Source organism: Chamaea fasciata, unplaced genomic scaffold, assembly GCF_029207755.1.
Source record: "Chamaea fasciata isolate MVZ Bird 193981 ecotype frontalis unplaced genomic scaffold, bChaFas1.0.hap1 SCAF_28, whole genome shotgun sequence".
Lineage (NCBI taxonomy): Eukaryota > Metazoa > Chordata > Aves > Passeriformes > Sylviidae > Chamaea > Chamaea fasciata.
Genome location: NW_027094113.1, coordinates 1344368 through 1412110, shown reverse-complemented (window position 1 = coordinate 1412110; position 67743 = coordinate 1344368). Strand labels below are relative to the sequence as shown.

Below are 67743 nucleotides of genomic sequence, written 5' to 3'. Positions count from 1 at the left end.
TGCTGCCTTGTGCCTCTCTCCGCAGGGAGGGAGCCAGGGACACCCCTGCTCCAGCCTCCTGCTTCAGCACCCCTGGATAACCCTGGCTGCTTTCCCAGCAAGGTGTGTGTCCCTCAGCGCTGCCTGTGCCTGCTCTCCTCTCTCCCTTCTTTCCCCTTTCTCCCCTCCCTTCTCTTCTCTCTCCCTGCCTTCTGCCTTACACGAGTCGCTCTCATCAGGGTTGTGCACAAAGCTCAGGTCCCCACACCTCTGCTTCTGGACCTGTCCCTGCATCCAGGTGACAGTGGGGTCCCCTCCTCCCATGTGGGCCATGCTGGGAGAGCTTGAGGAGCCCACCCAGCTGCCCTCCTCTGCCTCCGCCCTCCCTGTGGGATGAGAAGTGGGGCCAGATCCGCAGGAGATGCTCTGCAAGCCAGACAGAGGGACCTGGGGCACAGGGGAAGTCACGAGGGTGCCCAGGTGGGGGCTCAGAAACACCTGTGGAAAGACCCAGGGAGCAGGGAGAGGTGCTTGGAGGGCTCTGGGTTCACTGAGACTCATAGAATTCCCTGAGGTGCTGGAAGGCCTGGGGAAGGCTCCGGGGTGTAAGGGATGGCAGGAGGAGAACTTTGGGGTACAGTGAACATGCTCAGAGGCCTCAAGCACCCCAGAAGGCACCTGGGAGGCTCTGAGAGTGCACATACTCACACGCACAGGAAGGGAGGTGGAGGAAAAGTCAAATGCCATCTCAGTACCACTCCAGAAGGAGCACCCAGAGGGCTCTGTTGGGAGGACCTGGGGCTCAGGGATGCAGCACAAGGCAGGCAGAGGCTCCTGGGGCACAGCCACAGCCGCTTCCATGCCCAGGGGATTCCTGGGAACACCAGGAGCAGGGCTGTGGCCGTGGGGCTCTGGCTCTCGCCAGCAGAGAAACCCGGATGTGTCCCGAGGGACAAGCAGCAGCCTCTGTCCCACTGCTGGCCATCCCACGCTTTGGAAGCTTTTCCCTTGGTGTCAGAGAGCAGAGCTGCAGGGCCCAGCCAGTGATGACAGCAGCTCCTTCCTTCCAAGGTCTGCTTTCCTGCCCTGCTTGTGGCAGTTCTGTCCAGGCGCTGGTGGGGGGATCCTTCCAAGTGTTTGGTTTTTCCAGTCTGCTCCAGCCAAAGCTGTGTGTGCTCTGTGCCAGCTGCCATCCTGTGGTGGTACCAGTAGCATCTGAACCTCCCAAACTGATGCAAACCCCCCCTCCAGTAGAGAGAGGAGTGAGGCTGCCTCTCACCGGCCTTTTCCTCAGGTTTTACCTTCGGGATAACGTTGACGTGATGTGTGGAGCACGCCAAGTGGCTGCACGTGTTACCCCTGACACACCTGGGCCGTCCATGCAGAGCTGCTGCGTGGCCAGGCTGGGTTTGCCACTGAGCTTTTGCCCAAGGATGATCCCTCACTCTCAGGGGAAGCAGGGATTGCAGCCACCAGCCCCGAGGAAGTGCAGCAGCTCCCGTGGATCCTCTGGGAAAGACCAGCCACCTGCTTCTCCAGCACTGCCCTTTTCCCTGTTCCTTCTTCCCTGTCCATGAGTGTAAATACAACACAGTCTAGTTTGCTTGGATGCTGTGGGTGCTCTGTTTCAGGCAGGGGTGTCTGTGGGGGCACCATTTGGCCCTGGGCTCTTTGGGGGGGGGCTGTGGGGCTCTGTGCCTCGGTTTCCCTGTGGATGATCATTCACAGTACCTGCTGCTGGCTGGGGATTAGAGCGCCCCAGAGCTGCATCCCCCAGATCTCAAATCCACCAGGGGTTGGACTGGATGGTCTCCAGAGGTCGCTTCAACCCTACCAAGTCTGGGATTTTGTCTTCTGGCTGAGGAGGAAGCTCTGGCTGGGGTTTATGAGGCTCTGAGGTTCTCCCGGGTTTCCTCTTGTCTGCTGTCACCTCCATGGGGCTGGAAAGGGAGTTTGGGACAGGCACCCAAAGGCTTGCCCCCCTCCCCATATCCGTGTGGGGGCATTTGGGCAGTGTTTGGCACCAGGACTGACTTCAGCAAAGCTTTGGACACTATCTCCTGTGACATCTTCAGAGGTAGACACAGGAAATGTGGGATAAATGGCCTGGGGGGGAGGGCCTGGCTGAATGCAGAACTCGGGGTCCTGATAAGCACAGCAGAGTCCACTTGTGGTCAGCTCTGTCCCCGGGGATCAGCACTTCATCCAGCCTTGTTCAGTTTGTGTAGCAACGACCTGCTGGAGAGATAAATGGATCCTGATCGTGTTTCACGATGATTCAGGCCGGGGGCAGTGACTGATTCCCCTGAAGGCTGCGCTGCCATTCAGAGGGACCTTGAGGGGCTGAGTGAGAGCTGGGTGGAGAGAAACCCAAGGAGGTTCTAAAAGGGCAAGTGTAGGGTCCTGCACCTGGGGAGGAACAACCCCAAGCACCAGCACAGGCTGGGGGTGACCCACAGGAGAGCAGCTCTGCAGAGAAGGACCTGGGGGTCCTGGTGGATGACAAACTGTCCCTGAGCCAGCCGGGTGACCTGGGACTGGGGGGACAATGGGACCCATGCATTGGGAAGAGCATGGCCAGCAGGGCAGGGAGTGATCCTGCCCCTCTTCTCGGCCATAGTGAGGCACATCTGGGGTGCTGTGTGCAGTTCTGGGACAAGAAGGACAAGGAGCTACTGCAGAGGGTCCAGCAGAGGCCCCAAAGACGATTTGGGGTCTGGAGCATCTCTCTGATGAGGAGAGACCACGGGCTGGGCTTGGTTAGTCCAGAGAAGACTGAGAGTGTTGAATGTTTGGGGTTTTTTTTTTAAAAAAAAGACCATAAAATGAGACGGTATAAAGTCATAGAAGTCATAAAATCTCCGAAGTTATATTCGACAGGACAGACGTTCGTGTCAGCCCTGCTTGACACAAACAAAGCAGCTCCAGCTCCAAAGCCGTGACAAGCAGCCCGGTCATTTAGCCCAGCTGACTTTGGGAATGTCCTAGTGCTCAGTCAGAGCATCCCAGTGCCCGTTGAGCTCCTTCACTCACTGCTTGTGAGTTTTGGACCTTTTTTTCAGGACCCGCTGCACTCGCCGCTTCTCCTGCATCTTCTCAAAGACCACCTGTGCCCGGGTCCGCTTGTCCAGCCCACGCTTCTCCTGTTGCTGCTTCTTGCTGCTCGTGATCTGCTCCAGGATCGGGGCCTTGTCTTTCATCTTCTTCCTCCTGCCGGCCCCCAGGGTGCCCCCGCTGCCCTCCAGCCGCAGGGGACCACGCTCCACGATTTTTCTCAAACTAGTGGGTTTTTCTCAAGCTTTATACAGTCCAAAACCCATAGAAACCCATCGGTTTAATGTTCATTGGTCCCGAGTTGCGCAGTTCTTAGTATTTGGTTTCCTAATGGATAGGATTTTCTTCTCTTCTGATGTTAATTAGGTCTTCACTCCCGGATTTCCTGATCAGCCTTTCGGGGCCAGGTGTCTCCAGCCGTGCCAGGGGGCAGCTCTGGAGCAGGTGTTGGTCGATGTTTGCTGATGGTTCGCCAATGGCCCTTGATGGCCGTTATCTCTGGTGTATCTCTCGTGCTGCCCTCAGCCTGCTGAGATGCTGAACTCATCAGGCCTCACCTGGTGGAACAATGCTTTGGACAGAAACTTCAGTTGCCTTCCCCCGGGGCAAAGGCGAACGGACGTGACTACAGTTAGAAAAGTAAAATTTAAAACTTGGTATATTTTCCAACAAGAGGGTATTTCACTAATCCACATAAATATCTCCAGCGTGAGTGCCAGACTCCTTTCAGTGGTGCAATGGCCATAAACTAAACCGCAAGAAGTCCCACCGCAACACGGGGAAGAACTTCTTTACACTGAGGCAGAGCACTGAACAGCTGCGCAGGCAGGCGAAGTCTCCCTCTCTGGAGACATTCCAAGCCCCCTGGCCCAGGTGACCCTGCCCGGGGGGACCGGACGATCTCCGGGGTCCCTTCCAGCCCCGTTCGGGCTCCGGGGGCCGAGGAGCGGCCGCGCCGCGTCCCCGCCATGAGGCGGCCGCGCTGTTCCCGTGGCAACGGGCGCGGCGCGATGGCGTCACTTCCGGCCGGGGCGGGGCCAGCGCCGCCCCCGCCTGGGAGGCCGCAACGGCCGCGGGGCCTCGGGCAGCGCCGAGCGCGGCCGGGGGCCGGGAGGATGTGCAGGTACCGGGCGGGGACGGGCGCACGGGCCGGGCGGGCGTGTGGGGACCTGCAGGGAACGCGGTACTGCGGCGGGGCGGGGGAGGCGGTCAGTGTGTGTTGGTGGGGGTCCCACAGCGCGGTCAGAGGGAGGGGAGGCCCCGGCAGTCGGGGGAGGCCAGGCTGGTCGGTGTGCTGGGGTCACGGTTAACCGGGCGTGTGTGGGGGTCAGTGAGGGTGTGGGACCCTCCCGGCGGGCAGCGGGAGGTGGGAGGTCCCCGCTGGGCAGCGGAGGGCGGTCGGGGTGTGCCACAGCAGCCGGGGCGGGCACGGAGAGACCCACGCGGGTCAGGGCGTGCTCGTGGCGGCCCCTCAGTAGTCGGCGGGGGTCTCGAGGAGGTCAGTGGGGGGATCCGGGGCTTACACGGGTCCCGCGGGGCTGTGGGGGACACGCACACAGTGATCGGGGAGGGGTCCCACCGGTCAGTGTGTGTTTGGGGGACCCTCCAGCCATCGGTGAGGGGATTGAGGCCCACAGCAGTCGGGGGGCCCACACGGGTCCGTGTGTGTGGGGGTCTCCATGCTTTCAGCGAGGCGGGAGGGCCACAGTGGGCAGTGAGGGGGAGAGCTCGCTGCTCAGTGCTGGCGGTGCCACACGGGTGAGTTGGCGGGGAGGGGTCAGTGGTGGGACAGGGGCCGACAGCAGGCGGGGGGAAGGGTGTGTGCAGTCGGTGTGTGTGTGGGGCGGGCCCCCCGTGCCTGTCAGTGGCGGGGGCCCCACGGAGGTCAGCGGCTGGGTACAGCACGGAGCCCCCCGTGGCTGTGGCCGGCTGTGGGGTCAGTGTGTGTGCGGTGGGGCGGGCCCCCACAGCAGGCGTGTGCCGAGGGCAGGGGCCGGGCGGGGCTGCCCACCCACGGCGGGGTGTCCCCAGCTGGTGCCCGGCTTTGTCCCAACGTGTGCGAGACATGCGACGCGAGTGTGACACACGATGGAAGTGGCCTGTAGGGCCGCCTCCCCGCGTGGGCCCCGTGCAGGTGTGCGGCCACCGGATCTGCCCCGGGCGTGCTGGTCCCACACGGGGGATCCGCTGGCTGGTCCCACCGGCACACGGGGGATCCGCTGGCTGGTCCCACCGGCACACGGGGAATCCGCTGGCTGGTCCCACCGGCACACGGGGGATCCGCTGGCTGGTCCCAGTGGCACACGGGGGATCCGCTGGCTGGTCCCACCGGCACACGGGGGATCCGCTGGCTGGTCCCACCGGCACACGGGGGATCTGCTGGCTGGTCCCAGTGGCACACGCGGTGCCAAACCGGGGGGGAACAGCGCTTCCACATGCCAGGTGTGACACCGGCCCCGGCCCTGCTGTGGATGGTCACCGGCCCCAGGGGGCCTGGCTCCTACCGGGGCACGGGGCATCCCTTCGCTCCCAGTATTTTGGCATATTTCAGTGCCATATCCCAGCTTCGGTGCCATATCCCTCTTCCACCCTTTCCTCCCCTTTCCCAGCCCTTCGGAAGCAGATGGAGCGAATTCCTCGGGGTGTGGGCTGGTTTGACATTCCTCAGCTCAAGCCTGTGCCCAAACTTGCAGAAAATAGTTCCTCTCTTTTTTTTTTCTTTTTTTTTTTTTTTTCCCTCTTTCTTTCCTCCTTTCCCCTTTTTTCCTCGGGTGCTCGGCACTCCCGCACGCCTGTGCCGGCACCTAGGTGGCCCCGGGGGAGCCGTGTCCTTTGTCCCATCAGCCGTGTGGCTGCTGTGGGGGCGGTGTGTGTGTGATGCTGCGCTTGTCCTCGCCCCCTCCGCGTGGGCTGCTCGCGGGGGCTGGCGAATGTGGCAGGAGGTTTGATTTTGGGGGGGGCGGGGGGGGCTGCGTGGGCTCGGTGGGGGCTGCGAGCTGCAGAGGTACTCGAGGAGGCGGGGGACACTGCGGGGAGCGCGTTTGTCCCCGGCCGTGGGTCACAGAGGGGACAGAGCCCTCAGAGCCCCCGCCCTGCCCGCAGGCCCCCGCAGCCGCCGGACGGACAGATGGACACGGCAGCCCCGCCGCACGCCCCGGCCCGCGCTGCACGGCCGGCGCCGGCCGTGCCCAGGGCCAGCTGAGGACTGGGCGTCTCCGGGCCGGCCTCGTTCCCGGCCTCTGTCCGATTCGGATCCTCCCTCGCTCCGGGCGCCTCCCGCCTCGCCGCCGTCATGAACGGGCTGTCGATCAGCCAACTCTGCTGCCTCTTCTGCTGCCCGCCCTGCCCCAGCCGCATCGCGGCCAAGCTCGCCTTCCTGCCCCCGGAGCCCACCTACGCCATGGTGCCCGAGCCCGAGCCCGTGGGCAGCACGGGCTCCCTGCGAGGCGCCGCGGGCCGCTGGAAGCTGCACTTGAAGGACCGGGCAGATTTCCAGTACTCCCAGCGGGAGCTGGACAACATCGAGGTGTTCGTCACCAAGAGCAGCCGGGGGAACCGCGTCGGCTGCATGTACGTCCGCTGCGTGCCCGGCGCCAGGTGAGTCACCCGCGGGCGTGCCAGCCGGGGCTCTGCCGGGCTGGGGCCGCGCTGGGGGCTCCTGTCCCCTCCCCTCCCTCGGCTGGGCGTCACTGGAGGAGCTGGCCCTGCCCCGGGGCTTCAGAGGCATCCCTGGGCTCCAGGACCGGTCTGGCTTGTGGCCGCGCTGGGAGTGGGGTTACAGCGGGAGCAGAGGCAAAGGCAGAGGCTGCAGGGATGTGGGGATTCCCCAGGCTGTCTCACAGTCCCCCACTGTCACTGGCAGTGACGCAACGCTCCAGTTGTTGGCATAGAGCTTGTTTCTCAGGGAGCGCAGGGATGGCTGCCCCAGCTGCTTCGCCCCATTCCCAGCCCTGTGGTGACCATGGGGATGGACAACTGCCTGTGCCAGCCAGGAGAGCCTGGATTAGTCAAATTCGCAGGGACATTTGATTCCTCAAGGAAAAGAATGATGGGAGTAAAAGCCAGGAGGGGTTTGGTCACTCCTGTGGGTCTGTGAACTGGGAAGCTGGAGAGAGGCTGGAGTGTGAGATGGAGAGCCCCTCCTGCTGCCAGTGCCTGGGCAAGAGGAGACAGGAGGGGACCTGGCAGCTGCTCCCCAAGCAGTGGCACAGTTGGCGGGTTCAGGTGCAGAGGGAGGCCAGGTCACCCCAGATGACCCCTTTCCTGTATCCTGCCAGGAGCAACAGGTCCTCAAAGACCAGCATCACAGGCTGCAGGGCTGGAGGGGAGAACCTGAGCTAGGGGAGCCTGACCTCCCAAACAGTGGGGTGTCAGGTGCTGCTGGCTGGCTGACCTCCCACAGCTCATCCTGTCACTGACTTCCAGCTGGGGCTCTCTGGGCATCCAGGCCCGGACTGAGGCTCAGCCTGGCCACAGACCCCTCGGACCAGCTGTGGGGCCTCAGCAGGGAGTGGGTCCTGCTCCCTCCCTCTGGCAGAAGGGAACCAAACTCCCATCAATCTCCTATTAGTGTTAATTTTTATGATTAACATTGTTTTTCCCCTTATGGTGGAAATTTCTTGTGCCTTGTCACTCCCACAATTCACTTCTCTCTCAGCATCTGGTGTCTTGCCAGGCTCAGGAGAGAAAAAACCCGCTGTCAGAATTCTTACTTGAAATCCCCATTGGGCAAACGGCCCCAAATCCTGAGCTTTTTACCAAAAATAGACTCAAAAACTTGAGCAGAATCATCATCCTGCCTTCAAGCTGCCTGTTCCCGCTCAGAGCGAGCCCCTGGCTCTGGCAGCAGAAGGGTCTGCGTGTCCCCAGGGGTGTCACGAGGACCTTCCTTGGTGACCAGAGGGGTGTTGGCCCTTTATGTCCCGGGGTTTGGTTGTTGGCCTCGAGGCAGACGTCCGGGAATATCTGTGCCCGAGCTCCGGCGCCGCGGCAGAACCCGGGATTGATGCTCCATCCCCGTGTCCCAGGTACACGGTGCTCTTCTCCCACGGCAACGCTGTGGACCTGGGGCAGATGAGCAGCTTCTACATCGGGCTGGGCACCCGCATCAACTGCAACATCTTCTCCTACGACTACTCGGGCTACGGCGTGAGCACGGGCAAGCCCTCGGAGCGGAACCTCTACTCTGACATCGACGCCGCGTGGCAGGCGCTGCGCACACGGTGAGCGGGAGGGCCGGGGCAGGGAGCACGGCCCCGCTGCCCTCAGGAAAACCCTGTGCTCCAGCTGTCTGGAAAACAGGAAATCTCCCAGAAGGGGAGCCCTGGGCCACTTGAGACAGGAAGGGTGGTTGGAAAACTGTAGGGGGAGCAGCTGGGGGATCCAAGGAGCAGGGATGCTGCGGGGCATGACCTTGGCACGAGCTGTGCTTCCTGTCTCACTGTGCCAGGCTCAGCTCTGGTTCCCTGCCAGGTTTGGGGTGCCTCCCTGTGCCAGGCTCTGCCTCCTCTTCCTTGGGCCTGGCTCGCAGTGTGACCCAGAGCTGGGGCTGCCCCACACGGCTGCAATCCAGGGTCTGTGAACACCCTATAACCCTGGCCTGGTGAAGGAAAGCCTTGACAACCCCCACAACTCACCTGGCAGCTCAGCCCTGGCTGCTCCCTGCTCCTTTGGGAGTTCAGGGAACTGCCCTGGGCCCAGCCACGAGGAGCTGGGGGAAGGTCAGAGGGACAGAACATGGACCTTGCCGGGAGCCCTGTGGGCGCAGTGACCAGAGCAGAGTAACCCCTGAGCTGTATCTCCTGGCGATGTGCCTGGACACTGACCTGCCCTGTCCTCTGCCAGGTACGGGATCAGCCCAGAGAACATCATTTTGTATGGACAGAGCATCGGCACGGTGCCCACGGTTGACCTGGCCTCCCGCTACGAGTGCGCGGCCATTGTGCTGCACTCCCCGCTCACCTCCGGCATGCGCGTCGCCTTCCCCGACACCAAGAAGACCTACTGGTTTGATGCCTTCCCCAAGTGAGTGGCCTGGGCAGAGGGCACGGGGGGTTTGGAGGGGCCAGACCAGCTCTGGTCACGGCCAGGGGACACGTGACATGTGGGCCACTTTTCATGATGGGTTTAAACATCCCCTTTGGCGTTTCCTCGCCCTGTATTTGGTGCCCTCTGGGAGTTGCAGCCTTCCCTGGGGGGTCAGCGTGTCCCCTCCTGAGGGCTGTACCATCATCTCCTGGCCACACTGTCCCAGTGACTTTGCCTGCCAGCTTTGGGGCTGTGCTGCTGGCCCTTTGTCAGGTGTCACAAGCCCTGGGTGTCCCTGGGACCCCTCTGTCCCCCAAGAGTAATTCCTTGGGGATTTTCCTGCTCTTCAGATGGCAGGAGTGGTGCTGAGAGGACGAGCTCTTCCTTTGCCTCTCCCTTGCAGCCAGGCCAGTGGGGCCCAGGGGACAGTCCCTGAGCCGGAAGCTGTGGCTGGGAGCCACCAGCCCACGCTCTGCATCCTGATGGCCTCGCGTGGCCTTTCGGACTGGGCTGGGAGCAGCCGTGCTTCCCTTCCTCAGAGCCCGGCAGAGCTGATCCCAACAGGGAAGGGCTGTCCTGCAGCAGTTCCCATCCGCCCTGCTGAGGTCCCACGGGGATGTTGTCACTGCTGTCTGCTCCTTGTCTGTCACACTGGGGCAGATGTTTCCTTGGCAGAAACTCTGTGTCCCTCCCTGTGCTCTGCCATGATCAAAGAGCATTTCCTGGTCCCTCTCCCAGGGGATATTTTGGGGGCAGGAGGAGTGGAAATGTTTCGTACCCTGTGCTTACCCCCCTCTCTCCTCTCTTCCCCATCCACCCTTTTGGCAGCATCGAGAAGATCTCCAAAATCACCTCTCCTGTCCTCATCATCCACGGTACGGAGGATGAAGTCATCGACTTCTCCCACGGCCTGGCGCTCTTTGAGCGCTGCCCCAAGGCTGTGGAGCCGCTGTGGGTGGACGGGGCCGGGCACAATGACATTGAACTCTACAGCCAGTACCTCGAGCGCCTTCGGAAATTCATCTCCCAGGAACTGGCCAGCCAACGCAACTAGCCAGGGAGACAGGCAGGGGGGTTCTGCTTGTTTCTCCGGTTCTCCCAGTAGCTCTCCCTAGTCCCTGCTGCTGGAGCTGTAATGAGTTTGTTCAGCCTCAGCTCCAGGCTCAGGAGAGGGCGGGAGGTCCTGGAATGGACAGTGTTTGCTCTCAGACGTGAGCACAGCTCTCCTCCCTGCTGGTGCCAGCCCCTGGCGCTGCTGGCACCACCGGCCTGGCTGGCCAGAGACGGCAGCTCCCTCCTTCCCCCTTCCCAGAGACATGAGCCCACCCTGCGATGGTGGATCCTTGGCTTCACACACGTCCTCGCCTCCTCTCCCAAACCGGCAAAGTCCCGAGTCCCTCCCGGCCGCTCTGCTGCTCTGACCATAGCAATAAGGCGAGTTGGAGAGGGGCTGGGGCCCCAGGCCCTCCCCGGTGTCCCTGCGGGTGGGACAGAGGAGCTGGCAGTTTCCGCTCTCCGTGGAGCTTTCCCGGGACCAGCACTGGTGGTGCCCGGCGTTCACCCCGCGGCTGGGGCAGAGCCGTGTCCCCACGGGGACTATGGGGATGCATGGAGGAGGTGCCCCCCTGCCCCACACCTCCTCCAGTCTGGCGCTGCTCAGCCTTCCCAGAGCACTCCTGGTGTTCGGGTCACCCCTGGAAAACCTCCTCCGAACCACTCGCACGGGGAACGGGGCGAGGGAACCAGGCAGCGAATAAAGAGCAGAGGTTTAATGTTTCACCCGTGTCTGCCCTTTCCCTGGGTACCCCTGGCGGCTCCTGCCCATGACCCAGCCCCAGGGTGTCCAGCTCCTCGACCTTCCCCCCCGTTCAGCACCTTCCCTGGATTGCCCTTGGCCACATCCCCAGTGCTTGTCACCCTCCTCTGGGGACTGGGTGGCCCCAAGGTGCCAGCGGGACCGGGGAAGATGCCCTTGGCCCCTGGGAGCAGGCTGCAAAGGTCTGTGTGTCCTGTGGGACTTGGGGACAGCAGGAACCCCTTCCCCTTTCCCATGTCATTAGGGGATCCCATGGGATCATGGGTGCAGAGGTGGAGGATGGCCTCAGCCTTCCAGGAGTTGTGGGGGGCCGGGTGTGCCACAGGGGAAGGGGGAGATCCCCGTGGCCTGCTCTGTACCAGGGCTAGCACAGCAAGGGACACGAGGTGGTGCTGGGGTACATGGGATGGTCCTGGGGAGGGCAAACTTTAGTTTTGACCTGCTCCATGCCCAGTTCTGACCAGAGCTGTGTGGGAACCTCAGTGATTCTGAGGGTGCACTGGCCACGGGGGCAGGTGCAGGGGTGGCCCACGGAGTCCTCCCAACCAGCACGTGGGAAATTTGCCCCAGGGACAGGGAGAGGCTCAGATTGGTGATTTTTGGGACAGCACCTGCTCTTACAGCCCTGGGAAGTGCTGTTTGTGTGTTTTCCTGCCCCTGGGATATCCCTGGCCCCAACTCAAAGAGCAAAACACTGCTCTGCCCTTCCCCTCCCTGCCCCTGTCCTCCCGGTGTCCCCTCCCCGGCACGAGGCCCTGGGGCCCGCCAGGCTCATGTGAGGAGGGATTTAATCTCCTTAGGGGCTCAGGGGCCGGGCGGGGGGGCTCGCTGCACCCCCACGCTCCGAGCACTCCAATGCACCTATTGTTTGGGGCTGGGAGCTGGGGGCATAGGACCCCCCGCTCCCCACACATCCCTCATTTCCCCCAGCACCAGGGCAGGGTGTTCCAGGGCAGGAGGGATGACCCTTCCTTGGTGCTGGGGCTGTGCAGGAGCAGGAAGAGAATGTGGATGGCTCTGGGGGAGGGCCTCATTCTTTTCCAGGGCGATTTTGGGGTCCGGGAGCTGTCTGGCTTCTCCCTGCACATCCCCCCAGTCCTTCCTTCTCCATCCCTCTGCCAGCAGTGGCCAGGTGCTTTGGGAGCCTTGGGCTCACACGTGTGTGGGAAGCCAAAGCCACCCAGCCCGGTTCCCTCTGGCCCCACTGGCTCCCTAATCCTGGCACAGAGGCATTCTCTGTGCGCCCAGGGTATTTTTATCCTCTTACTGCTGCCTGTTTCCTGTTGAGCTGCAGATACTTTGGGGCAGCTCTGCCTCGCCAGCAGGATGGCTCAGAGCTCGTTGGGGTTGGGGGGATGTTGAGGTGGCTCGAGGTTGTATTTCCTGTGTGTCAGTTTAAAACAAAGGCAAAGGTCAGTAAAGTTCAGCCTGATCCCCAAAGTCTAGAGCCAGGTCGGGAATATGAGAGTCCCTGGAGATGGACATTTGCTGAGTGCCACCTCCATGGTGGGGGAGCCCCGGCTGGGATCAGAGCTCAGGGCTTTGGGTCTGGATCTGTCACTGCTCCTGGCCCAGGATGGAGGCTCCATTCTCACTCAGCAGCTGGAGCAAGGAGGGACAGAGGAGCACTCACCTCTAAAAGAGCTGCGGGGGCCTCGGAGAGCATGTGCTGGGGGTCCTGGGCACAGGAACCCCCACCTGGGGCCAAGCTGGGCCACTGGGACAGCGCTTCTGTCCCCTTTGGGACAGCACTTCTGTCCCCTCCGCTGGTGCTGCGGTTTGGGGCAAAGGAAGGGCACTGGCTGGGGGACGGGGCTGGACAGTTTTGGTACCTGGAGGGGGACTCTGCAGTGTCCTTTCCCTGGAGGGAACAGACAGAGACAAGGCCTTGAGTGTCCCCAAAGTCCCTCCAGAGCAGGGTCAGGGCAGGTGTCCCTCCAGGTGGTTTGAATCCCCCAGCCAGGGGGGCACAGGGGCCCAGGCTGGGCATGGGGGACATTGGGTGACTGGCCAAGAGGGGTTTAAGTCTCATTTTGGGCATAAATGAGGCTTTTGATGGTTGGGGCCTGCGTGCCACAGTCATGAGACTTTGTACAGAGGCCGAGCTCAGTCATGGGATCCAGGAAACTGAATTAAAGCATCTTAAGGAGCTTTTTTCCGAGCTCTGCTCTGGTTTTCCACGTGCTTGTCATATGAACAACGACGGTATAAAAGGGCAGAGGGGAAGGATCCCATCGGTGGTCAGGCTGGGAGAGGGGATGGCGTTGGAAAAGGGATGCCAGGCTGAGGGGCACAGCACGGAGCTGGCTGAGGTGGAGGGAAGGAGACAGGGAAGGACAAGGAGAGGGGAGGATGCATGGGCTCTGCTCTGACCGGTGAGCGAGGCAGAGGCCTCGGGGACAGCAGGGACAGTGGGGACAGGAATGGGGACAGATCTGGGGGAGCAGAGCTTGTGTCCCCACGCCCCGAGCAGCGCAGAGCTGTGAGAGCCCGACGCGCCCGCGGCTGCACCGCGACACCGGCGGCACCTCCCTGGTGAGACACGGTAGGGGGGCACGGGGGGCAGGGGCACCCACCACCCTGGGGACTCCTAGAACCCTGAGGTGACACCCGCCACCCTGGGGACTCCCAGAACCCTAGGGGGGCACCCAGAAATCATGAACAGCGCCCAGACCCCGGGGTGGCACCTGGCCCTGTACTCCTGGCTGGCGCTGGGGGCAGGGCTGGCAGGTGGTGGCCCCTGAGGGTCCCTGAGCTGGGTTGGGACCCTGGGCCTGGGTGGGAGATGATGGGACAGCTCCACCCCACTCTGCCTGTGCACATCCCTGTGCCCACAGCACACACGTGTGTGTGCACATGGATGGGTGAGCACACGCACCCTGCGTGGGGACCTCTGCTTGTGCACACACACACACACACACACACATACACACACACACGAGTGTGCACAGCCTGGAGAGCCCTGCACACACACAGAGATGTGCACTCTGACATACAGAGGGGTGCACTCACACACACAGGTGTCTACACACACACAGAGATGTGCACTCACACACACACACAGATGTGCACACACTCACATACAGACGTGCACACACCCCTGAGCAGCCCCACACCCCTTTTGGCCCCTCTCCTGACGCTCGGGTTCCACACGCAGTCCCTGCACCCACCAGCCCCACTGGCACCTCGCACCTGCCACGTCCCACGCCACCCCCAGAGACCACAGCACTGCCAGGGCTGTGGCTTGCACCAGGGAGACCCACGGGCTGGTTTTCACCTCCTGTCCTGGAGATGTGGGGCAGGCTGAGAATCTCCAGCTCCCCCTGATCCCCTAGCTCCCCTGGCTCCATAGGATCCCCCAGGGTGCCCCAGCTCCCTCGGATTTCCCAGCTCCTCGACTCCTTGCTCTCCCCTCACGTCTCTCCTCTGTCCGCAGGAGCTCTCGGAGGAGTGCGGGGCCGGGCCCGCTGCCCCCTGTGAGCTTCCCTTTGTCATCCTATGCCTGAGCGATGCCTGGAGGCTGGGACGGCCAAGGGAGGCCCACGGGTGACCTCCCGCGGTGACAGCGCCTGGACAGCACATGTGGGACCACGCACCGGGGCTGGGACACCCTGCGGGACTGAAATGTCCCTTTGGAGGGCCAGAGCATCCCCGTGGGGGGCTGGGAGCAGCCCCTTCATGGGAAATGCATTGTCTTGTAGGGAGCAGAGGATCTCCTTAGGACACCAGGAACACCCTGGGGGGATAAAAATCCCATAGAGGGACCAGAACATCCTGCAGGAGGGGCTGGGATGCATCCCCTTCATGTCCCAGGAGCACCTGTGGGGACCTGGAGCATCCCCTGGGGAAGGCAAAGCATCCCTTTGGGGTGCCAGGAGGACCGTGGGGAGCTGGAAACAGCTGTGTGGTGGCTGGTACCCCGTGGGCTGGGGCTGGGCAGGGTGGGATGCAGCAGCCAGGCCCTTGGTCCAGGATGTGGATGGGATTTATGGCGTGTCACGGAGAACCCCTGTCTGGGGAGGAACTCCCATGGGGAACATGGACCACGGATATTATATGTAGGGTGGTACCAGGATGGGGTACTGGGAGTACTGGGAGCGATGTCATGCCCTGATCAGCCCATCCCTGCAAAGATGTGACCCCATGTGAGGATGTTCTGGCAGCTCCAGTCCCAGCTCTGTTCCCTTCTCCAGCTTCACAAACCCCACCCAGCACCTCGCTGAGCCTGCGCCGGGACAACGGAGAACTTCCCATGTGGCTGCAGAGAAAATCTCCCCCATGGGGAGCAGAAACTCATCCTGGGGTGATCAGATGGGGTGATGCAGAACAAGGAGCAGGGAGTGGGGGTCTGTGGGGAGAGGCTCTGGTCACACCGGAATCTCCAGCTAGTTTCCATTTTTTTGGGCTCGTCCCCAAAACTTGATCCCATTCACCCAGCCGGGGGTTCATGGCAGGCAGGGATCAGCTGGGGGGGCTGGGCTGGAGGGTGGGGATGAGATTCCAGGGAGACCCCCAAGCCCCAGGGCTGGACCTGGCCTCTGCTCTGGGGAGCGAACCAGGAGCATTCCCCTTGGCAGCCCTGGAGCCACGATCCTGGGTCACACCATCGTGGTCCTGGATGTATGGAGGACACCCAGCCAGGCGTGAGGTCACCCTGGCACCAGGACAGGTCCCTGAGTCACCCCAGAGAGCACAGGGGGCAGGTCCCTGTGTCGCTGTCACCCAGCACACTGTGGTGTCTCCCTGCCACTGGGGACAGGCCCCTGTGTCCCCCAGCAGCAGGACAGGCTGTGGCAGGGCTGACTTCAGCCCCCATGGAGTGACATCCCCCTGCCTGGCTCTCCTGGGGAGGCGAGGGCCAAACCCCTGTCCCCCTTGTCCCTGCAGGGACTGAGGTCAGTGACAGCCCCACCCTGTGCCCACCCCTGCCCCAGCTTCACTGAACTCAGGGGCTTTGGTTGTGGGACATGGGGGGCAGTGGGGTTGGGCACCCCTCACTTCTCTGCAGAGGGTCAGGAACTCTGAGGTGTTGAGGTCAGTTTTGGGGGTCCCTTGGTCAGTCAAGGAGGCTGGGGGGGTTTAGATCCTGAGCAGGGATTCCTGTGGAGTGCTGAGCAGGATGGGGGGTTTGGGGGTTGCTGCTTTCAGAGGAGCTGCCTCAGTGTGCAGAAGAACCCTCGGGACCTTTCCCAGTGCTGTTGACTGGGAGCTGAGGAGGCCTCCCAGTTAACTGGGCTTAGGTGAGGAGGCAAAAGCAAGACCAGCATTGATTTTGGGAGGGTTTTTCACGTGGGGTCCTCCAGATCTGGGCAGAAACAAGTCTTTTATTACTTATTTTATTTAATTTTCCTGGTTTGTGAGTTGAGGAAGCACAGGATGAGAATTATAAAGCAGGGAAATAAATACCCTGTGTGTCTGTGCTTTTTTTTTTATGTGTGTGTCTTTCTTGAAGCTTCTCTGTTACAGCTGAAGTTCTATAAAATAAATTTAACCATGCCATAAAAAATAAAACCACTCTGCTTTTGTGAGGGAAAGATGAGCTCCCAGGCCTGGTGGGAGAGGGGAACTGGCTGGGAAGGTGTGGGTGGGGATCTCAGCACAGCCCTCCCCCAGTACCTGTAAAGCACCTTGCCAGGTTTCTGCTGGAGGGAAGGCAACTTATCTCCTGGGGCTTCCTTTATTTTAGAAACTTTTTATGGATTATTCAGGTGTCCCAGGGTCAGCAGCTGCTGGTTCTGCTCAGTGATGGGTTCCTCTCCTGGCATCCTCTTCTCCTGGACTCTGCTGGGATGCTGTGGGAGTGATGGGCAGGGAGGAGGCAGCAGCATGTACCCAATTTGGAAAACAAAGAGAATTTTTTTTCACTTAAGACTATTACAAAACACAAGTTTTGCAATCTTTCCCTTGTCCCTCCTTTTGGCCAAGGCTGACGACTCCTTGTGCACTTTTCTCTGCATCACCCAGTTATTCCTGGCATTGCCCTTGAGCTTCCCATCTCTCCTTGCACAAGTGGTGAGGCTCTCCTGGATCACCCTGTCTCTCCAGGCTGGGGTGTCTGGGTCCACTCCATGGGATTTCTCCTCCCAGGGCTTGGTCCTTGCTGGCCCCAGAAGGGCCTCACCTGCTGGAGGTGAGGTCTTCCTGCTCTGAACACCCAGGGCAGGGGCAGTGCCAGGTGATTCCCAGGAGCTGTGGATGCCCCTCAGCTGGCTGATCCCCCCAGGGCCAGCTCCAAGTCCCTGCTCCAGCGCAGGCTCAGCTCAGTCAAAGTGCTGTTACTGCGTGCCTCAGTTTCCCCAGTGGTAAATGCAGGTGTGGTGACTGTGTGGGGCAAGGAAGAGGCTGGGCCCTCATGGGATGTGGAACCAGTTCTTGGCCTGGCCTCAGGGCCACTGCCCAAACCCATTCAGTGTCCTGCTGCTCTTCAGGAGGCCCAAGCTGTGCTGGAGCTCAGGGAGCTGGTGTGAGGTGGTCAGTGCTGGGGTGGATGGGCTGTACTGGGTCTGGTGATCCACGGCAGTCCATGCTGGGACATGCTGAGGCAGTGGGGTGTGCTGAGAGCAGGGCTGTGCTCTGCTGGGGAGGTGCTCCATGGTGGTCCATGCCAGGGATGATCCCTGCTGGGGCTGGTGGTCCCCGCTGGGGTCAGTGGTCCATGGTGGTCCATGCTGGGGTCAGTGGTCCATGGTGGTCCATGCTGGGAGTACTGGGATGTGCTGGGGCAGTGGTCCACGCTGCGATCTGCAGGCTCTGCTGGTGTGGTCCATGGTGCTCCACCATGGTTTGTACAGGGGGTGCTGGGCTGATGGGCCACAGAGCAAACAGAACCATCCCTGTGCCCACAGCCGGGGGACTCGGGGGTGCTCGGCAGCAGGGTGAGGATGTACCCCCAGCCCCCGTGTCTCCCCTCGCTACAGGGATGTGTCAAACCCGGCCGAGCTTGGATTACAGAATGCTGGAATATCCTGAGCTGCCAGGGACCCGTAGGGATCATCGAGTCCAGCTCCTGCAGAGACCCCAACAATCCCACCCTGAGCATCCCTGAGTGCGCTGGTTCTGGATGGCGGCTCCCGCAGCCCGGCCATGCCCCGAGGGAACGGGAACGCCGGAGTTCAGCTGGAGCAGAGGAGACTGAGGGGAGGCTCCTCGGGGGCTGCAGCTCCTCCCGAGGGGAGGCAGAGGGGCCGGGGCTGAGCTCTGCTCTGGGACAGGGACAGGAGCCCAGGAAGGGCTGGAGCTGTGTCAGGCCTTGGGATGGAGCTCAGGGAAAGGTTCTTCCCCCCGAGGCTGCTGGGGCACTGCCCAGGCTCCCCAGGGAATGGTCCCAGCCCCGAGGCTGCCAGAGCTCCAGGAGCGTTTGGACAACGCTCTCAGGGATGCTCAGGGTGGGATTGTTGGGGTGTCTGTGCAGGGACAGGGGCTGGATCAATGATCGGCGGGCTCCAGCTCAGCCTATTCCCGGATCCTGTGACAGCTCCCGCCGCTCCCTCAGCACCGCCCGCCCGGCCCGGCCCGGCCCGGCTCTCAGGCACTGCCGCGGGCAGCCCTGTGCGGGCAGCGGCGTCGCGGGGTCCTCGCCGCCGCGCCCGGCGCTCCCAAGATGGCGGCGGGGCCGGTACCGGCCGTGTGAGGTGGGAGCGCGTCCCCGCCGCCCGCGGCTCCTCCGCCCGCCCGGCCCCGCTCCCGCCCCGCAGCCGGCGGGATGCTCAGATCCACCGGCTACTTCCGCGGCATCGACTGCCCGTTCCTCAACGCCGGGGGGTCGGGGCCGGGCCGGGGGTGCCGCAGGCCCTACTGCCACTTCCGGCACCCCCCGGTTGCCCCGGCGCCGTGCGGAGCCTCCGGAGCCTCGGGCGAGCCCAGCGTGGGGCTCCCGCTCGGACACGGCGCAGGTACGGCCCGGCCCGGCCGCGGTACCCCCTCGCCTTCCCCGGGCTGAGGCCGTTCCCGTCCCTGCCGCCCCCAGCCCGCCCCGTGTGTTCCCCCCGGCGAGGGCAGGCCCGTGCCTGGCCTCCTGTCCCGCCCGCTGCCCTGAGCCCCGCAGCGCCGCGGGATCGCCCCCTCAGCCCCTCCGCAGGGCGGGGACCCCCGGGCTCGGTGGAACCCGCCCGTCCCTCGGCTCTGTGGCTGCGTGTGCCCAGCCGTGCCCGGGCCGCGGGCTGTCACCTCGCCCTTGCTCCAAGGGAGGCTTTGCCGGAGCTTTGCGGCCCCACCGGGTGGGAGCCGTGGGGGTCTCCGGGGTCGCTCGGATCCCCCGTTGCACGCGGGTGTTGGGGAGCAGCTCCCCGGGGTGTCCCGGCTGCAGGAGGGCAGCGCTGCCCTCATCCCGTTCTTTGTCGCTCCGGGCGCTCGGCTCACGTGGCGCTGAGGTGTCAGCGCCGAATTGCGAACCTGCTGACAGCTCCGGGCCGCTAGATCCCGTCAGGAGCCGCCCGCAGCGGGGAGGCACGGCCCGTCCTGCGGCCTCTGGGCGGCTGTGGTCGGCCAGACCCCCCCCGCGAGGGGTTTGTGCGGCACAGAGCGCTGCCAAAGGCAGCCTGGCACAAAACCCCAGTGAATCAGACACTCATGGAATATCCTGGGTTGGAAGGGACACACGAGGATCAATAGGGAGCTATTGTTGTCCGTTCTTCCAGCAACTCTTGTCATTTTATTTATACACATTATTTGCTGTTCTGCTGATTTATTGGGAGAAAAAAAGGCCTTCATTCTTCTCCCTAGAAGAACCGTGCTGGCTTTCTTTTTGTCAAAGCTTTGTTATTTCTGTTAGGTATAATGGGATACTAGTGCTGGTGTGGACAGTCTCTAATAATCCGAAGTAGAAATTGCCCAAACAAAGCCCAGCTTGTGTTTTTTGTGTGCTTACTCAACTTTGGGTTGCTCTCAAGTTTGGAAGAGGATTAATTGTTGATGTCTCCTGGTTACCAAGCCAGCTTACCACCACTACTAGTTTAGTTTAAAATAAAAGAAGCATTCTCAGGGCTGTCACAGGCAGATAAGTGTTAGAAAGATAAAAATTTTTGCCAATTTCAGTGTTCTTTTGAATTTTAAAAGCTCCCTAGAATGCTTTAGGATGGTTCATTAGATGATGTTATAATTATCTTTCAGTGTGCTGTTCCTGCATGTCTTTAAATATCTGTGCAGTGTCAATTTTGGAACTGGAATCGCTTATTTTGGCCTGTACCAGGTGCTGCTGTGCTTGATAACAGCTGGGGCTGGGTTTGGAGTTTGAATTGGGAAGGAAAAACCTCTGTGTGCTCCTGGAAAGTGTGTGAGGCTCCCAGAGGTGTCTGGAAGTGTTGGTGTGAGCTGAGTGTGGAGGGCAAGAAAAATACCCCAGTGCCTTGCCAGGCTTGGCCTGGGCGTGTCAGAGACACAGGAGAAGCAGCCTGAGTTTCAGGGAGTAAGAGTTTACTGACAGTCATGGGATTGTTAAGGTTGGAAAAGCCCTCTAAGTTCACAAACCCCAACCTTCAACCACTGTGGTCACCACTAACCCATGTCCACAAGAGCCACATCCACACGTTGTTTGGGCACTCCCAGGGATGGGGACAGCCCTTTCCAGTCCTTGACAACATTTTCTCTGAAGGAATTTTTCTTAATATCCATCCTAATCTACAGCACCTAGAGAAGAGCTTTTTTTGACAAATAAAACCCACAGTGTAGCCTGGTTTGCCAAGGGGAGGTTTCTGCCACTTGTGAAAGAAGCAGGATCACGAGGCTGAACTCCAGGCACTGCCTCCTGCTCCCTGCAGTCAGCTCAGAGCCTGTTCCTGGGTCTTTCCCAAACTCTTGGCATCCAGCAATGGATGTGGAGCTGCTGGAGCCAGTGCAGAGGAGGGCACAGAGCTGCCCCAAGGGCTGGAGCCCCTCTGCTCTGGGGACAGCCTGGGACAGCTGGGGCTGTTCACCTGGAGAGGAGAAGGCTCCAGGGAGAGCTCAGAGCCCCTGGCAGGGCCTGAAGGGGCTCCAGGAGAGCTGAAGAGGGACTGGGGACAAGGGATGGAGGGACAGGACACGGGGAATGGCTTCCCACTGCCAGAGGGCAGAGATGGATGGGAGATTGGGAAGGGATTGTTGGCTGTGAGGGTGGGGAGGTCCTGGCACAGGGTGCCCAGAGCAGCTGTGGCTGCCCCTGGATCCCTGGCAGAGTCCCAGGTGAGGTTGGACAGGGCTTGGAGCAGCCTGGGACAGTGGAAGGTGTCCCTGCCCGGTGGGTTCCCTGCAGGGAGTGGGACTGGATGGGCTTCAAGGGCCCTCCCAGCCCAAACCAGTCTGGAATTCTGTGATTCCAACTGAGAAGTGGGAGATGAGCGATGGACCTGCTGCAGTCTCAGGCTTTTAGAACAGACTCCAGCAAGTCACAAAATGTTCCTGATTCCTGTAGGAGCAGGAGGCACTTGTGCAGTTATTTTGCAGCACTTGGCTCATCTTCCTGGGAAGGATTCCGGTTGAAGTGCTTCTGTCATTTCCCTGCCTGCCCGAGGCTCCTGTCGCCTGGAAGGATCTGTAGGATTTACACTAGAGGGTGCAGTAGCTCAGCCAGAACCAGGCAACCATCTTCTGGGAGCAGGTTCTCCATCCCCCAGGGCTTGCTCTCTGCCAGGGGAACTGCCTGTCTTGTTTTGAAGTATCCTCCTAACCGTGCACGTGGGCAACTCTGACCTATTTAATCACATCACTCGATAGAGAAGCCTTAAAAGTGTCATTTTTTTGCCAAGGCTGGTGGGTTCCTACACCAAGAGTTATAGCACAGATTGGTGTTTTCTGGGATGGTGCCTAGAAAAAAAGGATAACATCTAAAGGAGCAGTGGCTGGGGCTGGCTTTGGTGTCTGAGGATCACTGGAGGATTGGCAGGAACCCCAAAACTCTTGGTGCAATTTCAGAGCTTTGAAAGGAGCTTTTGAAAACTGCGTGTGGAGCTGGCCCTGGCAGGTTGGGGCGGGGGGGGAGGGCGTGGATATGTGCCAGATGGAGCAGAGAGGATGTGCAAAGGGGAATTAGTGGGATGTAGCACTGTTCCCCCCCTTTTTTTGCCCACCCTCATGGCTCCAGACTTCCCAAGGTTCAGGTGTTCATCACACGATCCCTGTTTTTCATACATGGTGCTCGTGTGCTCCCAGGCACTAGGGGACAGTGGTGCAGAGCCCTTCATGCCCCTTGGAGATCTGCAGGAGCACTGAGTTTTCCCTGACTGCTGCTGTCTGGATGTATCAGGTGTTCCCTTTCCTTCCTGTCTGGAAGCAGGTACATAATACAAACACATTGAGTTTGAACTGGGGTCTGAAACATGGAATGCTCGGTGTGGGAAAACCTGTTCCCATGTTTTATTGCGGGATCTCCTGTGTGGTAACAGAATGTGGCTGCCTTTGGAGGTTTGTGAAAATTCTGTGCTGGCTGAACACTGAGGCTGATGGGGTTTTCTGCCCAGGACTGGGAATCTGGAGATTGCAAATTCTCATCCTGACTTGGCTGAAGTGCTTTTTCCATCTCTGAGATGACTAAAACCCACCTGCTTCAGAGCAGGATGAAAAGATTATTGAATGTGTGTGAAGTGCTTTGAAAGCGTGCGCTGTAAGGAGGAGGGAAGAGCTGCCTTCAGTCCTAAAAGCGTCTTTTCAAGAGCTGTAGAGGGGAAAAATAGGTCTCTCTTTAAAGTCGAGGTCCTGAGTATGGTGAAAGACATAAAAGAGGCATAATACAGCTCTTCATAAATATCTTAAAGTAGGCAGCCCTGGTTTGCTGGTCTGATGCTGTCAGGGGTGTTTCGGAGGTGGATGTTTTTTGAACCCAGAGCACAAAGCTGCTTCCAGGTCTGGAGCTCTGAGCTCTTTTGTCTGCACTGATCATAGAACCCTGGAATGTCCTGGGCTGGAATGGACCCACAGGGACCATCAGTCCAGCTCCTGTCCCTGCACAGACACCCCAACAATCCCACCCTGAGCATCCCTGAGAGCGTTGTCCAAACACTCCTGGAGCTCTGGCAGCCTCGGGGCTGGGACCATTCCCTGGGGAGCCTGGGCAGTGCCCCAGCAGCCTCGCGGGGAAGAACCTTTCAAAGGAAGAACCTTTGAGCTCCATCCCAGCCCCTGACACAGCTCCAGCCATTCCCTCAGGTCCTGTTCCTTGTGTTCTTGTGGGATGGGAAGAGCCAGCCAGGCTTTCAGCACCCTGCCTGAAGTACTTTGTTCTGTAGTGGAGTGCACTGAGCTGCTCGGCAGGTTTCTGATGTGGTCCAAAGCTTGTGGAGCAGCTTTCTTGCTGTGTGGATTTTAGTTAGACCTGCAAAGATCTAATCTGTGATCAAATCTGTGGAAGGTGTCAGGGACAGAATTTTGCTCCTTTGTTTGTTTGATACACAGTGAGCTGCTACAACACTGTTGAGCTCAGGTCAAGTGCGGAGAAATCCTTGGTCATATCTCTCCAGCTTGAACCCTGGATCCTGTTGCTGGTGCAGGGGGGCATTTCACCTCTCCCTTCTTGTGCCCAAAAGCAGCCCCGAAGGATGGCTGTGACCAGCATGATCCCCCAGAGAGTGCTGGGGCACTGCCCAGGCTCCCCAGGGAATGGTCCCAGCCCCGAGGCTGCCAGAGCTCCAGGAGTGTTTGGACAACGCTCTCAGGGATGCTCAGGGTGGGATTGTTGGGGTGTCTGTGCAGGGACAGGGGCTGGACCGATGACCTCTGTGGTTCCCTCCCAACTGAGGACATTGCGTGGTTCTGTGATACTTGGTAAAACCTAAAGAGGCTCTTTAAAAGTGAAAACCCAGCTTTAATCACGTGGGTCAGGGCCGTTGTCAGGTTCCTCACACAGCAGTTTGCTGAGGGGCTGTGCCTGTTCGGTGGGAGCAGCCTTGGCACAGGCTGGGATTCAGAGCCTTGGTGTGACCCACATTGCAGGCCATGTTCACAGTGTGCGTGGAATGGATGGAAAAACATCTTTCCCAGTGCGTTTTCCTTCCTGGATTTGATGTTGTGCAAGATCATCTCAGCAAAGAGCTTTTGTTACTGTTTTTGCTACAGCAGAAGTGGAAACCCGTGAAATGTTTTCAGTATCATTTCGCTGACAGAGCGAAGCAGGTGCTCAGTGTTGGGTGCTCCAGTCTGTGAACTGGGAGGGGGCATCAATTCTGCTTTCCCCCCTCCTACATTTGTGTTTAGGAGAATAATTACCAAAATGCCACCGGTGGATTTTATTTTTAACCAAGTTTTGAAATGAAGAGTGAAAAATCAATTGGTGGTGAGGTCAGCAGTTTGGGATTTGTGGTGGTTTCCCTGCACTGTCGGTTGGGGCAGTTTCCTGTGGGTGGGCAGGTGCAGGTGCCCTTTGTGCCGGGATTTCAGTGTGGGCTCACAGGACACTTCCCAGTTTTGGTCTTTCTGTGGCTGTGGGGAGATTCCACCCTGAATCCGAGCTCCTCACCTGGGGCAGTTCCAGATGTGTGAAAAGCAGGAGGTGGGAGCAGATCTCCATCAAGCCAGCAGGATTTTGGGTTTGGCACAGCTGGAGTTGTGCCAGTGCTGGTGAGTCCCCGGCTCCTCTCCACCCACCCAGGAGCGCGTTGTCCGCTGTCCCGATCCCTTCCCCTCTGCTGTGAGATATCTTCCCTGACATTTGAACACTTCCTCTGATTTACGTTTTTAATCTCCGGCCCAGCCCCGCCGCGCTGGTGCGAAGCTCAGTTCACTAATCCAAGGCTTCCCGGAGCGTGTTCCCTGCGCTGGGCGAGGCGGAGGCGCCGCGTGGCTGACGTGGGCTCGGGCAGGCACCGACAGGCAGGGCCAGCCTGTGTCACCTCCTCCCCGACGGGCACGGCGTGGGCAGCGGGGCCGGGGGGCTTTGGGTCGGGCTGAGAGCGCAGCACGGCCGGGGATGGATGCTTGGGGAAGAAGCACCGCGCACAGCGATGTGTGCAGCTCACAGCGAGCCGAAAGCAGCTGCAGGTGGGGAGCGGGGAGAGGAGGAGGAGGTCAGGAACTCCCCCGAGGTGAGGGCAGCGGCGCTAGGAGAGAGGCTCGGGGTCGGGAAGCCCTTGCAGACACTGTGAAGCCGGGCGAGCTGGGGACAGAGCGGGGTGAAGGCGGGACTCGGGCAGGTCCTGCCCCGGTTCGCACAAAGTGCTGTGTCAGCTCCCGGGCACCGCGTGCTGCCTCCAGCCCCTGCCCGGGCCGCTCCGGCATGAACAAGTATCTGCAGTGTTTATTGACCCCGGGCAGCTCAGGTAAACTCTTTTTGAAGTTTTTGGCTTCCTGCGGGGTGAGGTCGAGGTTTGGGGGACGCGGCTGGGATGGAGCAGCTGGAGAGAAGCGACTTCTCCAGGGAGCCTTTCACGTGGTCACCATTCATTGAACAGGAGACCTGAGTCCTGGGGCATCTGCCTCTGGAATATGTGGACCGTGCAAAAAGCTCAGATTGGCTTCGGAGGGTTTGGTTTACAATGGTTTTCATTTCCCTGTGGATTTGGGGGTTTTATTGAAGAGAGGACTGTGCTGGAGGTGTTGGGTTCTGTGGTTAAAAGTGCCTCTGGAGCTGCAGGTGTGTGAGACCTAAAGGAGCTGCTGTGTTGTAATTCCAGCTTTTGAATTGTTTGAAGCCAGACAGGTTTTAAAAACAGCTTAAGTTTTGCTTTTAGCCTTTCATACGTCACAGCGGAAGTGTTTTAATGTAATACGGCTTGAAAGGTGCTTTTCTTTAGCTTTTAACTTAGTTTTCCAAGTGTCCAGTTGTGACTAAGTTGAAATAGTTGGGTTTTGGGGTTGTTTTTTTTTTTTCCTTTTTTCTTGTCTTAAGCAGGAATTTTTCACCCATACTAGTTAAATAATAAGACAGGTGTTGAGAAGATAACTTATCTGGAGCACGCCAGAGAAAGGCTGGAAAATTAAAGGGCTGGTGGGTGTTGCTGCTTGTGACTGTGCTGGTTGGAGTAAGTTTTCAAGGTGAAGTTGAATAAAGAGAAGTCACTAGAATACTTGAAAATATTTAAATACTTCTTTTTCTTCTTTGAAAAGAAGACTTGCTCTGCTAATTGCATATTTGACTAGATCCTTAGTTTTATCCAGCACTTTACACAGCAGATGTGGAAATTGTTTCTGGGCTTTTTCTTAGAGCAAAAAACAAGTCTCTGTTAAGTTTGTTTTGGTTTTGGGTTGTTTTTTTTTCTCCAAACAATTTCAGCTTTTCTTGTATTTTGAGGAGTAACTTTATAGCTAAAATGAGAGGGGGAATAGAAAGATCTCCAAAGAACATTGAATATCCAGATTTTCAAATGGTGAGACTCCTTCCAGCCTGTGCATGACAGCCTCTGGGGTCAGGGTGTATTTTGGGTGCCAGTCTTTGTCCTCTGCCTGTCCTGGCCAATCCAATCAGTTGGAATTCTCACATTCTTTCCTCAGTTATGGGAGAAATGTGCCGGTGGTGTGATTTCCGCTTAGGAAAATGTATCACAGACCTTGATACTCTGTTTTACACCAGAGTGGGTGGGACTGTCAGTGATTGTGGGCACAGAGGGATGGGAATGATGGGTTTGTGTGGGCCAGATCATCCTGGCTTTTGCACCCCTGGGTTTCAGTGGTGTTGCTGTGTGTGGCAGTGACAGCCCCAGGTGGCCTTGGGGTCTCCCTGTAAGGCCACCAAGAGGGTGAAGCTGCCACATTTAATGGCTTGAGGACATTTCAGATTCTTGTTTTGCTGCACCAGAGACTAAACTGCCCAAAGCTGTGTTGTCTTGAATAAATTGAGGAGATGGGTGCTGCATCCCAGGTTGTTTTTGTCTGAGCTGCTTTGTGGGATGTGCCCTGCTGGGTTTCCCCGATAACACTTCCAGCTCTGGAAGGACACTCTGGAGCTGCTCCTGCTGGAACGAGCCCCCATGGGCAGGTCCCTATCTCAGGAGATCAGGACTCTGGACAAGGGATGGAGGGACAGGACACAGGGAATGGCTTCCCACTGCCAGAGGGCAGGGCTGGATGGGAGATTGGGAAGGAGTTGTTGGCTGTGAGGGTGGGGAGGCCCTGGCAGAGTGTGCCCAGAGCACCTGTGGCTGCCCCTGGATCCCTGGCAGAGTCCAAGGCCAGGCTGGACAGGGCTGGGAGCAGCCTGGGACAGTGGGAGGTGTCCGGGAACGAGATGGGCTTTGAGGTCCCTTCCAACCCAAACCATTCCCTGGGCACTGGCTGCCCCTCAGTCTGGGAGGGCTGAGCTGAGGAAACAGCTCAGAGTACAGGTCAGAGGTGGTGTCTGGCTGCTCCTGTCCCTCCATGTGACCCCCTCCCTGTGCTGTGTCACCCCTGGGGTTCAGCCCTTGGTGACAGGTGGCCCCACTGGCCACAACACCTGGAGAAACCAGTGCTGCCCCAGCTGGGTCCCAGCAGGGCTAAAAATACCTCGGAGTGAGAGATGATTGTTCAGACTTTTTTTCAGCCCTGCTAATATCAGACTTTCTCATATTTGCATTGTTTTTTTCCATTAAAGAAATGACTGTAGAGGTTCATGATGTACTTTGAGGCTGTGGCATTAAATACCTCCACTGGAAGAACAAGTCCAAGGAGTGGGGTGCGCAGGGATTCTTCTGCCTCTGACACCTCTCAAACCTTGCTTCCTGGTGTTCTTTGGCCAGCACAAGGTTATCTCTGCTTTTAACACTTAATTTTATAATTGGAGTTACTTTTCAAAAACACAAAAAGGAGCAAAACAAATCCTTGGATTAGGGTTGAATTTAAAGTTGAAGGAACATTTCTCTTAGCTCCTCTTTCCTGCCCTCCTAACCCATTTCCTCTGGATGATTATTTGAAATGTACTATTTTAAATCTCAGTGTTAATTATTTCCAAGTGGTTGCATATTATTATTAAATTAATTGTTGGAAATTTGCTTTGGGTCCTGGCAAATGAGCTCTGTGCCAAAACCTGCCATTTCTTGTGTGCTCAATAATTCTGAAGAGTAGCAGAACTCAGGCTGCTGGTAAAACCTCTCTGAAACATTTTGTTCTTGAGGAACCACTGTCCCTTCTGTGAAGTGTTAAATGAAAGGCTCAGAATGATTTTCCAGTGGTGATAATTTTTGTGCAATCACAGAGGTTGTCCCTTTGCTGAGTGCTGGCACTGTAAACACAGCGAGCTCTTAAGCCAACAAAGCTGTTCCGATGACGTGAAATAAAAATGCCTTTATTTTGTCCTTTTCCAAAGAGCTTTCACCTTCCCCACCTCACCATGAATGCACCTTTTGTTGCCAGCTGCAGGTGACCGAGGGGAATGGGTGACTTCAGCAGCAGCAGGGCTTGAAAATCAAAAAAGAGCTGTAAGATCATTGTGTCCAGGCGTCGGCCCAGCCACCATGGTCACCGCTAAGCCACGTCCCCAGGTGCCACATGCACATGGTTTTTGGACACTTGCAGGGAGAACGACTCCATCAGGGCCCTGGCAGCCCGTGCCAGTGCCTGACAACCCTTTCTGTGAAGAAATGTTACCAATATCCCATCTAAACCTACCCTGGCCCAGCCTGAGGCCGTTGCCTCTCCTCCTGTCCCTGTTCCCTGGGAGCAGAGCCCGACCCCCCCGGCTGTCCCCTCCTGTCAGGGAGTTGTGCAGAGCCACAAGGTCCCCCCTGTGCCTTCTCTTCTCCAGGCTCAGCCCCTTTCCCAGCTCCCTCAGCCCCTCCTGGGGCTCCAGACCCATCCCCAGCTCTGTTCCCTTCTCTGGACACGCTCCAGCCCCTCAGTGTCTTTCTTGTGGGTTCACTACAAGAAATGTTCAGTGTCTTTTGACTCGTGCTGGTCCCTCTGCAGCTTGGCCAGCAAAGCCTTTTGTTTTGAATTCCTAATTGCTGTAAATTTGAAAGTTTCTAATTTTTGCAGCCTTTTTGTCTGACAGCAGCAGCAGCTGAGTAGCTCTGTTGGATCTGGAAGAAGCAGTTGTCATCCAGTTGTCCAGAGCAGCTGTGGCTGCTGCATCCCTGGAAATGTCCAAGGTTGGATGGGGCTTGGAGCAGCCTGGGACAGTGGAGGGTGTCCCTGCCCATGGCAGGGGTGGGACTGGATGGGCTTTAAGGTCCCTTCCCACCCAAACCAGTCTGGGATTCTGTTCTCCCCATGCATTCAAGAGCTGGACTCCTTTTCCAAAACCTGCAGGTTTGCATTGACCAGCACCTGTCACACATTTGGGCTTTTCTGTATTTAAAGCATCTCAGGTATGTGCTGTGGTAGGGCTGGGAAGAAAAAAATAGAAAGACTTTTCTCTGGAATGATTCACTGTCAAATGAGTTTTACCTTCACACAGGTGACCTTGTCCTCCCACGCTTCTTTAATGTCAGCTTTGTTTATGGCCCTTGCCTGTTGCCCAAACTAGAAGGACCAGTGAGGAGTCTGGCTCAGGGGAGCTTTGTAATAATCCAGCTCCACCTTGGAACTGAGGCCTCCTGTCCCTCAACCAGCATGACAGTAACCAGGAACAAAACCCATCAGCCTGTTTTTTTTTAGGTAGAATCTTGTTTTATGCTTCCATATTTTCTGTGCTGTAAGAGCTGATTTAAGCACAACTCAGTTGGGTGTGTTCTAAAGTAGTTCTGGGTTAAATGAAACATTCACTGAAGTTCTGCATAAAATATTAATAACTTGTTTTCTATAATATTGATGGCAACCTCACCTTTTGTTTCTCAGGAGGGTTATTTCATATGTCTGAGGTACATTAATTTATTAAAATAGTTTGTACTTTAAAAAGTGTTCAGTTCACAATCCTGCAAGGAGTTGGCATTTCAAGTCTCATTATCTCATGATTCCCAAGAGTCAGAGCAGACTCTGCTTTCCATCCCTCCAAAAAGAGTTATTTCACTATGAGCACCTCTCAGTCCTTTTGCTCCCTCAGGAGCTGCAGCCATCTGCTACATCAGAACAGCAACCCCAGTGTAGCTCATCCTGTGCACCCTGAGTGTCCAGGTTAGTGAAATGAAGAGGAATAAAGGAAAACGTGAAGCAGAGTCCTTTGAGTATCAGATCCCAGTGGCAGGAAGATCCTTCCCTTTCCTGGTTCCTGGGAGTGTAATTTGGCAGCTGAAAAGCTGCTCTGACTTCAAACAGCAAGTTGAACATCTCTGGTTTGGAGACTTGTGTGTTTATGCCTCATCATATATACATATATATATATATATATGTGTGTGTGTGTGTGTGTGTGTTTTCCTATAAATAAAACTCCCTCCTGCCGTGTTTCTGCTGCTTTATCTGCAGATGCCTCCTGGCCAGAGGGGACGGTGCTGATGGGCATCGTGGAGCTGACACAAGTCTTTCATGGCCAGGCAGCCTTTGATCAGCAGTGCTGGAGGATCCATCAGGCCTCCCCCACAGTTCCACGAGAGCTCTTTCCCTGCCCTGCCTCACAGCCTGTGGCATGTCCTGAGGTTATAATGTGTGTTTTCATCTGGCCCTTCCAGCCACAGAAAATGTGCCAGAAGTTTTGTGCTGGAGATTAACAGCAGACACTGTGTCTGTGTTGGGGCTGCCCTCTGCTTTCCCTGGTCCTGATACATTTCAAATAGTTTGGTTCTCTGCATGGACAAGATGGCTTTTGTTTGGTTAGGGTTTGTTGCTTTTTTTTCTTTTGGCAAGTCTCTAGATCCAGACTTTGTGTTCTCTGTTTGCAGGCCATCTGATATTTAGCCCTGCATGAATTATCAGGCTCTCAGCTGTTCCCTTAAAATATTTGTGCTGAATTTTAGGTGTCAGTCCTGATTTAGAGACTCCTCTAGGCTTCAGTGTACTGGTCCTTTCTGCCAGTGTGGAGCTGATGTTTCATACCGTGGTCAGAGGTGAACTGGTGGGCATGGAGAGCTGTCTGCTCCTTATCACTTCTTAGGCTGACGTTATCCCTGACAATTCTGATAATGTGTTCATATCCTTGCCTTGATACTGCTGGTGTTTGCATGTGGGCCTGTTCATGTTTTTTCCTTGTAACCTGCTTTTCTTCAAGGTTTCTAACCAGGAATTGCTCTATCCAGTGCCTGCTGCCCTGCTTTGTCACCTGCTCCCTCCCTCTGTCCCTGGCTGTGCTGGGCGTCCTAGGGAGGAGCACACCCTGCGTTTGGAAATGTTCTTTGTGTCATCATTACAGCTCTCTGCAATAGCTGGAGGGGAATTGATTATAGAAATAGCACCTTGTTCCTCTTCCCCATGTTTCTGGCTCTGAACAGGGCTCAGACAGGCCTGTGGAAGGTGGCGACACCACCCTGCCGCTGCGCAGATTCCCTGTTCAATCAGGAGCTAATTGCTTTGGAAAAAAACTTTGCAAGCCCAAAGGGATAAAAAGTATTTTCTGAAACTGCTGCCTTTATTTTAACCCAGCCTCTTTCATTCTGCTTCCTTGGGGGCCAGTTCTGCCAACTGCTAGACAGATGCTTTTCCTGTTGCCAAAGGAAGCTGTGCATGCGTGCATCCTCTCTAAAAACCCCAAACCTACCCCTGCTCCCCCCCAAAAAACCCCAAATCCCTCAGTCTTACAAGAATAGTAGAAATGGCTCTTTTAACACCATGTGTTCCTGCCTGTTACAAGAAATTCTTTCATCCCTCTTAGACCTGAGAGGTTTTTAATTTTCTGTTTTCTGTCTCTTTGCCTATTGTTTGGTACTTCTGCATATCCACCCTCACAGCCAACAATTCCTTCCCAATATCCCATCTCTCCGTGCCCTCTGGCAGTGGGAAGCCATTCCCTGTGTCCTGTCCCTCCATCCCTTGTCCCAGTCCCTCTCCAGCTCTCCTGGAGCCCCTTCAGGCCCTGCCAGGGGCTCTGAGCTCTCCCTGGAGCCTTCTCTCCAGGCTGGACATGGAAGAGAGGCCATTGAAGGGACTTTTCTGGAAAGAGGAATGTGGAAAAGGGACATGTTTTGGGTATTCAGTGTTCTTGTCTTGGTGGTTGCTCTGAGTGGTTGTGTTGCTCGTTGTAGTTTTTCCTTCCTACCAGCAGCTCTCAGTTTGTCAGTCCAGATCAGGGTGGTTTTCCTGCAGCTGCCATGAGGAACACTGAGCCTTGGGGAACATTGGAGGCTTTTGGTGGCTTTAGGTGTTGCCATTAGGATGTAAGAACCTAATCCACAGTTTCTTGCTGGAATCCTCTTTCCTCCTTGGTGGCTTCATTGAATCAAGCAGATAGTTCTGTGCACAGTCAGCTCCCCTTGGGCCTAATACAGTGGTTATTCTTGGGTGCCCTGAAGAATATTTAATTTATAGACCTTTTCCAGAAATATTAAAAGCACTTTGTGAACAGATTTTTAGTCCTGGGAGTAGTTTGTACAATCTGGTTTAGTCTAGACCAGAGAACATCACTGGTGGCTTTTTGTATCCAACGTTTATTTATTCTGTGGTGCAAGAGTGTGGCTTTTGTTTGTGTCATTCAGTGTTGGGGTTTGATCAGAGCAGACCTAAAAAGACTTCTTTTAAATTTGACTTGAATTGCTGGCAGTAAATGTTTTTTCTTTCTCTTTCCAGAGCGAGGCTATGATCCCTACAACCCCGAGCTTCCCAGGCCCTCACTGGAGGTGGAGGATGGCACTCTGGCTGACATAACAGATGTCACACCTGGAATTCTGGAGCTGGAGCTGGTCAACAAGGCCATTGAGGCAGTGAAGAACGAAGTGGAGAGGGAGCAGAAGAAGTACGAGGAGCTGCTGGAAACCACGAAGGAGTTTGGTGCTTCAGAGGGCTCCTCACTCATTTCAAACTCACCCGTGTCAGCTGCTGGGCCTCAGAATGATTCCTTTGCCTCCTTGGAGTATAACCCAGGGAGCTACAACTTCAATAATAGCTCGGACTACAACCCCACTCCTCTGGCTGCTGCTGGCCGCTCCAGTAAATACACTTTGGATTCCTCCCGCTCCAAAGGGAGCTCACTGGAGTATGTCCCCAAGGCTGTAGTACAGAATAAAAAGTACAGCAGCACTGTCACTAACAATAAATACGTGATTGATGACTCCAAGCCTTCCACGGACTTGGAATATGACCCCCTTTCCAATTACTCTGCCAGGCTGTTGGGCAAAGCCACAACCAAGGGGTCCAAAAGGGAAAGGGCCTCTGATTATGAGGACTCTTACTCTCCATCACAGAAGAAGCTCTGTGAAGATCCCGATGATGACGAGGTGTTGGCCAGGTTCTCCTCCTCTGAAGATGAGGCTGAGGTGGAATATAAAACAGCTTCTGGTAGTTCACCCTCAAAAGCTGGTTCTGAGAGTGAGTTAAACAATGAATTCGCCAGCAAAGAGCAGAGCACAAAAGTGGATGGCTCTGCTTCCCAGGAGAGCAAAGAAGCAGCACTGCACAGGGAGGACCTTCCAAATTCACAGAAAAACCTCGCCAAGAACTCATCAGACAAGAACTCAAAAGCTGCGAAATTGTGTTCTGGTAAGAACAACAAGGAAATTGAAAATAAAAACAAAGACTCCAAAGACAAAACAAAAAGGAAGAAAACAGATGTTAGTAAAACACCAGGCCTCAGTGAGGCTGGGAAGAAGGAGAAGAATAAAAATGCAGACAAAGAAAAAGCGCTCAAGAAAGAAGAAAAATCAAAAACCAAAAATGAAGAGAAAAACTGCAAAGACAAAAGCATCAAAGTGAAAACAGATGGGAACTTGAAGAAACCTGAAAAACACAAGTTGGAAAAAGTGGATGGGTGTAAGAGAGAAAAATCCAAGTCCAGCACCAGCAGTTCAGGAAAAAGCAAGAGTGAGGGTGTCACCAAGGGCTCGGAGAAAGGGGGGAGCAGCAAGAAGGAGTCACAGAGCAAAACAGCTGATGTGAAAAATGGCAAGGAAAGCTCTGGTCGTAAAAGCAAGGAGAAAGGGACCAAGACCTCCCTGGAGAGAAAGAAAGACAAGGTCAGTTGTGCGGGACAAGGAGACCCAAAGAAGGGTCGGAAGCAGCGGAGTTTGAGTCACGTCGACCTGTTTGGAGATGAGAGTGGAGATGAGGGTGACAAAGGCCGGCCTTTGTCCTCCTCCTTACTTGGTGTGAGCTCGGACTTGGATGAGGCTGACTCTGGCTCAGCCTCTGAGAGTGACGAGGACAGGACAAAGAAAGTGAAGCGCTCAAAGTTGTCCAAGTCGTCGTCGTCTTCCTCAACATCTGATGACATTGATTATTCCATCCTTGAGAAAGATGTGGACTTCGAGTCAGATCCCATGGAGGAGTGTCTGAGGATCTTTAATGAATCTAAAGATGTGAAAACTGAAGACAAGGGGAGGCTGGGGAAACAGGTATTGCTGGCTTGGGGTTGTTGGCTCTCTCCCCTCCAAAGGTGGAAAGATTTGGTTTGGTTTAGTGCTGTTGCTTGTCTCAAATAGCTGGAGAGGGAGACTCCATGTGTTGGAAGAATCTTTTCCTTGTCATGACTGAGTGCTTGGAAGCATTTGCACCTGAATTTACCTGCTGGATTGAAAGCTGCTGTGACATGTGAGGGTTCTGTTCTCTTTTGTGTGGAAGGCTTTCAGGGTTATCAATTACTTCTGTCTCCACCTGGCCTTAGAACCTTGGGGGTGTGGATGGCTGCAGAAAAGGCTGAGGGAGTGAGTTTTGGGGGTTTCAAAGCCAATCTAAGATTTCCAGTCTGGGCACTGCCTACTTCTTGCAGCAGAGTTTAAGGAACATCAGGGCAGGTAGAACCTGGGTGGGGTGTTTGTGCAAGTAAGTCCAGTATTTGTCAGAAACTTTGGAGACTCCCCAGATTCATCTTTCCTATTCTAAATGCATACTACAGGTAGTTCCTCAGGATCTCTGGATACCTAGTGGGTGGTGCAAGCAAGAAATGGAGGGTAGAATTTCTTCCAGTGGTACCAGGGGCTTCAGACCGAGGAGGTAAAAAGACAGTATTTTCATAACAGGAAAATAGTTGAAGGGCACATAGTCTGTTGCAGGAATTACTGATCACTGAATTTGGAAAGTGCTGAACCAGGGGCTGCCACTCACAGCAAGCAGTTAATTGTGGCCTGCAGTGACAAAGCTCAGCTGTCAGCAGCCACATGTGGCTCCTTTGCATCCCTGCACTGAGGTTTGGTTTCCTGCTCTTTTGGGAAGGAGGCTCACTGCAGCACAGGGATCCTCCTTTGGGAGATGGGTGTCTGTGGGGAGGCACCTGGGGGGTGGGATTGGTCATGGGGCATTTTTTTTTTGTGTGGAATAATTTCCTTGATGGACCCATCGTGGTTTGACACTGGCCAAAGTCCAGGCACCCACGAAAGTCACTCACTTGCCCTCCCCTAGAGGGAGACAGAGAAAGAATTCAAACAAAGGGTCCATGAGTTGGGATAAGGACCAGGAGAGAACACTCCAAGGGCAAGACAGGCTCAACTTAGAGGTGCAAAGTGAGTTTATTGCTAACAAAATCAAAGGAGGATAATGAGGAGTAAAATAAGCCCTTAAAACACCCTTTTCCCCCCCAGCTGCTCCCTCCTTCCCTTACAGCACAGGGAGACAGGGCAGCGGGGTTTTGGTCAGTTCATCACCAGGACTTTCTTGTGCTGCTCTGGGAGAGGGGTCCTTCCCCTGTGAGACCGTGGGATCCCTCCCACAGCAGACACTTCTCTGAACTTCTCTGGCATGGGTCCACTCTCACGAGCAGCAGCCCTACGCCCCCTGCAATGTGAATTCCCCTCCACGGGCACACTGTCCTCCCAAAACTGCTGCAGCTTGAGTCCCTCCCACAGACAGACAGACAGACAGACAGCCAGACAGTCCTCCCAGAACTGCTGCAGCATGGGTCACTCGTCCACAGGGTGCAGTCCTGCAAGGACAGGCTGCCCCAGCCTGGGAGCAGGGGGGGTCTCCCACCGGGTCTCCCACTGGATCACAGCCTCCTCCAGGCATCCACTGGCTCCAGCATGGGGACCTCCCTCATGGGCAGTAGGTGGATCTCTGCATCCCCCGTGGATCCCTGTGGGCTGTGGGTGGATCTCTGCATCCCCCCATGGATCCCCGTGGGCTGTGGGTGGATCTCTGCATCCCCCATGGATCCCCACGGGCTGTGGGTGGATCTCTGCATCCCCCCATGGATCCCCACGGGCTGTGGGTGGATCTCTGCATCCCCCATGGATCCCCATGGGCTGTGAGTGGATCTCTGCATCCCTGTGGATCCCTGTGGGCTGTGGGTGGATCTCTGCATCCCCCGTGGATCCCCGTGGGCTGTGGGTGGATCTCTGCATCCCTGTGGATCCCTGTGGGCTGTGGGTGGATCTCTGCATCCCCCATGGATCCCTGTGGGCTGCAGGGGCATCTTCACCATGGTCTCACCAAGTCCTGCAGAGGAACCTCAGCTCTGGTGCCTGGAGCAGCTCCTGCACCTCCTTCTCCACTGCCCTTGGTGTCTCCATGTGGTTTCCCTCACATGTTCCCTCACCTTCTCCTCCTCCCTAGCTGGAATTAAAACTACACGCCCCACTTTATTTTGATTTTTCTTCTTAAGTCTGTTATCACAGAGGCGTTACCATCTCCTCTAATTGGCCCAGTGTTGGCCAGCAGCGTGTCCATCTTCAGGCCCATCAGGGATTGGCTCTGCTGGACATGGTGGAAGCTTCCAGCAGCTTCTCACAGAAGCCACCTCTGTGCCTACCCCTGCCCCGCTGCCACCAAACACCAAGGCATTAAAAACAACACAACCCTGTGTTGTTTGGTCTCAGTAATGTGTCAGGCCTTGGGATGGAGCTCAGGGAAAGGTTCTTCCCCGCGAGGCTGCTGGGGCACTGCCCAGGCTCCCCAGGGAATGGTCCCAGCCCCGAGGCTGCCAGAGCTCCAGGAGCGTTTGGACAACGCTCTCAGGGATGCCCAGGGTGGCATTGTTGGGGTGTCTGTGCAGGGACAGGGACTGGATCGATGATCCCTGTGGGTCTCTCCCAGCTCAGGATATTCTGGGATTCTGTGATTCCAGGAAGCTGTGTGTGAGCAGTGAGGTGCTTTTCCACCTGGGAGAATTGCACTGTGAGAGAGTTTATTAGGGATGTAAGTGAATTAACAGACTTTGGAGTTCCTAGGGAACCAAGTGATTCAGGGTGAGGTGCTCATCCTGAGTGCCCTTGAGCTTATCCCGAGTGGTGCCTGAACTCATCCCTAAATCCAGCCTTGGGCTCTCTTGCTGAATTTCAGAGATTGTCAGGCTCATCTCAGAGTTTTGCCAGGAATTGCTTTGAAAAACTGGGAACAAGATTGTCTGGAGAGCAGTCGAAGTTTTGAGAAATAAACTTGTGTTTTATATCAATTAACAACTGAGTTGAATTTCAAGCAGATTTCGAAGTGGTTTTCTTTGACCAGGAGCAGGTCTGAGGTGTCAGCTTGCCGTAGCTTTGGTTGGAGGGTTGCTTCTGCCTCCTGCTGGGTTTCTGGATGTGACCTGGGCTGTGTCACCAGAGTCTTCCTGCAGAAAACGTTTCCTTAAGTGTGGGGTGGGGGGCACCGTGGTTTGGTGCTGAGCACGTGTCAGCACCTGCCCAGGGCAGAAATGAGTCAGTTCCCAACTTCTTAAAAAAAACCCAAACCACCCCAAACCCCCTGGGCTCTAAAAATGCCATGGGAGGTGAGGTGTGTGAGTGGCTGGCAGGGGAGGGCTGATCCTGCCCCATGTCAGCTCATGGAGCTGCTGCTGCTGGGGTGGGAATGTCCTCCTGCTGTTCCTTGGCTTCCTTGGTGGCTCCTGGGGTCACAACAAGGTTCTTGTCAGTGGCCCAGCAGCTGCCTGCCCCCTCTCCTGCCCCTTGCAAGGTTAACCCAAGAGGAGACTTTCCGCATCTCCCTCTTGTGAGGGATCTTCTAGTCTGTTCTCCCGTTCTTTTGTTTTCCAGCCATCCAAAGAGGAAGCAAATGAAGAGAAGCCAGAAGATAATTTAACTACCTTGTTTCCTGGCCAAAAAAGAAGGATCTCTCATCTCGTCAAACAAGGAAATGTAAGTGCAGATTTAGAAGCAGATGTTTAGCTTGTTCCAAGTGAGGATTTTCTGTCCTGACCCTGGAAAAGGCTGCACTCCCAGGGCCAGACAGCAGTGTGGGAGTTGTTTGTGCTGGAATCAGTCTATGGCAGTTTTATTTCCTCTCTTCCTAATTTCTCAAAAAGTCCCACATGTTTAGGATCTGTTAAAAGTGGCAGCAAAACTCTAATAAACCTTCATAAAACGAGGGGTAGGCTGGGGAGAGTGAATGGACTGTGCTCTTGGTGACCCTTTGGAGTAGGTTGGGGTGTTCACTTTTCTCCAGTATAGCTTCACTCAGGGATTTCAGTAAAAATCACCAGAACACAAGTACCAGCTCTGTGGCTGCTGGTATTTTCCTGGGCCTTGTGCACCTAAAAGATCCTGCAGTAATTTGGTCAGATGTTTAAAACATTACCTTACATCTGTTCTGAATCAGCCAGGATCTCAGCAGTATTTGTCTGGATACTCTTCTTTCCCAGTTGTGCAAATACAGAGAAGAATTAAAACAAAACAAAACAAAAAAAAAGGCAAGAAGACATTCTGGTTTTTTTATTTCTTTCTCCCTGGGATTTTAATTCATGTTTTCTCTGAGGGTTTAATGTGTTTCCCTCCAGGTGCTGAGCACAGATTAGTTTTATGTTGCAGCAGGATAAAAGTAGAGGCTTGTGCACTAATTTGAGCTGGCTGGTCCAAATTAATTGCTCTGCCTTTCCTCTCGGCCTAGGAAAGGTTTTTTTGCCTTTAATAATTTGAAGCCCTGGGGTCAATACAATGGGTTTTATTTAACTGCATATCTCCAGCCAGTTCATGTGGATTGATAAGGGCCTTTCTTCCAAAGTGAAGAGATAAGAGACTGAAGCAAATGGCTTGGAAATTCATTAACTCAAATATTTATTGTAAAGAGGCACCTTTTAGACATGTACAAATCTTTAAATATATTTTCTTAATGTGACAGCTGATCCCAAAATGCTTTCCAAAGATGGGAGCCCCAGCACAGCCTTTGCTTGGGCAAACAGAGCCGATCTGGTGTGCTCAGCTGCCAGGACCTGCATTCCCTGGAGTATGTCAGCTCAGAGCAGCTCCCAGCTCTGTCCAGGAGGTGCTGTAACACCTCAGCTGCCACTTTGCACCTCAGAATTGAGGCCTGTACTTTGCTGTGTCCCTCCAAGTGGAATATTTGCTCAGTCTTGCTCATGATTTATGGCTCCAGGACTGAGCAGGAGAACAGGGGAGGGAGCCAAGTTCGGGGTTGGTTGCTGGGGGAAATGGGGGGCCAAAGGAATTGCAGGTGAGGCAGCAAATGAGTGGCCTGTCCTGCTTGGAAGTCTGTAATTATAATTTAATGTCTGACTGCGCTCAGTTTGGTATCCAGAACTGCTGTCAGCATCAGAGGCTGGGAATGCAGGAGGTGCCAGCTTGCCCCCGGGTGTTACACTCAGCCACCCTCCTCCAAGGAGATTCCAGGAGGGAAGGCCTGATCCTCACATTTCCAAGGCTGTTAAGTAGAGTGGAGAAGTTTGTATTACTGCTGCTTCTCTTGCCCTTCTGCTGCTAGGAACCTTCTCTCTTTGCTGACATAATTTCTGGCACTTTTCCTGCAAACCTAAAATTGGCCATCAAAGGAAACACGAGGGGAGCCTGTTTGTGCTGTAACGGCCGAGGCAGTGAGGTGCCTCCAGAAGTGGGCAGGGACAGAGCCTGTTTGAAATTCAGAGCTCAGTTTGTGTAATGCTCTGATCCCAGAAATACGTATCTGTGAGGCTTTTAAGCAGTTCCAGGGCTGCAGAGAGGTGGGAGCTGCTGTGGATGCAGGGAGTCCTCAGGGAGAGAGCAGTGGAGCTCAGTGTCTTGTGGCAAAGGGGAGTGGAGGATTGTTGTCACTTTTTTATTGCAGTAGAAAGCAAAGTAGGCAGCACAGGGCTGGGGCAAGGCTGAGAGTGTTGATAGAGCCCAGGACTGGCCTGGGCACAGCCATGGGGAGCATCATGCCACTGAAAGCTGTTCATTAATACCACCTGCCAATTGAGGAACGTTCCAGTGAGCTGGGAGGCCTTCCCAGAGCGTGAATCATTAATGCCGTGTTTGTTGAAGGATGACTCTTAACTGTTTTGTTCTGGAAGACAGTTGGGGGATCTTGTCCTCTCAACACCCTGTACTTGCTAACAGAGGGGTTGAGGAGAAGAGACCTTTCTGGGGTGAGTGGAAGGCAGGGGGTGTGGATGGAGCAGGGGAGCTGCTGGCCCTAAATGCTGTTTGTCTGTGCAGGCAGAGGCCCCGAGCAAGCCGGTAGTGCGGCCCTACCGTCCCCCCACGGCCCAGGAGGTGTGTTACCAGAGGATCCAGCTGGCTCAGCAGCAGGCAGCACAGCTGGTTGGGGCCGTTCAGAAGCCCTCTCTGAGTTTGCCAGGAGAAAAGAGGAGGATTGCTCATGTGCCAAATGCAGCCCTCACCGCAGCAGCCAAGCAAAGTAAGCCAGCGGCGGGATTTGGGATCACTGTCCTGGTCAAAGGATTTGGGATCCCCCTGGTCAAAGGCACTACCCTGTGTTTACATTTCTCCTGAGCACGTGGGAAACTGTCAGGGGATGTGTAGGGCTGGCCATCATTTGAATCTTTGCTGACAGTGTCCGGTGGAAGGTCTTTCTCTGAGAAATTCCACCCTGTCCTGAGAAGCAACAGGTCAGATGTTTACAGCCTCATCTGTCTCACCCGGCCTCCCTCACTTCAGCCTTTCCTTTTTCTGTTTCTTCCTTGGATTGTGTTTGCTCTTCATTCCCTCTTCCATTTAAACCTTGGGAGGTGGCAGGAGCAGGAGGGAAGTGATAATTAGTGCTCATTGCTGTCCCTTTGTAATGGAAGGACTCAGAGCTGACGTGTGGGGTGTCAGTGCCTTGCAGCTGACAGAGTTACCTCTTTAAAGTCTGCTGACTCAGTCACCCCAAAACAAACCCAAATGAGACACATTTCCTGGCAGAAGATTTCTTCATCCTTGCCTGCAAGGTGGTAAAATTGCCCAATTTATATCCCTTTGGAGACCTAGATTTGAGAAAATCACAGCTTGCAGCACTGGCCTTTGATAGTGAGTTCATTCTGGCAGCCTAAAGCCCAGTGGCAGGATTTGCACCTGAGTGTTTTGTGTTCCCTGCAGGCCTCGGGAGCAGTAAGGTGACTCTTGGTGGCAGGAGTGTCACACCTTCCAGTGACTCTGAAGCCCCCACCCTTCCTCTGAAGCCTTGCACCTTGGCTGGGATGGCTTCCAAGACTACCAGCACCATCGTGCCCAAAAGAGTAGCGCATGTTCCCTCCTTACAGGTAAGGAGAATTTGAATTCTTTCCTGTCATTCCCTGGGGAGGGTGGAATGTTTGATCTTGCTGTTCCAAATTTAGCACTCCCTGAAAGTGGTGTTTTGATTATGTTGATGAAGTGGGTTTGTTTCTTCCTGTGGTTTTCCTAGATAGCATTGTGTAAAAAATTAAACACTCAAGGGATAGGAGCTTAAAAAGGTAGAAATACTTAAGTGCTGCTCTGATCTCTGTGAATATTGATCACTTGTCTCCAGTTTGAGCCTTCTCTCGTGCTAACTGGCCTGGGTGTGTTTGGGTCAAGGGCTTGGAGCCTCCCGTGCTGAAAAGCCAGGGATGGATTCATGGCCTTCCCAGGCTCTGTGGGCCACACTGAGGCAGGTGGTTATGAATGATGTCCCTCTGTGACCCAGACAGTTAAATGTGATCACTGAACTGGGTGCTGCTGGTGGTGTTTAAAGAAAAGATTATTTTGTCTTTGTTAGTTGTTACTGTTTTGTTTCTCTTTACCCCCTGGGATCTCCGCCCCACCTTTGGGTACCTTTGCTATGAGTTGCTTAGCAAAGTGACAGGACAAGGGGGAATGGCTCCCCACTGCCAGAGGGCAGGGTTAGATGGGATACTGGGAAGAAATTCTTGGCTGTGAGGGTGAGGAGGCCCTGGCACTGCTGTGGCTGCCCCTGGATCCCTTGGAAGTGTCCAAGGCCAGGCTGGATGGGGCTTGGAGGAGCCTGGGCTAGTGGAAGGTGTCCCTGCCCATGGCAAGGGGTGGGAATGGGATGATTTTTAAACCCCCTTCCCACCCAAACCATTCCATGGTTCTGTTAAGTCCCTCCTTTCCATGAGCACTGGGAAGCTGTTACTTGTTAAGAGAATTCAGAGCAGAATTCCTCATGGAGCAGCCTGGGGAATGGCATAAGGAACTGCCTGCTGGAGTGGATGGCAGAACATGGTTAGTGCCAGGATTTGATTAAAGATCCCTTTCTTGATGATGTTTTGTGTCAAGATCTGTCATAACTTGCTCTGATTATTTCTAGAAGAGGGAAAAGTAATTTTCTTCCTTTCCCACCCAGACTGCCACCATAGTACCATAGAACTTGAAGCAGATTAAAAATAAGAGAAATAACTGAAAGGATAAAATGTTTAACAGAGTTACAGAGGTGCTTAAGGGTATCATACTAGAGATTGAGAATTTATGTATTTAATGAAAATGCCTTGAACAGGGCATCGAAGTGAGAGTCCCCTGGGGAAAAGGAGCACTTTTCCCATTGAGGTAGGACCAGTTGCTCCCCTTGGAACAAGCTCACATCTTCCACAGAGCTGTTTTTATTCCAGATTGCAGCAGATGGTTGGTTTATGGATATCTCTTGGGTGGGATGGAGAGCAACTGACAAAACAATTGGGTGTTACAGAGATGAATGTACATTTTCCTCTCTGAAAAAGAGACAGGTGTGCTGTGATGTGAGGAATAAACTGGTGTGAAATGGAACACTGCAGTGGTGGGTCATAGCTCAGTCCATCATGCAGGTTTTAGAGAACATGCCATTAAATTGAAGGGGTAAATCCTTTTAGGAACATCATGATTGGCATTAAAAAAGGAAGGAAACTCCCACTGCAGTCAATTTGCAGGAATGCCCCAGGAAGTGGGATGGGTTAAGTGACTGCCAGCCTGGCAGGAGGGGCCTCCTGTTCTCTCTTCACAGCCAGAGAACCAAACCTGTCTGTGGTGCCCCTAACTGGTGTTGTGTGTTCGTGGCTCCAGTTCAGCCTTTGGTGCTCGGTGCCATCCTAACCTTGGATCTCTCACTGGAAACGTCAGCATTCCCTGCTCTGGAATGCCTGTGTGTGACTAATGCCACTGGAGTCTTTGGCTCCTGGCTGACTTCAGAGTGAAATACAGCTGTTTTCTAAAGGAGTTGAAGCACTGAAGGTGGTGAAGCCTCAAGTGGTATTTTTAGTACCAAAAGTGCTGCGTGTTAAGTTTGGCTTTGGGCAGATTTTCAAAAAGGAAGTCACCTCTTGATTAATAACAGGAAGGGGGAGAGCCTCAGAGCAACCTCCTAGAGCCTGACCAGCCTCTTTCTCTGTCTCACCTCCAGAGCACCACTTTACAGAGGCCTGTTATTCCCACAGAATTTGGAGCTAAAGTCCCAACCAATATTCGTCAGAGGTATCTCAATCTCTTCATTGATGAGTGCCTGAAATTCTGCTCCTCCTCCCAGGAAGCCTTCGACAAGGTCTGTACAGATCCCTGCTTCTCAGGAATAAAGTTTGCAGCAGGGAATGACATCCTCTGCCTTGCCCAAGACCTTCTAAAATGCTAGCAAATCCAGAAAACTGGACTGGATTTATGTTTGCAGAAACTTGGGGGTAGGAACTAGATGATCTTTAAGGTCCCTTCCAAGCCACACCATTCCCTGATTCCATGACAACACCACTATCCACAAACAGTTCAGTTGAGGAAACTGGCATTAAATATTACCAGATTGGGCAACAGAAAGTGTCATTCCAGTGGGGGCTTCCAGTAGGAAATCCCTTCTTTCCCTTCATTTGGTAAGCTTGCCTGATCCCTTTAATAACCCAGGAGAGGAATGCAGAGGAATGTGCATTGTGGTTGAAGACCTTTTGGTCTGGTGCAGCCAGAAACACCTCATGGAATCAAAGTATTGAGCACAGGGAGGTGTTTGGGATAGATGTAATTGGTTGGGAATTGGTTCCTTGCCGCTTCTGAAGGCTTTTAAGGAGACTTTTAGGGAGCCTTCTAGCAGTAGGGCAGTATAGCACGATTTCCAAAAGCAGACTTGAGAAGGTAATCCATTTTATTGGAAAACCTTGGCCATTAGGTGGGTAGATGTTGGACATTGTGTGTTGTGTTCCAAAACAAAGCAGACACCAGAGGTTTTCTTTTGTGGGATTCCACCTTTCCAGCTTCTTGTTGCATCCAAGGAGTCACCATTTGCCAAACCTCCTTTGCTTACCAGTTCAGATCTTGCACTGCACTAAAGTGGGGCTAGAGCCTTTCCCAGGCTGTTCCAAGAACAAGGATCAAGAATTACGCGATGAAAACAATGGCAAGGTTAGATTTTCCTGGGGGCAAGAGCAGCTCTGGAATACTTACACCAAGGTGGCAGCAGACTTTATACTGGGGAAAAGAGAAGGGATGACTTAAATATGTTAAACAATTTAAAATATGTTAAAGTTTGAAGAAAATATTTTTTTGCTAATTAGGAAATTTTTATTAATCTCTTTGGGAAAGTTTCACATGAAAGTGCTTTTTCCACCACTTTGTTTAAAACAAAACTACTTTTTTTTTTCTCTTACTTACCTGAGCAAGACCCCACACCAGTACATATTGGTGCCATGTTCCACTTTATTACTCAATTCCTTGTCAGGCAATTTTTTTTTTTTTTTTGTGGTCCTGCTTGGAGTCAGTATTCTAAGAGCCAAACATTTCTTTTCTCTAAAAGCAATGGAAGCTGTGCTTGCCCCATCCCTGGAAGTGTTCAAGGCTAGGTTGGATGGGGCTTGGAACAACCTGGGAGAGCGGGAGGTGAAAATAAAAAAGTGATCTTTGAGATTCCTCCCAACCCAAACCATTCTGGGGTTCTGTGAGCAGTGGGAAGAGAGCGTGTGGTGATGACTTGTGCTGTTGACAGGCCCTGGCAGAGGAGAAGGTGGCCTATGAGCGCAGCACCAGCCGCAACATCTACCTGAACGTGGCCGTGAACACCCTGAAGAAGCTGCGCAGCCTGGTGCCCAACTCCCCGGCCAGCACCAACAGTAGGTACCTTGCAGTTTAACAGTTGGAGCCCTGCTGGGATTACACACCACAGAGAGAAACTTGTTTGAAAAGCCAGAACCCATTTCTCAGCAGCATTATGCTGAAAGGCAAACAGCTCCAGTTTAGCTTTTTATAGCCTGGCAAGCTTTAATGGGCCTTCAAGAGGCAGGTCCTGCAATGCTTTGTTGGCTTTCTCAGCCTAAATGGAGATAATGCCACACGGGTCTGGGGTTTTTTTAGCACAAGTTCTTTCAAATGAAAAGCCCTGCTAATGGAGTAACTTTCACATGATGCCTTCAAAGTGATAGACTCGTCCATCACCACAGAAATCTGTTACACACATTAAGCTTCAAGAGAGAAACGAAGAGGGTTAAGACATTTCATTATTGGCTCTCGAGAGGGTACATTAAACAATCAATTTGTGCTGTTCTTGTGAATTTTTTTTTTCCTCTGGTCTCTTCCCTTTTTTCCTCTCTGTCTTCATTACGTTCCTGGCCATTAGGCAGAGCAGCTGAACTTGGAGGCTGGCCTTTAGGAGAGGGTTGCCAGTTAATGATTAGTAAAAAGCCCCTCTCTGCCATTATCTGATGTGCTGAGCATATTCTAGAGCTCTGAAGCTCCTTTCTGAAAGAAGTTGAAAGATCCTGCGTGGGAGGTTGGTCTGCAGGGCCCCAGAATCAAAGCTGCTTCCTGGGGCTGGGTGATGCCCTCACACAGCATATGATGGGGTCAAGTTGTTTCTTTGCTGGCTCCTCTCTTGCTTTTGGTCAGTTGGGGGGCTTGCTGTGCAGAGTGGGCAGAGAGAGCTACAAGTTTCTAGCAGAACTGTAAAAGTGTCCTTGCTGCCCTTAAAATTGCTGTGGGTTGATGGTGTGAACAGAAAATTCTCTGTGGTGCTGAGATGGAAATTCTGGGCCAGCATGTGGCTCAAAGAATCCATTTCTGGAGCAAAACAAGAGTTCAAGAGGATAAACACAGCCCTCCTCTTGCCCATGTGTAGTGTCCCAAACTAGGACTGAAGTCACCCACGGGGTACCTGATCTCTGTCACCCCGTGCTGTTTCCTTCTCCTTGCAGAGACAAGTAACAAGAAGGTGGTATCCCACGAAGCTGTGCTGGGAGGGAAGCTTGCTGCCAAGACCAGCTTTACTCTGAACCGCTCAGGGAGCCTGAGAGCCGAGGATCTGACAGGTCAGACCCTGCTCCTGCTGGGCTGTCGCTTGTGAGGGTGGAGCTGAGGTGTGACACTGTCTGGGGGAGCAGAATCAGGCTGGTGCATTCACCTCGAGTTGTGGGGGCACTTTGGGCACCACAACATCAGAAGGATCCAAAGCTGTTGGAGAGTGTTCAGAGGAGGGACACGGAGCTGGGGAAGGGTCTGAGGAGAGCCTGGGGGCACTTTGGGCACCACAACATCAGAAGGATCCAAAGCTGTTGGAGAGTGTTCAGAGGAGGGACACGGAGCTCGGGAAGGGTCTGAGGAGAGCCTGAGGGCACTTGGCTGGTTCAGCTGGAGCAGAGGAGACTGAGGGGAGGCTCCTCGGGGGCTGCAGCTCCGCCCGAGGGGAGGCAGAGGGGCAGGGGCTGAGCTCTGCTCTGGGACAGGGACAGGAGCCCAGGAAGGGCTGGAGCTGTGTCAGGCCTTGGGATGGAGCTCAGGGAAAGGTTCTTCCCCCCGAGGCTGCTGGGGCACTGCCCAGGCTCCCCAGGGAATGGTCCCAGCCCCGAGGCTGCCAGAGCTCCAGGAGCGTTTGGACAACGCTCTCAGGGATGCTCAGAGTGGGATTGTTGGGGTGTCTGTGCAGGGCCAGGGGCTGCACTGATGGTCCCTGAGGGTCCCTTCCCACTCAGAATATTCCAGGATTTTATGACCTGCTGGGATTTCTCTGTTAGGAGTTATTATCTGGCTACATCAGGGAGCTGCAGAATCCCTTGGGGGATGGTGACACCGCTGACCAGTGCCCTCCTTCCATCGTCGCTGGGGCTGTGAGGTCACTGCTGCAGCCTGGCTGGCTTTGATGGAGCATCAATAACCATTCAGAACTGCCTCTTGTGCTTTGGGCATTATTTTACTTAAACTTTCTTGCCCTGAAGCAATTCTTTACAATGTGCCTGTCAGATTAAAAGGCAAACTTAAAAATCTCCATCTCTGCAGGGCTCAGTTTCGCTTTCACCAATGTCACAGTAAGGTCATATCGTAGCCAAAGGGTTGTGCCACGAGCATTTTTCATGTGGGCTCAAATCAGTTATGGGTATTTTGGTTGCCAAGAGATGTAGGGAAATTGTGGAGGAGATCAGAGAAGAGCCAGGGAGGCCATGGAGCAGAAGGAATTGACATTGAGAAAGCTTAAAAGGGCCAGTATAGCTCAGCTAAGCAACATCAAAGGGTGCCCAGGAATATTGGAAGGGTTTAACGCAGCAGCCGAAGGAGATATTGAGCAGAGTGCAAGAAGTTATAATTATTCTGTGAAATGAAATGAGCAGCCTGAAATCAGTAGCAGGATGAAACTTCTGATAATTAAGTTTTTAGGGAGCTGTGGGTGGCCTTTGAGGGGTGTTTGTGGGCTGTGTTACCAATTATCAGCTGTTGCACTTAGACATTAAAATGGGAGAAGTCTCACATTTAGTGACAGGACAAGGGGGAATGGCTTCCCACTGCCGGAGGGCAGGGCTGGATGGGATACTGGGAAGGAATTGTTCCCTGGGAAGGTGGGGAGGCCCTGGCACAGGGTGCCCAGAGCAGCTGTGGCTGCCCCTGGATCCCTGGCAGTGTCCAAGGCCAGGCTGGATGGGGCTTGGAGCAGCCTGGGACAGTGGAAGGTGTCCCTGCCATGGCAGAGGGTGGGAATGGGATGATCTCCATGGTCCCTTGCAACCCCGATTGAGTTGGTTCTATCAGAAACAGCAAGGCTGAAGATGGGCCTTTTGGAGGAATTCTGTTCCAGCTGTGCTTTCCAGACTTAATGCTCCTTGTTCAAGGAGTTCAAAAATCACCTTGCGCACTAATGACCAGATTTTAAAAATGAGCACCCGACACCTATTCCCCTGTCCATCCTGAGCTGAGGCAGAGGAAACAAGGTCAGACTGGCAGGGGCAGTTCTTCAAGGCAGGAGACTTGGTGCAGGCAGAGGAGCAGGCAGTGCTTTGGTGAGGAGAGCTGAGCACCGTGTTTGTGTGCAGGAGCTGCCCTGTACCGGCGCCTCAAGGAGTACCTGATGACTGAGGAGCAGCTCAAGGAGAACGGGTACCCAATGCCGCACCCCGAGAAGGCCGGACGTGCCGTGCTCTTCACTGCAGAGGAGAAGAAAGTGATTGACTGTAAGCTCTGCTGGTTCTTTTCCTTCCGCAGGATTTTCTGGGTACAGCTGGAGCTACCTGTTCTGGTTGTGTAAAAGTCTCAGGGTGGAGCCTTTGCTCCTGTTGTGACGGGGAGTGTGGCTGCAGAATTCTGCTGCATTCCTGCATGGAGGAATCCCTGGTGCTCTGCGCAGGATTTCCACGTCAATTCAAGCATCATCTATTGCACTGTAGTGCATAGTAATGTCAGGGTAATGGAGAGTTTCTTCAGCTTTCACATCCTGAGAATGCTATTTTCGACCCAGAGTTTATAGTCTGTGGGGCTGAAGGAGGTTTCTAATTTGTAATTCCCAGGTGACAGGATGAAAGAAAATGGCCTCAAGTCACACCAGGGGAGGTTTAGATTGGATATAAGGGAAAATTTCTTCATGGAAATGGTTGTGAAGCGTTGAACAGGCTGCCCAGGGCAGTGGGGGAGTCATCATCCCCATAAATGTTCAAAAAACATGTGGATGTTGTGGCCCTTGGGTACATGGTTTAGTGGTTATCCCGGGGGTGGTGCTGATGCTTGGACTTAATCTTAAAGGTCTTTTCCAACCTTAGCAATTCCATGATTCTGTGCTGCCAAAGAACAGCAGCTGAGCAGGTTGGAAAGGCTCCTGTTCTGTACTTGGTGACCCTCCCCTCTCCCAGGGGAAGAATTTTTTTCTGTCTCTGTCTGTGAGAGCTGCTGTTGTAGTGGGATAAGAACTGACACTGGGTCAGGCTGGCTTTGCAGTGCTGAGCTGCTCTGGATTGCAGTTTTCTGTTTGATCTCGTGGCACTGCTGGGCCAAATAGTTCCCCAGAGCCCTTTTTGCAGCTGGACAAAATGATCATAAAACCGCAAAATAATTTGGATTGGAAGGGACTTTAAAGCCCGTCTCATTCCACCGCCTGGAACACCTTCCACCAGACTGGGTTGCTCCAACCTGTGCCCAGCCTGGCCTTGATCCCACAGGTTTCCTCAGGACAGGGTGGGGTCCTCCTCCAAATTTTCTGAACACATGGCAAGATTTCTGCTCCTCAGCCCCTGACTAAAGCAGGCTGTGCTGCAGCAGGGATAAAACCCAGACTGGGGATTTCTTTTGAGGTGCTTTGCCACGCTCCCCTGAGCATCTGTGTGGAGAGACCTCACTAAAGTGTGTTAAGTGCTCATCCATGTTAACACCTTGTGCCTACATTTGTCCTGTGGTTGCTGAAGCAACCTGGGCAAAAGCTCTCTTGCATTAACAGTCGAGTGCTGTATTTGTGAGAGCCCTTTTTTCCAGGGAACCAGCCAGCTCCTTTATAGGATCCTGAGCTCGTGTTCCAGGTTTTATTCCTGTAGAGCCCTGCAGATGTTGCAAGATCTTTGAATTTCTCCTTGTTTAACTAAAGCTGTTGCTTGCCCTGTGCCACAGGGCTGGTGATGGGCAGAGCTGTGAATGTGCTAACAGCTTTAATGCTCACACCAAAACCCACGGAATTGCATGGAGATCAGAAGAATGTTAGCTCCTTCATAGTAGCTTTTTGCATCTCCCTTCCCCAAATTTTGGGCAGTAAAAGCAGAGGTGGTGGTAGGAGGCCAGGCCCTGCCCTAAGTGTTCCTGGGTTTAGCTGCTGGAAAATCCTGACAGAAAAGCTGTGCCCTGGAAGAGCTAAAATGTCATTTGGAAGTGACAAGGCACAGATCCCCTGGAAACCAGGCTTCATTAGCTCTGGTGTCCGAAGAATGACTTATTTATCCTGTTTCTTAAAATAACTGTGTTAGACTCCAGCGTAATTTGCTGTGCCTGGAGAAACAATGCAGCAAACCTTGATGGAACTGGGGGGCAGCTGATGCGGACCAAAGCCACTGGAGAGTCTTTGTGTTTGCCTCTGGGAAGTGTTTGGGGGCAGATTTCAGAGGGGTTGCTGTGCCTCTATAGGAGTTTGGAACAACATTTGGAATCCTTTCTATCAGAAAACGTCATTTACCAGCATTTGGGGCTTGAGCGATTGTGATTTACTTTGCTTTGGCCAGGTTAAGCAGGTGAGGGGTTTCCAGTGACGTGGCTGTTGTTTGTCTCCTGTCCCCAAGCCTCGTGCAGGATCTGCTGTCGCTGTGGCACCGAGTACATGGTGTCAGCCTCGGGGAGCTGCATCCGCAAGGAGGAGTGTGTCCATCACTGGGGGCGGCTGCGCAAGCAGAGAGGTACGGCCCTGCCGGGGGGATTGGCCCGTGCTGCCTGTGCTCCAGCTTCGAGCACAGAGTCTTCTCAGCTCTGAGCTTGATTTTGGGGCTTGTCACGCTCCCCGGTGGTGACAGTTCCTGTGCCTGTCACTGAAATGGCCTCGCAAAGAGCTGCCGGGCTTGGCGGTCCCCAAAATGTGACGCTGGGTCTGCAGCAGAGGTGCCTCATCTTGGTTCAGAAAAGTAAAAGGAAAAAACCTTCCTATGTTTTTTGAAAAAAATGAGCCTTTTAAAAGGCTGTCTGGGAGCACTAGAGGTCTGTCACTCCCAGGAGAGTTCACTGATCTTGGTTGAATTCATTTGCAGCAAGGCACTAACCTAGTTTGAGCTCTGCTCTGGTTTTCCATCAGCATCCAAGTGGCTTCTGGAGTTTGTCTGGCTGAGTACCAGAGACTTAAACTCTTTAGAATGCTGCCTGTGAATCCACAGTTATTTTCCCTTTGTGTTTGACACCTTATTGTTGTGCTCATCCAGGGGATCTGCACGTGAAAGCTGAAGTTCAGGTCTCTTGTTAACAAGACTCTTCTCCTTGACCCTTCATCTCTTGCTCTTTCAGTGCCAGGTGGGTGGGAAACCCACTACAGCTGCTGCTCCGGAGCTGTGGGGTCACCAGGCTGCCAGGTTGCTAAAGTAAGTGATGGAACAACACCTTTTTTATTCCCAGTGACATTTGTGCTCTGTTCACAGTGGCAGTGACTGGGAAATCTTTGCTTAAGCCTTTAGAAGAGCAGTGGCTTCCCTTAAGGGGATAAAGCAAGTACAACTTAATTTTTTTTTGCTCTGCAATGGTAGGAAAATCCAGTATTTGACACTCAGGTGTCTGGAGTGAGCTGGGTTCATTTATCCTGAGCTGCCCAGCTCATCTACTTGAGGGACATAGAAAAGCTCATGTTCTTTAGTGAATCACAGAAAAAATGAGAAATAAGGGATTTCCTTTTAAGGAGCAATCTCAGAGCCTTGGCAACAATGTGCCAAACCCTTTTTCTCATCTTTTCCTTTCTGGATTCCCATGCTAAGGTAACTTTCTCCTGGTGGTCAAATCTTTTCTTACAAGTTTTCTGTTTATTTATCCTTGGTTGTAATGAACGGAGGAACCTTCCCAAGGAGCCTGTTGTAACTGCAAAATATCACAAAACTTCTTTTGAGGGAGCCCAGCACTAGGAGAAAGAATGAAGAACCTGCTCAGATGTGGAGTTTGATAGAGCAGAGCACTGTTTGGGGTACCTTTGCACAGGAGCTTTTTCCTTTCCTTACCAGGAGAGTTGGTGGCATCCTCGGTCTGTTTTGTGCCTTTCCCTCAGCTCTCTGGGCAAGGTCCTTGTCACTTGTTCTTGTGGCATTTTTATATCTGGCAGCTGCCACACAGGAGAACTAAAAGCTAGAGGTAGAATGTGAATTCTGGGCAAAATTCAAGGTTTGTTACAATCGGAAGAGTTTTCTGGGCACCATAAAAACCTGCCCTGCACAGTCAGATTGGATGGGGTCAGGCTGTTACTTTTCTTTCTTTCTTTTCCACATGAATTTAGGATATTTTAAAATGAGCTTCTCTAGGTAACCTGTGCCAGGGCCTCCTCACCCTCACAGCCAAGAATTCCTTCCCAATATCCCATCTGCCCCTTCCCTCTGGCCGGGGGAAGCCATTCCCCCTTGTCCTGTCATTCCATAACAGTGTAAAAAGTCCTCTTTCCTCTTTTTTATAAGCCCCCAGTTTTCACAGGGCCCTTTGGAAGGTTTGGATCCCCAGCCTGCTCAGCATCAGAACACGCAGTGGAATTCTGGGATGTTGGGATATCGGGGAGCACAGAATCCTTCAGTTTTGAAGAAGGGCTTTGAAAGCCGAAAATACTTGTAATAAGACACCGTTCTGAGTATCTGGACCCGGAGCTGGTTAGAAAAGCTCGTGTGTCTGTCCAAGCACTGGGGTGTCCTTGCCTGGCTTTGCTGCAGTTAGGCAGGGAGGCAGGAGGTGGCAGGAGGGAGCTGTGCTGCTCCAGGGAGCCTCGAGTGGCTGCTCTTTGTGATACCCGAGGCTGCTGCTTCCTCAGCTCTTAAAAACGGGAGCAACTTCCCTGCCTTCCTCCCAGCCAGGAAGAACTGGGCAGTTTTAGAACAACAGCTGATGGAGAAAAACACCTAATAGGGTTGGGTTTTTTCACTTCACTTCACTGCTCAGTTCCGTTGTATTACACGGGGAGGGAAGGGCTGAAGCTGCGAGGGAGAGGTGTTTGCTGTCTCCTGGCTGCTGAGCTGCTTTCCCCATTCCCTCAGCAGAGCAGGGCCCATGCAGAGTGGACAAGTGTGGCCCCTTGCACCTGGGAAGCAGTGATCCATGAGGCCTTTGAGCAGTGCTGGCTGTGAATACAGGGAGAGATAGATTGGCCTCACTGTTGGCCCAGCTGCCTCATTAACTTCAAATGATGCAGTTCCTGTGCTCTGGCTGCACCTGCAATAGTGACCTGTGCAGGAAAATATGCAAATCCTGCTTTGGTTTCCTCTCTGCCCACACATGTCAGCTTTCCAAGTGCCTCAGTTCCTCATCTCTCCAGCCTTTTATCCTGAGACAAACCAGTTTCATTCCTTGTAGGGTGAGACCTGTGGGAAGCTCTGTACCGTGCTGGGCACTGCTGAGACCCCACCTCAAATCCTGGGAGCTGTTTTGGGCCTCTCATGACAAAAAGGACATTGAAGGGCTGGAGCATGTCCAGAGAAGGGAAGAGAGCTGGGAGGGGGCTGGAGTCCCAGGAGCAACTGAGGGAGCTGGGAAAGGGGCTCAGCCTGGAGAAAAGGAGGTTCAGGGGGGACCCTGTGGCTCTGCACAACTCCCTGACAGGAGGGGACAGCCGCGGGCATCAGGCTCTGCTCCCAGGGAACAGGGACAGGAGGAGAGGGGATGGCCTCAGGCTGAGCCAGGGGAGATTTAGGTTGGGTGTTAGAGAAAACTTCTTCACAGAAAGGGTTGTAAAGCATTGGAGGGGGCTTCTCAGGGCAGTGGTGGAGTCACCATCCCTGGAAGTGTTCAGAAAACGTGTGGATGTGGCACTTGAGGATGTGGTTTAGTGGTGACCATGGTGGGGCTGCTGGGTTGAGTTGATGATCTTGGGAGTCTTTTCCAACCTTAAGGATTCAGTGATTCCATGGTTTTGAGCATTGTGAAGGAGGCTGTGCCCAGGCTGCTGTGATTGTGCACAAATACATGAAGATTTAGGGACAGGGAAAACTTAAACACAACAAACAACTCCACTGGGAAATAAGGGAGGGAGAGCATCACTTCTGGGTGTGGTGCCAGGTTGGTTTTACTTAAAACCGTGTCAGCAGGCTAAAGGGCAGTCACAGCTCTGCCTTGCCCTCAGTCACCTGTTCCTGCTTCCGCTTTAAACACCATCCAGCTTAGAACCTCTGCTGCCAGGCAGGTTTCAGGATAACCAGTGGGATCTGTGCTGGGAGGAGTGTGGAAGTACCTGTGTTGCAACAGCAGCTCAGTCATGCACTGGCTTAAGCCACTTGTGAAATCACTCCCCGAGTTTTCCTGATGGATCTTGTTGACCCTGGAGCTTTAGCTGGGAACAATGCAGAGTGCTTGGAAATGCCCTCTAATGCCTCAAGTGCTGGTGGGCTGGAGCTGCTCTTGGTGTGGGCTGGCTGGGTGTGGAATGCAGTGGCTGTGAGTGGGTGCACACACACACGCTCTGGAGCTGGGTGTCTGCTGTCACATGCACCTGGTGCTCGTGCTCACACAGGGGTGTCTGGGGTTAGGATCCTGCACCTGGGCTTGTCTTGGCCACAGGAGCTGGAGTTCCATCAGTGTCAGGCCTCAGTGTGACCCTTCCTGACTAATTCTGCTCCACATTGAAAACTCTTCCTCCCCAGACACATGCTGTCCTGCTCCCCCATGTGCTGTCAGTATGATGCCACCAGCCCTGATCTGCCACTGGAATTAGGGCTGCCCATGGCTGTGTTTGCTGTGGTTGTGAACTTCTCAGGCTCACTGCAGGCAAAACTTATTCCTCATTAAGAAATTACTAAAAACCCACTTTTGTTGAAGTGGAGGTTTGTTGGAGTGGGCTCTTTGATTCCTGGTTCTTATCATCACCAACTGTCCCTGTCTTTTCCTTTCAGCAACATGTGCACGATGGGCGCAAGGAGAGCCTGGATGGCTTTGTGAAGACTTTTGAGAAGCTGCCCACAACTGATGGTTACCCTGGGATCTACGCCTTAGACTGTGAAATGGTGGGTCCAAAGCCAAAACAAAGCTTTTTGGGGCTGGCTGAGGTGTGACACAAGTGGCTGAAGGGAAGCTGTTTCCTGACCTCATTCTCTCTTTTCTGAATATTGGTGCTGGAGGTGTAAATGAGCTCTTATTGATTGGTGTGTTTGACTTGAGGGCTGTGCAGCTCTGGCAGGCTCCGACCGGCCCGCGCTGGGCAGTGCTGCTGCCTGGCCTTGCTGCACCAGGTGTGCTGCATTTTGGGAGCTGCCGCACTTGGGTGAGTGGTTGCACAGATCCCACACTGCGGTCGGCCTGTGCCTCTCATCACATCTGCCCTGTTCCTTGCAGTGCTACACTAAGCAAGGACTGGAGCTGACGAGAGTAACTGTGATCAACTCAGAGCTGAAAGTGGTGTACGACACCTTTGTCAAGCCGGACTCCAAGGTGGTGGATTACAACACCAGGTAAGGGCTGTGATACCAGGTGAGGATGGTCTTCCTTGGGACACAGCTTTGTGCTCTCTCAGGAGCTTGGTGTGCCTGGGAGCACTTGTTGAAACTCCACTGACCACCACTTCCTAAGGGCTGAGGGGCTTTGGGCCTTGAGGTGTTTCTTCAGGTGGAGGACCCCCACCTGTGTCCTGTTGCTCTGCAGATTCTCAGGTGTGACAGAAGAGGACCTGGAGAACACGAGCATCACCCTGCGCGATGTCCAAGCTGTCCTGCTGAACATGTTTAGTGCAGACACCATATTGATTGGGCACAGCTTGGAAAGTGACTTATTTGCACTAAAGGTAACTTGGGCTCTTGCCTTCACGTCCCCCGGTGGTGCTTTCCCACCCTGGGGGGTGTTAGGTGTCTCCTTCAAATTTAGGAACTGTTTATTTCCAAGGACCAGTAGTAGGGTGGCCTCACCTCAGGTTCTGTGTGCGGTTTTGGGTACCACAATATGAAATAGCCATGCACCCATTAGAGAGTGTCCAGAGGAGCTGTGAGGATGGGGAAGGGTCTGGAGGGGCCTCGTGAGGAGCAGCTGAGAGTACTTGGTTTGTTCAGCCTGGAGGAGACTGAGGGGAGACTCATCATGGTCTTCAACATCCTCATGGGAGAAAAGGAGGGGTAGGTACTGATCTTTTCACTCTCATGGGACAGGAGCCCAGGAAGGGCTGGAGCAGTGTCAGGGCTTGGGATGGAGCTCAGGGAAAGGTTCTTCCCCCCGAGGCTGCTGGGGCACTGCCCAGGCTCCCCAGGGAATGGTCCCAGCCCCAAGGCTGCCAGAGCTCCAGGAGCGTTTGGACAACGCTCTCAGGGATGCTCAGGGTGGGATTGTTGGGGTATCTGTGCAGGGACAGGAGTGGCACTTGGCGATCCCTGTGGGTCCCTTCCCACTCAGGATATTCCAGGATTCCATGGATTGTCCAGTCTCTGAGCCTGTGTGAAGCTGGTTGTGGTGGAAGTGCAAGGGAGTGGGGTTTTGTGTCACTCATGGTGTCGCCTGAAGTTTTAGTGGCTGCTGCTGCCCAGGGTGACAGACCTGCACAGGGCTCTGAGCAGCCTGGTCTAGTGGAAGGTGGAACAGGATGGTCTCTAAGGTCTCTTCCAACCCAAACCATTCCATGATTCTAGGACTGATCCCAGATCATTTGCCCCTCATCCCTGCCAGATCTGTTCTCTGTTCTGTGCCAGCTTTTCTAGGAATTGTGAAGTTATTTTTTGATGAAGTTATTTTGACCTTTACCTGTCCTGTTTCCTGCCTGGCCCCCATCAGCCCAGTGTGCCCATCCCTCAGCCACCTCTGCTATCCTGCCAGGGAGCGTGTCCTGCACTGAGGCCCCAGAGCTTTGTCCTGGGTCACCAGGAGAGCGGGTGGCAGGCAGGAGCCAAGTCTTTGTGCTCACATGCCAGAACTTCTCTCAGCCATTCTTTGTCCCACAGCTCTCCTGCTGAAGCCCCTGTGGCTGCCAGCTCCCAGTGCTGGGTTGGAAGCAGAAGCTTTTAATGCCTGTAAAACACTTTACCTCTCCGTGGCACCCTTTATCCCAACCTTGGAGAGGCTTCATCATAATCAGAAAAACATTATTTCCAGTTAGATCAGCTCGAGATGACTGCCTTGGCCTCTTAGAGGCTTCATTTTCTCTTAGCACCACAGCTGCTGCCAAGAGAAGGAACCCAGAGCAATCCAGCAAAGCCGTGGGGTGTCACAGCAGAATGGCCGAGGGCTGTGGCAGTAAAGCCATATCTCACTAATGGCTGTGGCAAGTTCCAAGTGCTGATGGCATTTCAGGTTTTATTTAAAGCTTTATTATGCTGTTTCCTCAGTCTTCCTGATCTACATAAGTGATTACCGCTGTGTCTGGGAGGGTGCCAGAGCTGAGTGCAGTCCAGGGGAGATTATCCATAACCTTGGCAGTTTTATACTCCGAGGAGTGGAGCAGGTTGTTTCTGTTAAAGTGCAGCTGTTCTGGGGCAGTTGTGGAGCTGTTAATGATGGAGTTACGGGTTCTCCTGCAACATGAGCTGGTGCCTGGAAGCACAGAGGAGAGGGGATTATCAGAGTCCTGTTTGAGTCATCCGTGTTGGGACAGGACACGGGTTTATCTCTTAGGCTCTGCACTTCACTCCTGTGCTCAGGATATGGGATTGCCTTCTTCCACACTGCTTTAGCTCCCACTGAATGCAGTTCATGACAGCAAAGGATTAATCTTGTCTTAGCCTGAGAGGAAGAAATCAGTACTGAAAAAAGCCAGCCTGCCCTATGATTATGGACTTTGTCAGGTGGGACCTTCTGGCTGTCCCCATGCTCCTTGGTGCAGGGCAGGGAGCACTTTGACCTGTTCAGCATCCTCAGTTCCTCCAGCCTCGTGACAATTCACAGCTGAGGTGTTGGATTAGAGGGCTGGAGCCCCTCTGCTCTGGAGCCAGGCTGGGAGAGCTGGGGCTGTTCACCTGGAGAAGAGAAGGCTCCAGGGAGAGCTCAGAGCCCCTGGCAGGGCCTAAAGGGGTTCCAGGAGAGCTGGAGAGAGACTGGGGACAAGGGATGGAGGGACAGGACACAGGGAATGGCTTCGAGGGCAGGGATGGATGGGATATTGGGAAGGAATTCTTGGCTGTGAGGGTGGGCAGGCACAGGGTGCCCAGAGCAGCTGTGGCTGCCCCTGGATCCCTGGCAGAGTCCCTGCTTGGAGCAGCCTGGGACAGTGGAAGGTGTCCTGCCATGGCAGGGGATGGAGTAGAAGCCCTTTACAAAGTCCCGACTCGAAACACTCTCTGATATGATTCAGTGATGGAATTTCCTTGTCCCATTCCATCCTTGCTGAGCTGTTGCTGGTTAAAAACTTCCTGTTGAGTCACTGCTGGCGGATGGGAGGATTTGGGGTTGGTCTGCACCCTGAAGGCCAGGCCTGCTCTGTAGCCCCAGTGTGATGTACATCCTGCTTTGCCGTGCACGTCCTGCCCACTTGGGTCCCCATCTCAGGATCCTAGAACGGTTTGGTTGGAGGGACCATGGAGATTACCCACTCCCAATCCTCTGCCATGGGCAGGGGTACCACTCACTAGACTGAGCTGATTCATCTTGAGAAGCAGTTGAAAGGTTGCTACAGCTCACACAGAGGCTGTTGTGCAGTCAGCTGGTTCTTCAGTTTAGCTTTTAATTGTGAAAGACTCCAGAGCTATTCCAGCTTCTCCAGGCTGGGGGATTAAGGGTTGGCCCGTGCTGCTTGAGTTACACAAACTGGATCAGCCCCAAATCTCTGCTGCCCTGAATGTGAGGTTCCAGGGCTCTGGGGGAGGCGTGTGGCCAAGCAGTGGGAATCCTGTGTGCACACCCTGCAAGGGGAGGGAGTGATCCTGGATCCAGCCAGAGCCTCCTGCCAGACTGGTTGGGTGGGAAGCTGCTGAGAGCATTGCACAGAGCCCCAGAGGTGACCAGGAGCATGGCCAATGCCAAGGAGTGCCTGTCCCTGTGGGAGTGGGGAAATAACGCTGTTCTGTGCTCCCTCCCTCAGCTGATCCACGGCACTGTAGTGGACACAGCCATCGTGTTCCCCCACCGCCTGGGGCTGCCCTACAAGCGGGCCCTGCGCACGCTGATGGCCGACTACCTCAAACGCATCATCCAGGACAACGGTGAGGCCTCCGAGGGTCCCCGCTTCCTCCTGGCTGTGGTCTCCTCAGCCCTGCCTTCCTCTGCTCTCCCCAAGCCCATCCTCTTGCTCCTGGTGTTTTCTCCCCTGCGTGTGTGTGGTAGCTGGGAATGTGCTGGCGTAAGAAGCTTCAGCCACGGCTCGTTTCAGTGTGACCCCTGTTCTGAGGGCAGAGCTCTCCCTGCTCCCCTCCCTGTGCTGAGTGGGACAAAGGAAGTGGTGTGGGGAGGCTGAGGGTGGCTCTGCCAAGGCCAGGTCCTGCCCTCCCTTCTCTCTCTGGCCAGCTGAGGTGGGATCCTCCTGTTGGAAGTGGGGTCTGTTCCCTCCCACCTTCCCTGAGCACATTGTAAACACTGCTGGGGAAGCTCCCAGCAGTTCCATAGCTGACGGTGTCAGGCTGAAGCCCAGCAGAAAGGTGTGGGTTTAGTGGAAAAAAGAATGTGTTTAGAGCTGGGAGTGTTCAGCCTGGAGAAGAGAAGGCTTTGGGGACTCCCTAAAGCTCCTTGCAGGGCCTAAAGGGGCTCCAGGAGAGCTGGAAAGGGACTGGGGACAAGGGATAGAGTGACAGGACACAGGGAATGGCTTCCCACTGCCAGAGGGCGGGGTTAGATGGGATTTTGGGAAGGAATTGTTGGCTGTGAGGGTGCGGAGGCCCTGGCACAGGGTGCCCAGAGCAGCTGTGGCTGCCCCTGGATCCCTGGCAGTGTCCAAGGCCAGGCTGGATGGGGCTTGGAGCAGCCTGGGACAGTGGGAGGTGTCCCTGCCATGGCAGGAGTGGCACTGGATGGGCTTGAACGAACCATAAAACATGAACCATTCTGTGGAATTCTTTAAATCCCTGGCTGTGGTTCAGGGTGCTCCCAGCTGTGGCTGCAGGGGACAGGGAGCAGCTGGCTCTGCCTGGGCAAGCTCTCTGTGCTGAGCTGAGCTGAGCTGAGCTGAGCTGAGCTGAGCTGAGCTGTGCTGTGCTGAGCTGAGCTGTGCTGTGCTGAGCTGTGCTGTGCTGAGCTGTGCTGTGCTGAGCTGTGCTGTGCTGAGCTGTGCTGTGCTGTGCTGAGCTGTGCTGTGCTGAGCTGTGCTGTGCTGTGCTGAGCTGAGCTGAGCTGAGCTGAGCTGTGCTGTGCTGTGCTGTGCTGAGCAGGCAGCCCCTGCAGCAGAGGGGTCATTGCCACGCCTGTGTTTGTGTTCCCAGTGGAAGGACACGACTCCAGCGAGGACGCCCGAGCCTGCATGGAGCTGATGGTGTGGAAGATCAAGGAGGATGCGAAAGTGAAGCGATGACGGGCGCGTTGTCTCTCTGCTGTTCTCCTGCACCTCTGTGAAGAAGCAGTGCAATAAATGCCCACAGCCACTCTGTCTCCCTGTGCCAGCAGCATGTTCCTGCTCCCCAGCCATCCCAGCAGGATTCCTGGACTCACACCTGCAGTCCCCCTGTCCAGGTGGTGGCTCTCGGATCCTCAGACTCCATCTGAGGGATTCTCTGTGGTCCAAGCACTGCCTTGTGGGCCTGGCAAGGTGGTTTTGAGTAGCACAACCAGAACTTCTTGGTTCCTAGGAGAAGCTTGTTAGAGGTAGGTTGGAGATGTGCAGAAAGATGTGTTTCTGGTTCAGTTAAAGGTAGATCGTTTGCGTTTTTTTTTTTTTTATTCCAAATGTAACTTAAATTGCCTCTGTACTCCAAAGCAGCGTTTGGAGAGGGGGGGAGATGGAAGAAGGTTGGGCAGGAAGCTGTGAGTGGATTGTGTAGCTGGTGTGGGAAGCAAGAGCTGAGGATCAAGCACTTGGGAAGAGGTCCTGATGCAATCCCACTGCGGAGCTGCAGAAGAGGGAGGCTGGCTCTGAGCAGCTGGAGGGAATGAGGTGGGATCTGGGAATTGCCACCTGCTGTGCCCCAGGTGATCTCCTTGCTGAGGGCTGGTCGGGACCTGGTTCTGCAGTCAGTGCAAAGGGGGAAACCATGGGTGTCACACCGTGCCCAGACCTCAGGGAGCCACGTGGCAGGACAGGGACAAAGAGCTCCCAGAGGCAGGGAGAACCTGCATCCCATCACTGCAGGGCAGGACAAGCAGTCCTTCCCTGACCCTCAGCTTCCAGCAGGGCTCCAGTGAGCTTCTATTCAGGGAACAAGGATTTTGTGGTGTGCGGGTAAGGTTGCACCTAAGGGTGGCCTCAGCCGTGGGCAGGACTCCCCACCAGCCTGTCGCCGATGCAGGGACTTGGTGCAGGCAAAAGCAATAGGGAAAAATCCTTCATTTCAACTCGTTTACACGCTGGGAGCTGTGCAGAGAGCGAAGGAGCCAGCTGTGTGTCTGGCACCTGGACAGGAGCAGCTGCTGAGTGTGACTGTCGCTGGGGTGACTGGGGCAGAGCCCAGGCAGACTGGATGGCACTGGTGGGTCCCCCTGCCCAGACCCTGCTGCTGTCTGGGGACAGCAGAGCTGAGGGGAGCAATCCCCATGGATTGGGTCTCTCATCTGGGTCAGGGAGCACCTTCAGAACAGTGACCCCTTGCCCTCCCTGGCAGCACTGAAATAATGTCCCTTGGTGGCTGCTGTGTCCCTGTGTCCCTGGCAAGGGCTGGCTGTGTCAGTCTGGGGGCAGTGGGGCAGAGGAGCTGCTGGGGTTTGGTTCCTGTCAGAGCCAGGTCCTGCTCACTCCTTTGTACCCCTGCTGGGCTCAGGGTTTGGGGACAGCTGTGTGTCCCCTGCATGTCCTGCTGTGCTGCCCCAGCCTGTGGGCAGGAGCGTGGGCTGGGCCGTGTTCCAGGACAAGGATGTCCTGCTGCAGCCCCACACTGGGCCTGGTGAACTTTCCCCATCCCACTGCTGCCCTCCAAGGCAGGGAGGTGGCTTTTCTGCCAGGCTCTGTGGGAGCCACGAGGAGAAGTGGGGCTGTAGAGACTCCTGTTACTGCTGAGCCCATCTGTGTTTCCTCTGGAAGCCTGTTCCTTACCCCAGGTTTTGGGGATGCAGCTCCCTGCTGCTCCCCCAGTGCTCCACATCCAGCTCTGCTCCTTCCCTGCCTTGGGCCTTCTGCCCCGAGCAGCCTTGGGACACCTCGGCCTGTCCCCGTCCCACTGCCTCTGCAGGGAACAGTGCTGTTCCTGCCCAGGCTGTGGGAGAGACAGAGGTCAGTGCTCCCCAGCTGGGGAGGGAAGGTTTGCTCCTGCTTCTGCCTCTTTCCCATGTTTATCCCCCATTTATCTTCACCCCTGGCTGCAGCGATGGAATGTCCCTGGAGCGGCCACGTCAGGTCTCAGATCTGGCTCTTGCCTCTTGCCTGTTCCTCAACAGGCAGCCCCTGCTTTCCAGCCTTCCCACAGCAGCTCCTTCCGTGGAAAAAACAGGGAATTCTAACATGGATATGGTGTGCTGGTGTCCTGCTTGTGGAGCTGCTTGGCTTGATCCCATCTCCTGGGACTGGGGCAGGCAGGACGTTCCTCCAGGCAGGCCAAGAGACCTCCGTCATTTCCCCGTGGTCCAGCCTAAACTGAGGCTTTTGGGGTGGGGGGGTGGGGGGGTTGCCTGTGTCAAGGGATATCCCTGGGAAAGTGGAACCATGTCCAGCCATGCCATCGGTTTGGTCGGAGCCAGTCCTGGCCCAGGGCTGCCGTCGCCTCCCCAGGCACCAGAGGTTTGGTTGGGTTGTACAGAACGATTGTAACCTGTAACTTTTTGTAATTGTTTTTAATAAAAGAGTGTTGACTAGATGCACATTCCTGAGTCTGGGACTGCTCTGCCTGCGCATGGGTTGTGGAGGGGAGGTGCTGGGCAGGCTTCCCAGGAGATCTTCCCCAAGCTGGAGAAGCGGGTTCAACACATCCGTGGTCCTGCAGCCGGGTCTGAGCAATCCCAGCCATAGCACAGACTGGGAGATGAACTCACGGAGATCAGCCCTGGGGAGAAGGACTTGGGGGTGCTGGTGGGTGAGAGGCTCAGCCTGCCCCGGCCAGGGGCACTGACCCCAGAACCCCCCTGCGCTGGGCTGAGCCCCCAGCGTGGGCAGCAGGGGAGGGGGGATTCTGCCCCTCTGCCCCACTCAGGTGAGACCCCACCTGCAGAGCTGCCCCAGCCCCGGGGAACAACATCAGCAGGACGTGGAGCTGCTGGAGCCAGTGCAGAGGAGGCCACAGAGCTGCTCCAAGGGCTGGAGCCCCTCTGCTCTGGGGACAGCCTGGGACAGCTGGGGCTGTTCACCTGGAGAGGAGAAGGCTCCAGGGAGAGCTCAGAGCCCCTGGCAGGGCCTGAAGGGGCTCCAGGAGAGCTGGAGAGGGACTGGGGACAAGGGATGGAGGGACAGGACACAGGGAATGGCTTCCCACTGCCAGAGGGCAGGGATGGATGGGAGATTGGGAAGGGATTGTTGGCTGTGAGGGTGGGGAGGCCCTGGCACAGGGTGCCCAGAGCAGCTGTGGCTGCCCCTGGATCGCTGGCAGTGTCCAAGGCCAGGATGGATGGGGCTTGGAGCAGCCTGGGACAGTGGGAGGTGTCCCTGCCCGTGGCGGGAGGTGGAATGGGATGGGCTTTAAGGTCCTTTCCAACACCAACCATTCCAGGATTGTAACAGCGCTGGGGACAAGATCCCGTTCTGCTGCTTGGGGCTGGGGGTGGCCCCGTGGGGTCCCGGCGTGGCCCCTCAGGTCTGTCCCCCCCACGCCACTCCTGCACAGGGTGACAGCGGCGCCTCCCAGGCACGAGCTGGGGTCTGGCTAGGGTCCCGGCCCGTCCCCGCTCTGCCCTTTCGGAGCCCGTGTCTTGCCCAATCCAAACCATTCTGTGACTCCTCGATCCCTTCAGTCTGCAGCCGCTGCTCACTCCTCCGCGTGCCCCGGCGTGGCTCTGCAGCACAGACCACCTTCCCCCAGCCCCACTCCCGCCCGCCGGGATGAGCCGAGGAGCCCCAGGAAAAGGGATGAAAGCGGTGCCACTCCTTTTGGAGAGAACCCCGATCCCAACCCCCTGGACTGAACGAGGAGGGGGGGCCCTGGCCGGACCCTCGCTCTGCGCAAATCCCGCACACCCCGAGGTGTGCCCGGGCACATCCCGGCTCCTCCTGCCTCATCCCGGCGCCGGGATGGAGCCTCAGCATCCCCCCAGCCCTGCCCAGGCTCCCCCGGAGCCCGCATCAATCTCCCGAATGGGGCAGGAATTAAAGTGCCAAGGCAAGGAGCTGATTCAGCACGGAGGAAGAGGTGAAGGTAAAAAGTTCAAATAATGAAATAATGGGCCATTAGATGACCTCACTGGCAATGTGTTTTATTTAACGCGCGGGTGATGGCTCGGCGGTGGCAGCGGCCGCTCCGGAGGCTGCACAAAGTCACACCTGGCGCGTGTTCTCGGCCAAATCCGCCGGCCTTTGTGGCACTGGTGCTCCGGCAGTGACCTCCAGTCCCACCCCATGCCCGAGGGTCCCTCTTCCGCCGTGTCCCCCCTTGCAGGTCATCTGATGGTGACATCAGGGAACCCCTGTAGTGACAAAAGCGTTTTGCTTTGTTGCTCTTTTGGAGCCTGGAGGGTGACAGGGAACCTTCGAGTCTCCTTCAGGTCGAGGGTGGGGCAGGTGGGATTTTTAGGATTATGAGAGCCCTGGCCCCAAGGGAGCAGCACTCACCCAGCCCCAGGCATGTGGAGGGACAGCAGGAGACAAAGCCAGCTTGGACAGGGCTTGGAGCAGCCTGGGACAGTGGGAGGTGTCCCTGCTCACGGCAGGGGTGGATCTGGATGGGCTTTAAGGTCCTTCCCAAGCAAATCACTCTGGGATTCGATGACACCTAAGCTTGTTCAGAATCTGCCCCTCCTGTTTTTCCCTGGAATATTTTGTCTCCCAGGGCACTGCCAGAGTTGGCATCACCAGCAGAAGGGTTTTCTTGCTCTCTGAAAGCTTTGCCCCTTTTGGGTGGCTTTGCCTCTGGCTCCGAGCGTGGCTCCAGGGCTTGGCACTGCCCCTCCCCACCTTGGTGCTCAGCTGCTGCGGCTGAATCGGGGGGAGCAAATGAGCAGAGAGAACCCCTGAACCCCATTCATTCCCCTTCCCAAAACCCTCTGAGCTGAAACCTGGGAGATGAAAGGAAGACGTTTGCTGGGGACAAGGTTCCATTTTCACCCCAGCAAGGGGAGAGGGGTCAGCTCAGAGGTGTTGGTGGGCCACGAATCCTCCCCTCACTGGGGTGCAGCCCCTGATCCCACACTGTGTCCATATCCATGGGAGCTGCCTGCGGCCTGTCCCAGTCTGAGCTCTACCAGTGAAGTGGTGCTGCTGGTCTGGTGCTGGGAGCTCTCAGGGCTCCAGTGCCCCACAGGGTTCCTGACAGCGCTGTCAGAGTGTCCCAGCCCTGCAGGAGTGCCCTGCCCTGCCTGGCTTTCCCTGCCCCCTGCCCCCATCCTTTCCTTCCCAAGGATGGAGGGATATTCCAAACCTGAATCAAAGCTGCCTCGGCCCCAAAGCTGCCTCCTCACAGGGGGAGGGAGGTTTTGTGCAGCCCAGGACCCACCAGGTGCTCAAGGTCATTGCATGTCCCTCCTTCAGCCAAGACCAGGCAACTCAGCACACCCAGCCCTGCGTCTGCAGATGCTCCAGGATGTGCAAAAGGACCTGCCCTGTCCTGCAGCACCTCCCCCCAGCAGGGGAAATCCACAGGTGTCTGGGTGTCACTCCCTGCCCCTGAGCCACCTGGCACAGGTCAGAGGTGACCACGGACATCGATCCTCTCGTTAAAGAGCTTTTTACCACATTTTGTCCAGACCCTCCAGGACGGGGCGAGCTGGGGCTGAGGCAGGCGGTGTGTCCCTCCCATGTGTGCAGGCGCGAAAGCTCCTCGTGTGGTGACATCAGTGAGCCACAGCCTGTGGGGACAAGGACCTCACAGCATCCCCTGCTGCCTCCACTCTGCTCCTCGCTCCAGACTTTTGCTTGGCTGGAGCCAGGGACGGTCCTTGGCCGTGGTGCTGAGCCTGTGCACCTCGGTCACTGCTCTGTGCCTTGGATTGTCCTGGCTGGCAGCACGGGAGGCCTGTGCTCCCACCAGGGATGGCCCTGTGCTCCTGCCATGGCCCTGTGTCCCCACCAGGGATGGCCCTGTGTCCCCCCCAGGGATGGCCCAGTGCTCCCGCCATGGCCCTGTGTCCCCCCCAGGGATGGCCCTGTGTCCCCCCCAGGGATGGCCCAGTGCTCCCACCATGGCCCTGTGTCCCCCCCCAGGGATGGCCCTGTGTCCCCCCCAGGGATGGCCCTGTGTCCCCCCCCAGGGATGGCCCAGTGCTCCCTCCATGGCCCTGTGTCCCCCCCCAGGGATGGCCCAGTGCTCCCGCCATGGCCCTGTGTCCCCCCCAGGGATGGCCCAGTGCTCCCTCCATGGCCCTGTGTCCCCCCCAGGGATGGCCCTGTGCCCCAAAGCGCAGTGTAGTGGGGCTGTGATGCTCCCCAGGCATTGGGGTCCCTGTTGCCAGCCCTAAACCTTTTGCAGGGCGAGCTGAGTGACACCGGTGTCACCACAGGGACTGGGGTCCTTCTGCACCCTCCAGCCACCAGTGAGAGGTGAACTGGCCAGACTGGGGAGCAAGGGCTGGTGGTGGGCCAGGGTCAGTGCCAGTGACCAGCCCTGTCCCCTCCCTGGAGCTGTCCCCTGGCCTGTGGTGGCTCTGGGGTGGCTGGGGACAGAGGAGGAGGAAGAGGAGGGTGGAAGGAGCAGGAAGGAGGGCAGCAGCCACTGGTTGTGCAGGTTTTGGGAGGGGAGTGAGGGGAGATTTTGGGTGTTGGAGGCAGGTTCTGGGTGCTGAGGGCATCACTCACTCCGGGCACCACCTTGAGACCAAAGTTTGGGACACGAATGGGGGAGCCCAGGAGGTGTCAGGTGGAGGTCGGGGGATGCTCGTGGGGCTGCTCCCAGGCTGGGAAACAACCTCTGTCCCACAGGCAACACTCCTACACAATAGTAATAATAATAATAATAATAATAATAATAATAATAATAATAATAATAATAATAACAACAACAACAATAATTTTCCCTGAACAAGTGGGGCTTTGTAGCTGCTCGGCCGCTTAGAACGGGGCACGTGGATCTGCTCGGTCCTCGAGGAGAGGGAAAAACCTGGCTCAGAGCTTTAACTCTTCCTGTGAGCGCAGGGGCTGCCAGGGGGCAGCTCCCGGAGAGGGGACACGCCAGGACAGCCACCGCAGAGCCCGGGGAGGGGACACAGCAGGACAGCCCCCGCGGTGCCCGGGGAGGGGACACAGCAGGACAGCCCCCGCGGTGGGGGACACACCAGGACAGACACTGCAGAGCCCGGAGAGGGGACACAGCAGGACAGCCATCGCGGTGCCCGGAGAGGGGACACAGCAGGACAGCCATCGCGGCGCCCCAGGGACACCCTCGGCCTCGGCCTCCCGGCGCTCACTTAATTACACGGGAAGGGAGGGGGGTGTCAGCTAATTGCACAGGGCGATTGATTGGGAAAATGTCATCTTCACTGGCCTCTGTTGCCAGGGTGACCTCGACCGTTGTCGTTCCCGGGTGCCCAAAGCCACCCCCTATGTGGCCTGCGGAGGGGACACGGGGGTGGGATGTGGAAATCCCTTTCCTTCCTCCAAACCCAGCCCGGATGCTCCGGGAAGGGCGGAGGCAGCGAAAGCCGGGGCACGCCGAGGTTTGGGGCCCCGCTGTGCCCAGTGGCCACGGGCCGTGCCTGCGGTGCCACCGGCGCTGAGGGGCTCGACAGGAGGGGAGGGGGCCGCGGGCGGGACGTGGCAGGTGAAGGCTGCGACACTGAAATCCCTTGTGGGCGCTGCGGCAGCCCCGCGGGATCGTGACAAAGCGACAGGCAGGCGGTGGGCTCGGAGAGGGAAGGAAGGAGGCCGGAGCACCCCGGCTGAGTGGAAGGCGCCCCTGCCCAGGGCCGGGGATGGAACGAATTGGGCGTCAAGTCCCTTCCGAGCCCAACCGGTGCCGGTTCCGTGACTCCCCA

At 55.3% G+C, this 67743-nt stretch overlaps 3 protein-coding genes across 4 annotated transcripts in view; all 3 read left to right on the top strand.

Annotated features, from left to right (window-relative positions):
* Positions 1-1588, top strand: part of LOC136302167 (AN1-type zinc finger protein 5-like) — a 9635-nt gene extending 8047 nt beyond the window's left edge. Inside the window, exon 7 of the mRNA XM_066205521.1 lies at positions 1-1588. This exon is cut by the window's left edge and continues 834 nt beyond it. The gene's annotated coding sequence lies outside the window, so the exon portion shown is untranslated.
* Positions 1589-4072: 2484 nt separating this feature from the next.
* On the top strand, positions 4073-10839 carry ABHD17A (abhydrolase domain containing 17A, depalmitoylase). The gene is made up of 5 exons (XM_066205608.1): positions 4073-4156; positions 6136-6630; positions 8061-8255; positions 8878-9057; positions 9889-10839. Exons 2-5 carry the CDS (start codon positions 6326-6328, stop codon positions 10112-10114), a joined length of 906 nt encoding a protein of 301 aa, XP_066061705.1. The 5' UTR covers positions 4073-4156; positions 6136-6325; the 3' UTR covers positions 10115-10839.
* Positions 10840-18492: 7653 nt separating this feature from the next.
* On the top strand, positions 18493-62493 carry REXO1 (RNA exonuclease 1 homolog). Of its 2 annotated transcripts, none has more exons than XM_066205401.1 (16): positions 18493-18768; positions 32342-34101; positions 37672-37773; positions 40063-40264; positions 40945-41108; positions 43199-43336; positions 44756-44879; positions 45957-46070; positions 48060-48197; positions 50277-50390; positions 50986-51059; positions 54546-54656; positions 54985-55100; positions 55291-55429; positions 58643-58763; positions 59973-62493. In XM_066205401.1, exons 1-16 carry the CDS (start codon positions 18579-18581, stop codon positions 60059-60061), a joined length of 3696 nt encoding a protein of 1231 aa, XP_066061498.1. In that variant the 5' UTR covers positions 18493-18578; the 3' UTR covers positions 60062-62493. The 2 variants fall into 2 exon arrangements, with proteins under 2 accessions (XP_066061498.1, XP_066061497.1); XM_066205400.1 differs by lacking the exon at positions 18493-18768 and adding an exon at positions 25041-25098.
* The last annotated feature ends 5250 nt before the right edge of the window (positions 62494-67743 follow it).

Excerpts from the sequence above, each read along its gene's own strand:
- ABHD17A (XM_066205608.1), top strand. The coding sequence starts at position 6,326 with ATGAACGGGCTGTCGATCAGCCAACTCTGCTGCCTCTTCTGCTGCCCG. Across the intron at positions 6,631-8,060 it reads CGCTGCGTGCCCGGCGCCAG|GTACACGGTGCTCTTCTCCC; the intron begins GTGAGTCACCCG and ends CCCGTGTCCCAG. Across the intron at positions 8,256-8,877 it reads TGGCAGGCGCTGCGCACACG|GTACGGGATCAGCCCAGAGA; the intron begins GTGAGCGGGAGG and ends GTCCTCTGCCAG.
- REXO1 (XM_066205401.1), top strand. The coding sequence starts at position 18,579 with ATGCTCAGATCCACCGGCTACTTCCGCGGCATCGACTGCCCGTTCCTC. Across the intron at positions 50,391-50,985 it reads GCGGCTGCGCAAGCAGAGAG|TGCCAGGTGGGTGGGAAACC; the intron begins GTACGGCCCTGC and ends TTGCTCTTTCAG. Across the intron at positions 54,657-54,984 it reads ACGCCTTAGACTGTGAAATG|TGCTACACTAAGCAAGGACT; the intron begins GTGGGTCCAAAG and ends TGTTCCTTGCAG.